Below are 72,089 nucleotides of genomic sequence, written 5' to 3' on the forward strand. Positions count from 1 at the left end.
ACACGTTGAGCTTATTACTATTATCACTCTTATGATTTATTTGATGATTTATGCATTACAAATTGTGATATATACTATGGACAATATGAATGAAATATTGCAATATGATTACACTCTAAAGTAATAAGCTTATGATTACCCATTTTTAAAAAAAATGTACAATTAGGTCTATGAAATAATTTGTGTTCGAATAAAACAAGTGGACATTCCACTTTTTACTAATTGCTTGCAACATTGATACTAGTACCCTATAAATATTGTTTGTTTCTACAAAAAACAGACAGTGAACACTCTTTGCTCTTTGTTATGGAAAATATTGTATCAAGGCCTTAGGCCTGGGTAGTGAAACATGGTCTCAGAGCTTTGTGACGTTACAGGGTAATTAGAATATATACATAGTTGCAAATATATAGGAGTTGTCAGGTTGGGGGCTGTGCATAAAAGCACACATGCAGTGCAGTAGTTTTTAGAGGGAACTTGGGTAAGCACACGTATATTGTTGAGCAAAAGAGCAGGTAGGTGGGGCTGGTTTAAATTATGTAGGTTGAACTGCATTAAATAGCATTGTTCATTGTTGTAGGGTGCAAGAAGACAGCCATTTTGGAGCTGGCCAGTCTTGAAAGCTGCAGAGTATCATTTCTGAGCTAAGGGCTCAGGTCATCATTTAACTGAATTGTATTTTTACTGCTCGGTAAAAAAGGCTCATGGAGCGAAGGTCAGGATGGAAAGTGATGCCAAAAAGAGGCCAATCAATTGTTTCAAGGGAGTATTACAGACAGCACGTGCCTTCCCAGATGATAACATAATGAATGCACATTGACCATGAAGGACACATTATGATGCACACGCAGGCTCAGATTGTGGCACTGCCAACATATAGAACTAGGATGGGAGCAACAGTGCCCCCATTTCAGGGGTGGAGCAGAGGCTAAGGTATCCAATCAGGGCTAGGGGCGTGCAGTGTTTTGGGAAAATCAACAACGTTTTCCCTTCCTGATTTCCACTCATAAGGTCATTGGACCGTCTCAGTGGGATGCTATTGTCTGAAACTGTCTCCAACATAACTGTAGGGAGCAAGAAGACAGCCATTTTGGAGTTGGCCAGTGTTGGAAGCTGCAGAGTATCATTTCTGAGCTAAGGGCTCAGGTCATCATTTAACTGAATTGTATTTCAAATGCTTGGTAAAAAAGGCCCATGGAGCGAAGGTCAGGATGGAAAGTGATGCCAAAACGAGTCCAATCAATTGTTCCAAGGGAGTATTACAGACATCAGGTGCCTTCCCAGATGATAACATAATGCATGCACAATTATCATGAAGGACACATTATGATGCACAAGAGGGCTCAGACTGTGGCACTGCCAAAATAAAGAACTAGGGTGGGAGCAACAGTGCCCCCATTTCAGGGGGGGGGAGCAGAGGCTAAGGTATCCAATCAGGGCTAGGGATGTGCAGTGTTTTGGGAAAATCAACAACGTTTTTCCCTTCCTGATTTCCACTCATAAGGTCATTGGACAGTCTCAGTGGGATGGTATTGTCTGAAACTGTCTCCAACATAACTGCGCAATTAAACAGCTAGCATTCTATCAATCTGCAATACGAACAATGCCAACCAATCAAAGTGTCATGTTTTGCAATGACTATCACATTAGGTAATGTTCAGCGGGAGGTATGTTTATTCGCCATGAACAAGGAAACCACCAGTTAGATTTCTTCACGTATGGCATTCTTTTGGGGCCTAAATTTGAGCGACCAATTGACATGTTAGAATTACATTAGTTGTTGCAATTTTCCACTTTAAAAGGTGGTGCATGGAAGTATAATGTTGAGAAAATGGTTTCCAGTTCAGTTCCACAGAGCTGTCTGTTTTTTTCTCCCAGCTGTTTGTTTTTAATAAAACTTATTTTTTTTATTATTAGGGACTGCACCTTTATATTTGGAGCTCCCAGTGAGATCTCTGGTTCCCCAACAGGGCAGGGGGCTCCCTGCTGCGCTCCTTGGAGTGTAGCTCTGCCCTGTAGAGACCAGATCAAGTGCACTAAACTAGGAGGTTTTGCAGGTGCTGAGTTTCACCGAAGCTCTGCCTGATCCCGTGGACTGAACATGATCCCGGTGGTGCAGGCAGTTGAGGGGAGACTCAGCATTGAGGTGACTCAGTGGTTTTAGAGCATGTGAATGTACAAGTGGGTAGGATTGTATTAGAGTTGTTAAGGAGGTGTGGGTAGAAGTGTTTTGCGTGAGTGAGGATTAGTTTAGTTGGTGTGAGGAGTGGGAAAGGTGTTTGGTGATTTGAGGGCGTGCAGTGAAAAGAAAAAATGGTTGAAAATGTGAGGTTTTCAAAATTGATTTTTAGAGTTGGTGGACTGTTGTAATACAATAAAAGTTTTTCCACATTAGGTTACAGTCCTGCAGAGCTGTAAGGATACACAACCCTGCTTGAACAGTGTCAGTGGACATACAGTGGGGAGGGATGGGGTTAATTGATATTCTGGAAAGTCTGTTAGAACACTGGTGCCGTAAATTGCCACAATATACAGATAAGATAATAAAGTACCACATAGAGTGTGTGCAGGACACAGCAAAAAAGATGTTCAAATCATGGCCCGCAGATGGTACCTTTGACAAGAGCCATGTTTAGGAGCTTTTCTTACAAGAAGCGTATGAAACTCTGTCCTCAACATCCTAGTTTATTAATCTCAGCAGCATTATCTTGATTTGGGTGTGTTTCTCCTGAGATATTTTCCACATTCTGTATGTGAGTACTCACACAGTAGTCATCAGCTTTGAAAGCTCCCTGGTGTCTGTGTTATACTTGTCCAATAGATGCTAATGTAACTCGTTTTCACAATACTTAAGATTATGCTTGAATGCAACTAAATCAAACATTCCATCAAATGTATCCATTTTGTTTCCACTCATCTACACACTCGGACACTTAAGAGCCAAGTGTGCAATCACCTGAAATGTCTGTGTGTCACTTTCTGAGAGTTATCTACAACTCCTAGAGTATTGCTCTGGGGTTTTGCAAAATTTCCCGAAGAAGGCCACTTTCATTTTAGAGTAAATGGGCCTTCTCCAGGAGTCAGTCGAATGCCTAAATCAATGGCCTGCATCTGTATGTGACTCATGAGGGCTGCACGCTACAATGCCTCATCCATCTCCTCGAGTAGAAGAGATTAACTCTATTGCCTCAAACCACTCAAAAATATCCATAGCCAATCATATGGCTGCACTCAATCCTCCGGGATTTTTCACCTAGGCTTGTCCTAGTTGCTGTGGCTTGACATACCTTTTCAAGACTGTCCATGAGCCTCCCTCTATACCTCAAGCTCTAACCTGTATGTCTTCAGCATCATCATGTTTATCTGTTTCTGTTCTGCTATTGCTACATTACTCCCCTGCGTTGGGGGGGCCTCAGACACGCCATAAGACTTTGTTACAGCGTCGGATGCTTAATCCATGGACTCCCCTGCCAAACAATGCAGCGGTCGGCCAGAAGTCACAAGGTAAGCCCGCTACTTGCTTGAAGGAGGCCCCCCCGGCGCTTCCGGATCCTTCGGCAGCGCCTGTCCAATTGATACAAACAACTGCACAAGTCCATCATGACGTTGCCTCTTTGGTGGAAAGCTGTGCGGTCAATGCCATTGATACAGCGGCGTCCGCAGGCACTAGTCTGGACCACAATAGGCTCAGTGCGACTATACATAAGCCCTTGTTAAAACCACTAACTATGCTTTCTCTTGCTGACCTTGCGCCGATGCCACTCCCGCTGCTGAAGTCGCCGTCAACGGAGCACATGTTATCAAAAGTGGCTCCAGCCACGCATTCTCATCCTTTCAAAATGTTTTCGCCATTTGATTTGACGGATGCAGAAATAATAAGTGCGATTTCGGCTACACAGGAAAAGCTCAATGTAAATGAGAGCCCGTTGGTTCGAGCGCACACTTCAACTACGCAACTCAAGACTACTGGACGTGCTGTCCTTCCGATGCAGAAGATCGCCGACTCCATGGGAGGCCTTTCTTCGACTGACTCTGTCCCTAGTGCTGTAAGCACTGGAGTTTTCAGTGTCCCTAGTGAACATCAGGAAAGTGGAACGGCCTCGTTGGAGCAATCTGGTGTGTCTCCAGAAAGTTTAGTGTCATGCCTAATAAACAAAGAAGGTGTCGGTCACTCTGGACTCATGCTCAATGCCCCTATAACTTCACAAAAGTCAACTCTGATGACACGGGCTGGTAGTGCCTTGAGCAAAGCCCCTGAAGGGCTAAAAATGACCGATGTAGACTTGAAACTAACGTCTTCTAGCGATTCTTGCACTACTTCTACACGGTCTCCTAATGATAAGCTCGCTCGCGCTATCGCCCAAAACAAGATAGCACAAGACACTTCTTTGCTGCAGCTTTCGATCAGTGACCGTCTGAAGAGCAGTGCCAGTCCGTCTTGCCCGCCGCAGAAAAAGCAGGTGCTTTTGTCTCCCATCATGTCAGCGCCGCCATCACCAAAATCACGACTGGTACTCTCTGGAGCGCAGGGCCAAGGGTTAGCTCATCATTCTCTAGGCATGGTGAACTTATCTGAAGGCAACAGCTACACAAAAAGGCACAACGCAATTGATATCCTGCTAAAAAGGAATGCCCCATCAATAGCGCCAGTCACCCCTGCAAAAAGCACAACTTCTGTGAATGAGTCCCTACTTATTCAAACTCCGGGTAAAGACTCTCTGAAAACACCGACCTCAAAAATAAACTTGTCTGCAGGTGCAGCCATTCAACTACACAATAACATTCTCGCTGCATCATCTCAGGCGATGATTCCGTTCGTAAAGCTCTATGAGACTTTAAACAAGACTATAAGAGACCAAGGTGCTCTCATTCTGAATCTTTCGGCGAAATTGGATCAAATAGAGTCTTACACCAAGCTCATCCAACTCGATGTTCAAGCTGGTAAAGACTCAAGTTCATTCTGGCAATATCGTCTTAATGATCTAGTGACCCTGCAACAAGAGCGACATGACTTACAGCTAAAATGTCTTTTAGAGGTGCTGTCCGAATTAGTACCTCTGTTAAAGTCAGGTCATAGTCCTAACTGGCCCAAATCTGATGTACAATGTTTTGCCCCATTACAAAATTCTGAGCAGGGGTCCAGGACTACGATGCAAACTACTGAACACCTGGACGCAACGACAGGCCAAGCGGTTGGTGCAATACAACAATCGACGAGCTGTCACAGTGCTAAACCATCGTCTGTGGTCTGTGATGCTAATTTATCTGATTACGTCCTCTTACATGTCTCCTCTGACATAGGCATGCCAATAGGGGCTGCAATGGTGCCCTCAGCTGATGCTACTCAGGCGCACAAAGCAACAACACAAGCTCTTTCTCAGGATGGTGCCCCGTCCAATTTTGGCATCTTTGTAGGCACGGCAAAATCTTTTGCACCGAATGGTACTGCCAAGTTGAAGGAGAAAGTGAAGCCCAACAAAGCGACGTCTACAACCAAGAAAATAAAACTAGCAACCCATGCTGTAACAAAGAGCTTTATAAGAAACTTGTCGACTCCACCAAGGCCGGGGCTGTTCAAGCGCCCATCGAATGGAGCAAAGGTGCCCCCCTCATCACAGCATAATGCACCGTCTCTATCATTGAACCATGGTGTCAAGCGTAGACGTTTAAATTCGAGTGACAGCACTTTAGCCAGTATGGTGGCAGCTGACGTTCATGATTTGTGCGACATTTCTATATATTCCCATCGTAGCGACGAGGAGTCATTGCAACACTCGATTGAAGAACAGCCACCAGACATAAATCTGCCTATGAAATCTGACAACACTAGACTAAGCTGCCCGCCCTCAGAGTGGCAAGTAGTCCAAGGTCGCCGTGCCTCCACTATGAAAAAGGAAGTTCAGTCCTCAAAGGTTATTTCTTCAAAACTGAACCCAAAATTCACAACTAATCAACGTAGCAAACAGCGCTGCTCCCCACCGAGGTCACAGGACCAGCTGCAGCACCGCACAAAGGATAACAGGTGTAAGTTGAGACTGCAAAACATACTTAAGGATGATAATGATCTGAACCTCAACCGTGCAAATGTTCTGCGGTTATTTAAGCACATTCCACCTCTTCGACTGATTGAATCAGATGATATTAAGATAGTCGAGTATGTGACAGAAAGCGCCTCTGATGCGGTGCTCCTTCATATTGATGCCGCTGCGGTACGTAACACTCTTCTCAAGGCAGCTGAAGATTTTCTGCTATTCGGCTTTGACATCTCAGTTGAACCAGACGTGGCCAGGAGAAGTTTAAATCCGGTGCAGACAATTTATGGCTCAAAATTGAGAAAACAAACAGTTGTGACATCTGTTCGCCACAGTATGACTTCTGAATTACGTCAAGGAGACTCTAGTCGGTCCGAGAAACACCTGGGGCATCAGAGACAGCAGAAGCAGGAATAGCCATGATTGGATTCGCAGGAATCAATCTGCTCGATCCTATCATGGAATACTCGTGGCTTTCAACATTTGTTTCAAGACTTTGACATTCCATTGGACGATGTGTTTGTAATTTGTCTGCAGGAGACTTGGTTAGTTGATGCGGCAATTAGAGATGGTTTCAATATTTTTATCAATCCTGCAATACAAAATATTCAGGGCCGACCCTCGGCAGGACTCTTGACAATGGTTCGAATCTCACGAGTATGGTCTACTCCTATTTGTCTTAATCCTAATCCCTACGTCCAAGGTTTAATTATGCAAGCATGTTCAGATACTCTAAACACAGTTGCAACTCTGTTGATCATAAATTGTTACTGGAATCCGGCCAAAATAAATGTTACAGAGTTTACCACCGCGATCAGCTCTTTAATGGAAGAGGCAGCCATGCAACACAATAACTTGAGAATTATATGTTGTGGTGACCTCAATGGCTCGTGGTTTAAATATGATCTCCCCAATCAAGCTTATAGCCAGATTCCATATGTAGAGTTAGGCGAGAAAGAACAACGTTGGTCAGATATTATGGAGACGTTTGACTGCGTTCTGTTGAACGGCAATGTGCGTGGCGATATTCCAGCTCAGGCCACTTGGCATCGTGAATCCACGCACAGTATAATTGATTATTTCTGGGTGTCTAGTAACCTGGGGTCAAAGATTCTGACACTGCAATCACTGACAACGACTAAGAGCGATCATTCGCTGTTGAAATTGAAATGTCTTCTTGCGGTGTCTGATACTTTGTCCCCATACCCAGCAGCAGTTGAAGTAAACATGGGTGGAAATCGATTGAGACTGAGCGCAAATGAGATCCGTGCCCTAACGGCTAATCTAAGTGATTTGACTGATGCTGTGGAATACACTCCACTGCTACAGAATCATATCACCGAGATCACAGATAGCGCTCAGCAACATAAGCTGCACACCCACCCTTTTAGTAAATTGCTGAATGATAAAAAGAAAGTTCTAAGAAAAGATGTCCGTAAAATAAAAATGCAAAAAAATGTCCAACATCTAAGACAATGTTGGAGAATGTGAAGGCCAGACGAGCTATTTATAGAAACTGGTTGAAATCCCACAAAGCGATTGTAGAACAGGATTCTGCCGAGCTTATGATGAAACTGATGGTTACTAAGAACACACGCGACATCTGGCGAATATTAAATAAGGGCCCCTTCAACGGTTCCAATTCTACGCAGAACACAATTTCTGGGGATACCTGGTGTAAACACTTTAAGTCAGTGTTCAATAGCCAGCTGAAGGTTCCTAAATGGAAATCAGTGTCTAGATTGGGTTCCTGGGATGTCCGGATGTCGCTGTCAGACATCATTGATGCTATTAAGTCACTAAAAAATTCTCGTGCTGTTGGTCCGGATATGATAAATAATGTCAGTCTAAAAAAAAATCCAGAGATCTGGGCACCTTTCATTGAGTGTTTGTTTCACAAAATCGCAAAATCCAAGTGCTTGCCTAAATCGTGGCTAACAGCAATAGTAATTCCAATCCATAAGAAAGGCTATTGGGATGCACCTGAAAATTATCGTCCCATTGCCCTATTGGACACTATTGGAAAACTCTTTGGTTCCAATTTGAGATGTAAATTGGTGAGTTGGGCTAAAAAGGCGGGAATCCTTGACATCCGGCAAACAGGATTTTCAAAGGGTACAGGTGTGGAAGTCAACCTTTCGATTTTGACAGCTTTGAAATATCATGCATTACAGAGTAAAACCAAATTGCATTTAGCCTTTATAGACATGAGGCAAGCTTTTGATGGAGTCAACCGGCAGATGCTATGGGCCAAACTAATCAAATGGAAATGTCCTATGGCCCTTCTCAACCCAATAATGGCACTACATGCGGAGACCTCTTTTAGAGTACGCCTTAACAAACAAGGCATATTATCTGACAGCATTCCAACGACAAGGGGTGTCAAGCAAGGCTGCCCATTGGCCGCGGATTTGTTCAAAATATTTTTGGCAGATCTCCCATTATTCTTGGAGCAAGCTCACTGTTTCCCTCCACGTCTAAACGGAACTCCACTTTGGTATATTGCATATGCTGACGATCTCGTTCTGATCGATAGAACACAAATCGGCCTTCAACGTTTGCTAAGTTGCCTGTATGAATATTTAGTTGCAAATGAATTGGCCATTAACACAGATAAAACTAAAATTGTGTCGATTGGTTCGTTAACGAGTAGAAGAGATTGTGCATTTAAATGGGTGGTAGGTGGTCAACAGTTAATGTCCGTTAATTCGATTCGCTATTTAGGCATCAAATTCAACAGTTCAATCGGGGGAAGTCCAATGGCTAAATGCGTTGAAACTGAAAGCAGTAAGACTGGCCCTGCAAGCAGCCCTGATCAATAAAAACTTTGGTAAATTTTCATTATCCCCGGTGATAATGTTTTACCGTCAAAAGGTTGTTCCTATTTTAACGTTTGGTGCAGAAGCGGGAAGGAACATCAGTGAACAAAATTGGAATACTGTAGAGGGTCTTTTTTGGAAACGGGTTTTTAACCTCCCAAATTGTATTCCAATTATTGCAATACGCCACGAACTTTCGTTAAATTCTCTTTTTTCAAATGTGGCTTAAGTCCATCTCACTTTGGCACAAGATGAGAGAAGTGGGTGGTGCGCCAGCATATAGAATATTTACTGCCTCTGATGATTCGAAAATTAGTAACCTGTTGGCACAATGGAGCTCAAGAGTGCAAGAGTGGATTGCAGCAGCTGACATTAATAATTTCGACCTGTTCTCACGCCCAAAAGTGGCAAAAAGAAAATTTGAATCTTGGGCATGGTTCATAAATGTGGAAAGATACTCAAATCTTGATCTCTCCAATAAGTTAGGTAATGCTAAAAAAAAATTAAACTGTCAACAACCTTACCTCCTGCAGTGCTACAATCGCCATTATCGGGAACAATTTCTTCGTTTCCGCTTAAATACGTTGAATACGAAAGAAATTCTTTTCCAAAGAAGGCAGCCTGCTATAAACAACAATCTATGCCGATTCTGTGAGGAATCGGTTGAATCATTGAAACATCTGATTATAAGCTGTCCAGCAACTGTTAACGTACGTTCTGTCCACCTAGGCGAATATGCCCCGCTAAACGATGATATGATCACCTGGTGGTGCCTGATATCCGCAGGCCAAAACATTAAACATGTTTGTGCGATTGTACATTTGATGAATGCTCTCTTGAGATGTCCCCCGTACTCAGGAGGGGTGCTAGGCTGATGCTCGAAGTGTGTAACTGTTTAACTGATAAGTCGAATGTTTAATTGACCTTGTCTGTCTGTTTGCTTGGCTATTAAGTGCCTTATATGTTACGATGTTGCGTAGAAGAACTTTGTGGAAAGCATAATAAGACATAATGATGATGTTGATAACAATGATATGTATTGGATGTTTAGACGATTTGAAACAAAAGTTCTCTTTTCTTTTCTTCTTTCCACCTTGGTGTTGGAAAGAGAAAGGAGAAAAAAACTGTAGTTTTTCAATAAAAAAATAAAATAAAATAAAAAATGACTCCCTTCCAGATGGATCTTTGTGGTAAATAGTTCAGTTACATTGAGATTACTCTTGGACATGACTGAAACTTGGGTCCTTTGGAAAAACACATTACCCGTTTTTTGGGAAGAAAGATGGGAGCAGCTATGACTGTCACTGCACCCTTCCTCTGCTAAGTCCCCCAGGTGATTGGGTACCTTGGTTTGTGGCCCAAAGTTTCTACTTGTCTTCAGCGTTATAATGTTAGGTTGACTAACCTTACTTCCATTTGGGGGTCCTCTGTCAAGATACATATTGAAAAATCTACTGACATTCAAGCCGTTCACAGTATCCATTTTCACTTACATCGAACAAAAATATACCTGCAAATGTCTGTAATGGTTCCTGTACAGTTTATTTTTAATTTTGGCGGATTAAGGCTCGATGCCATTGCATATTACAGGTGTGACAAAATGAGTACTGACCTGGAGGAGTAGAAATGTATAAACCCATACTCAGACACTCATTACTACTAAAGAAATAGTGATCTCAGTTATACATGACAAACAGGCACAACATGAATGGTATACCTCCTTCACTTTTTAAAGTAGCACAGGCCCCGGGTAGGCTATACTCTTCAGAATGTTGTGAGCTATCATTGAAGCATCGAAATAACAAAAACACCAAAATAAAAGAAAAGGTCATTTCAAAGTTTTTATAAAAATAAGACTTTAATTAAACTAAAAAGGACAACCTATTAAAACAAACTGCTTAAATGCCGGCTTGGGCGATGCCTTTGACGTCTGCCTGTTTACTGTGCCAAATCTAGGCAAATAATCAAAACAAAGCTGCATCAGTTGATTGCCAGATGTGCCTTTCGCAGCCCTGTTGTGAGCACGTTGCAATAGTTTTGCAAAACAGCCATCAACATACACCTCTGCTCAGTGCCAATCATGGGATTCTGCCAGGAAGTAGGGCGTTTGAATGATTCCTAGATTCCCTACACAGTGGTATTATCAATGCCCTGACATGTCCCATTTCCATGGTGTATTTTCCTCGAAAGAAACATGTAAAAAAAAAGTAGAGGGCTGTTATGGAAATTGCCCTGGCAGCTGTCTGGGATTACATTTCAGAAATCGCTGATGAAGGTGGTGTGACTCTGTTGGTCATTTTGGATCGATATGCAACATTCAATACGGCATTTTGTTGTCCAGGTTATGGGAGGTGCCAAAACATTTGCTGGACGGGTGCTGCTATTTTTTAGCGGATCATTTATAATGTGATAACATGAGAAGTTATACTCCTGATGCTAATGCCATGCACTGTGCAGTTCCACAGGATTCTTCTCTATCTCCACTTTTTTAATATTTGCATTCAACCACTCATGTCCACCATTATTAAATGTAACCCCCATTACCATTCATATGCTGATGACACGCATATATATACGTGTGTGTTAAAGATTCTGCAGATTTGCTTCATAGTATTGTCCAGTGTGCCTCTGAAGTGTGTCAATGGATGATGATGATGAGCAAGGTTGATCTTAACCCAACTAAGACATAGGTTATCCTATTGGGGCTTAAACATCCAGTGGGTGATTCAACAAGAAATTCCTTCTTCTGTCTGTTTGTCATTACCATGCCCTTTTTCCAAAAGGAAAGGAACCTGGAATGCAATTGCCAATCTAATTTGGAATGTAAACTGTAATTTGGATTGATTATAGTATATTTTTCCACACAATATGCTTTCTGCATCATGCTCTACCACTGATTGTTCTGACCGACCACACAGCGGTAGTTGGTTCTTTGGTTAATTCTGCCAAATGCTAATTTAGCTGGCATTCCACTGAGACTATTTCATCATCTAGAGTGTTCTCAAAATGCTGCTGGGAGCCGCATCTTCAGTCTACCTAAGGGCCTCATTACACGGATGGCGGTAGGGATTTACCGGTACCGGTAAAATACCGGTACCGGTAAATCCTTACCGCCTTACTACGAGGTCCCTTTGCGGGTTGGGGGATTTAACGCCTGCTTTTTGCAGGCGTTAAAATCCAACCCGCTATGGGACCTCGGAGCTACCCTATGGGGCAGAAATGGGAATGGGGAAGGGCAATGGTGGAAGGGGGATTTACCGCCCCTCCAACCGTCCCTCCAACCTTGGAATGGGGCGGTAAATCCCCTTTCTACCAAGGCGGTGCCGGTATTTTACCGGCATGAGCCATGGCGCTAATAGCGCCATGGCTCACCGCCTACCGTGTAATGAGGCCCTAAATCTTCCCCAATCTCTGTCTTCTGAATATTTCTTCATTGGTAACTAGACAGGCAGCGGTTTGAAATTATATTATTTGCTGAGTCTTTCAATGTATCCACAGATTCACACCATCTTATCTCTCTGATTCCATCTCCCAATTTCATCTGGCCTGCTCACTTCATTCAGCTGTTATCTCCATCTGCTTGCGTTCATAGAGGCCATAGATTAGTCCATTCATGGACCTCAACTATGGAATATCCTTCCATTGTCTATTAGAAGTATGACTTTGTTAGCTGGATTTCAGAAAGCCCTTCATACCTAGCATTTTAGATGATGCTCCTGAGTACTCTATTTTCTTGGTTCCCTCTGGAGTCATCTGTGATACACACATCCTAAAACCTGCATCTAAATGTAGTTAGCTCTGCATGGTTGCACTATATGAATATTACAAATAAAATCAATCACATCAAATTCCTGTCCCTCTATGGCCAGCTAGGATGTGTGAACAGGGGTTAAAGTGGAACACAAAGCAGTAGGAGTTTTGGGATAGTGAAAGAGCTTTAGACACCTCATGTAGTGAGGACAGGGAGGAGATCCTACGATAATGAAAGGTTTCACACACTTTAGTTCACATTTAACATTGCAGTGCCACTTTTAGTGTGAGTTCTATTCTAAGAAACATGTTACTATAATACATTTAATTTAACAATAGTGTCAATCAGTGGTGTGTTTGATACACATTCAGTAGTGTCTTTGAACACAATAGAGGGCTGACACTTCTTTAAACAATCTATTTTGCATGAAGTCATGAACAAAAATGTAAACAGCATTAAGAGACAATTCAACAAAATGAAAGGAAAACAAGCAAGCAAAATGGTTTTAGGACAAAGCCTTTGCATTGAAAATATCACTTAGGAAGCTTTCTTCAACTGAACAAAACACATACAAATCCATTATGAGTCTTGATAATAATGTTAAGATGAAGGCCTGCCAGTGCCATTGGCTGAAATCCTACTGCTTGCGTTATTCAATAGAACCTAGCAAGATTGCAATAACACAACAGGATGTGCAATAGAGCAAACCCAACATTTCACAAATTATAATAGTCAAATTATACGGATGCTTTCAAACAACATAACGATTGTGCACCTATTTATTTTAAAAGACGTATCGCTTTCCTAATTGGACACACACCAAGGATATAACAATATACTTAGAACAGAAAATGGCAAAGTATTTAAGTTAAAATAATTACTGAAATATGGTTAAAATGACGTAAATAGAGGGCTAGTATGAATAAAAATGAATGGAAATACATATTGCAAACTTATAAAAGGACTTATGTTAAGCATGAAATCTTTTTTGTGTGCAGTATTTTTGAGACTTCCCAAAATAAGGGCAGGGCACATACTTCTACAGGATTTATTTTGATTTTGTATTTTTAGAAAAAGAGAGATTCCTCTGGCACTAGTGTTTATACCCTGGTTGAATTATTAATCTGAATACTGAATCGCCCAAATGTTTATTAAATTCAGGGTCTGCCAATCATGAACTTGTAAAAGATTCTGGTAAACACGTTAGGACAGGCGGATTCACCTGACTATTTAAGGGAAACTGTTGTAGCGCTCAATCAATCGTTAATAATCTTTCAGAAAAAGAGGGGGTTGGTGTGGATTGGTGTGTGTTGCTGTTTGTAAACTGTAGCATTTAACTTTCTTTCTATGTAGTGCGTATTGAAATTCTTCATTTAATATAAGGGAAACGGAAATCTAGAACAGACAATTCAAAAGGCATTACAGCTTTAGGTGTTTGCTGTTTTTCGATGACTGGAACATTATCTTACATTTTTAGGTTGGGCTGTTTTGACTTTGAAACAAATCATGATTGCATATTTTGCATTTTATAACTTAGGAGAGCAATTGGGTAGGATGATTTTCCGGAGTGCTCAATAGAATATATTTCCATTCTTTATTTATGCAAACATCATTTTAAATCATTGGGCCTCATTACGAGGTAGGAGGTAAGGGATTACTGCACCGGTAAGGGTGCCAGTGCCGGTAATCCCTTACCTCCATATTTCGAGGTCCCTTCGCGGGTCCCTTCCTTAACACCTGGTCTGACCAGGTGTTAAGGACGGGACCCGCTAAGGGACTTCAGAGCTAATAACGGTACCACAAATTGCAGTACCGTTATTAGCTACTACCCCATTCCCATTGAGCCCTATAGGGGTTCAAATGGGAATGGGGAATGGTTCTCAGAATGCGGATTTACCGGGTCCTCCAAGGTTGGAATGACCCGGTAAGTACCCATTCCAAGAACCTGGACCCGGTATGCGGTAAGGGGGTAGCCATGGCTACCTCCTACCCCCTAATGAGGCCCATTGTGTCTTTTGAAGAAGGCCAGAGTAGCCTTTGCTATTATTTTTGGATAGATTTAATTTTCTCAGCAAAGGAAAAAAAAAATACTTGCCATATATGCACTGCTTGTCAACATGCACTCACAGGCAAGCAGTTGAATTGAATATATTTTCCACAACTTTTGTTGAAACAGAAAAACATGGGGGTGCTATCAACATTCTCGGATGTGTTGATCACGGGAGCTGGGCAGTACTGGCAAAATAGTTGCTTGTGTTTTTTTTTTTAATGAACTTTTTTTTTGCCACGCACCATACCAATTTTCTTTGCGTATGTGCACTGTGGCTGCATGATTGAAAATGGACAAGCAGTTGAATCTAATGTGTTTGCCACAACTTTGGGATGCAAACATTAATTTGGGCATGCTGTGAAAATGGTCACAGGTGTTAATCCCAGGCAGTGGCTATTAGTGGTAGGGTGATTGTCTGTGTGGCGTAATACAATACCTGCTTTAGCACACTGAGGCCAGAAGAGAAATGTGCGCTCTGACAGCTCTCGTGAATGGGGGACTTACAAACGAAACGATCTGTCTAACTGTTAGGGGGAAGAGAACATTTTGAGAGTGCTGGAACATTGTTGGAGGCAGTCGGCTTTAGTTGCAGGACGACAGGCTGTGTGAGCAAGGCAACACTTGGTTGATTGCCTGTATGACACAACACCCAATTTGGAGCACACTCAATACCTACATCATTCCAGTCTCAAAAGTATGATGGTACAAACGTAATACCCACCTCTCTCCAGTCTCTCATGGGTGAGTACACAGCCTGAATTGTTGGATTGCTTCTGTGTCTCAGATGTGGGAGCACATCTTGTCATTTTACATGTATCCTAACTTACAGTGGAAAGACACAGCCTGAATCTGTTATGTCCCTCCTGTCTAGCTGAAGTTGGGGCACACACCAAAATTGTACATCTCGCTAGTCTTTCAGCAGTGTTGGCACAGCCTGAATTTTGAAATATCTCCTCTCTCTCAGGGATGTGGGCACAGACCGAATTGATAGATTTTTTTCTGTGTCACCGGGTGGAAACACATCTTGTATTTTTACATGTCTCCTGACTCACAGAGGTGAGGGCACAGCATGCATTTTCTCTCTCTCTCCTGGCTAGTAGAAGCAGGGGTGGGGAAGCAGCCTCAATATTTAGATCTCCCAAAGGTAATGACACACATATTGATTTTTTTTCTTTTCTAGAATGTAGCTTTGAGAGCAGAGATACACTTATGCCCCTCCTGTCTCTCAGGCGTGAGGGCACAGCTTTAATTAGTATGTCTCTCCTGTCTTGGAGTGGTGAGGAAAAAACCTGCATGTTCTCTTCTCTCCTGTGTCTCAGGGGTGGGGGCATGTACTCACATATTACATCTCCCCTTGTTTGGATGGGCTGTGTGCACACAATCTTTGTGTACACCCCACCTTGTATTGTTAGGTCTCTCCTGTTTACCAGGAGTGAGGGTACAAACCAAATTTGTATGGTTGTCCTATTTTGAGCGGTAGGCTCTCAGCCTGAATTTGTACATCTTTTCTGTCACAGAGAGGCGAAGGCACAGACTTCATATTTCAGTAATTCAAAATACTTGTATTTGTTTTGGTTAAATACATTTTTAACTTTTCAAAAATACAAAAGTTTAAGTTTTAATTTAACATTTCAGTTGCAATCACATAATTTAATTTCATGCCAGTTGCAATACAATGCAGTTTAACAACAAAAGAAAAGATGAAAACCTTTCAGAAACAATTAAAACCTTATCACACCTTATAAAATTCTAAGAAACCCATTATTTTAAATACAGTATATTATTCATTTACGGTATTAGGCACCATTCTAGACATTTTTCAAATTCTTTAAAAAACATACTTAGGGGCCGATTTATGGAACAAATGTCCACCGAAAATCTAGGCGCAATCCGGGGCAAGCGTGAAAAAGAAAGCGCACGCGCACGCATGCGATTCATGTAAGGGCATGCGCGTGTTTACAGTGGGATGTGTGCCAAATCCGAGTGTGGCGTACACGGGTGCACACGTCACAGCAACATCCCGAACGCTGTGTGTGACACACACAGCGAAAGCGCACAACCTCAGCGCACACACCAATAAGGGGGCGGGACACGGGGCGTAACACGCGGAATGAGGAAAAACGTATGATATGATATGATATGATATGGCATTTGTAACGCGCCTATACACAAGTGTTTCATGAAAAAGAAGGTGTAACTGGGGAAGTACTGCAAGGAAATACACGGAACACCCACACGCACGCGAACAACATGTATTCATGGAATCGAATACGGGAAACCTGCATACGCTAAAAGATGCACACAGGCGTCAACATGTCTGCCACAAGAAGGCAGGCGGAAGCGTCCCCACGCACAGTATAATAGTGCACGCAACAACACAGATGTATACACAGCTACGATGAATGCCCCATTTGTCGCAGCACTGATCATGGGACACTGCAAGAGGAGGAGAATAGCCAGGCCCCGCATTTTATTGCCCCGGACCAGCCTTTTTGGGATGCCTGATGACCAAGTCTATGGCAGGTATAGGTTCCCACCTCGTATCATCCTAGACCTGGTCAGGGAGTGGGAAGATTAACTTAAATCACCAACCCTGTGCTCCAAAGCATTGAGCCCCTTGGAGAAGGTGCTCAATGTCCTGCATTTTTTGGCCACTGGGTCATTTCAGCAGACAACTGCCATAGTGTGGGGAGGGGTCTCACAGCCCACGCAGTCACGCTGCCTACACCAGTTGTTGGCAATCATGTCTGCGCGCCACTCAGTCCGCAGGCACATATAAATGCCCAGAGCACCCGCAGAAAGGAAGACTGTGGTCCAGGACTTCTACAGGGTGGCACACTTCCCCAAAGTGCTCGGTGCCATAGATTGCACCCATGTGGCCCTACGTCCACCTAGGGACACTGAGCACATCTATCGAAACCGAAAGCACTTGCATTCCATCAACTTGCAGGTTGTATGCGATGCAAAGAGAATTCTCACCTCTGTCTATGCAAACTACCCTGGCTCAACCCAGGACAGTTTCATATACAGAATGTCCACCCTGAGCCGGACCCTGGAAGCTGGGAAGCATGGCGACACATGGCTCCTAGGTGAGTACAAATGCCTGTGCACATGCATGCATGTCACACACAGACAAATACACAAACCCAACTAATCACAACCATTATCACCTCCCCATAGGACAGTGCCTAACCTCTGAGCAATCACATGATGGCGCGAATCCGGAACCCCACTACACCACCCCAGGTAAGATACAACTCTGCCCATATTGCAACCAGGGGCATAGTGGAGCGCAGATTCGGAGTGCTCAAGTTATGCTTCCGCTCCTTTAACCGCTCTGGCGGCCAGCTACTATATGCACCCCCAGTAGTGTGCAGGATCATTGTGGCAGCATGTGTCCTGCACAATGTTGCAACACGGCAGGGCGTACCTGTGGACAATGTGGTGCCCCCACATCCCCAACCACACGCACAGCGCTGCCCATGGGAGGGGAAAGGGCAAGTGGCGAGGCAGCCCAGACCCAGCTTGTGGCCACATTTTTCAAATAAACACCCACCCCTGTGGAGTGCACATAGGCCTGGCACATACCAGGTCACAACCGATGATGACAAAGAGACAGTCAACTGTCACAACCGTACCACCCTGAGGATGTTTCCATGGACATTGTGTACATCCCTAGCTACTTAAACATAACCAATACCATGTCATCAAAAGGAACACATGCAAGGTGTGTATCACACCCCTCCCCCCGCAAAACAGGCCATGACAATCCCTGGTATGTCACCCAAACCCTCAAACCACATCACCCTTGTCTGCCACACCATGACATGGCATGTAACAGCAAAAGCCAAACACATGACCAACAAGATACGGAGTGACATGTGAGAATTGAAAAGTGGCCCGAGACAATTACACCTGACACGGAATCAGATGAAATGACTGACCAACAACCTCCCACACAAACCAAGTCATACACAAATGCCTTCCACCAGTGGGAGCTCCAACACACCACTGAATGCCTGTTCACATGCACATTATGCAAGGCAAAATCGCTACTCCCCAACCCGTGTGCTGTGTGTCTCTCCTGCTACACACTGCTCAGCACACAGCACAGTGAGCATCCATTGTGTTGGGGATGCACTTTGAGCATCACATGAAAAGGACAAAGAAAAAAAATAACCTATTGACACATGTACAGGATCCCCAAATGGTAACTGATCATGCGCTGCAGGGACACAGCGTGCCCGAGAAGGCAATATGTGTGCACCTGTGGACATGGAAGTGTGGTTGTGCGTGTGGTGGAGCATTGTGCAACTGTGTGTGTCAGTGGGGACATGTACTCAATATATGCATGTGAAATCAAGTGACCCTCATTGTCCTGTACACATCACATGTGAACACTGCCCATGTGTACACCCCAGCATGTCAAAGCACAACAATCCCCTGACACCTGAAAGGTAAATACAACACAGGAACAGCCATTGACCAGCACAACACATCATGTACATAGTACCCCACAATGACATTGTCAGAGAGTGCCCAAACACTGTAGGCCAGGCTTACTGTCCAACAACAAAAGACCCTCCCTCATTTACACATCACCATGACCTTCTGAACAACTGTGTCTGGGGTATGTAGCCTTCTCCCTTTTAGTCTACCTGGCTACAGGATCCCCCTACCCTTTGGTCTTCATGTCCCACCTTGTGTGTAAATAGGATGCAGCCCCCTCAGAGGCCTCATTGACTGGTAAAAATACCAAATTGCAGAGCACTCAAAGAACCCAAACCCGAAAACCATGGAAAAAGGCTCTAGGCACCAAAAAACCCTGGAAGAGTCTCCAGTAGATTACTTGAAGTGGAAAAATAAGACCAGGCACATGTACAAGCAGAAAGATACAACTACCTAGGTAGCACAGTTGAACAATGGTTCAACAGGATGGGTACCTTTTTCTGGAAACAACATACAATGAGGATGCAACAACTGATGGGTAGTGTCACAGCTCCGGTCTGCTGGCGCAGGAGTGGCACGAACCAACCACCCCCTCCGAGGTCTGGGTACCTGCAAGGTAAAACTTACACAAGCCTCTGAGACCCCAGTGGGGAAAGAGGGTCAGGGATCCATTGGTTGGACAGGCATTGGTATTCAGGATAACCGGAAAGAGGGGCAGGAGCGGGGAGTTGGATTGGCAAGGGAAAGTAGGCAAAATACAAAATAAAACTATTGACAATAACACATACATCATTATACATTTGTCCACACAGTTTCTCCAGATCTAGCGGTCTATTCCTAGACGTCTCACCACTGCGTCCCCACACACGTGTGACAGTTCTCATAAGCACCACTGACAAGGACCTTGATGTTTACACGAGGGTCCTTATTGTACATAGGTGAGTTTGGCTCTCATAGGTTGGACGGCATACAGTTTTCCATCCGACCTCCTCACCTCTGACTCTCCTTCTCTTCCATCCCCCTCTCCACGTGGGTATGTTGGCTCTGGTCGCTGTGGGGTCCTCCCTGGGGGGGTTTGGCAGCGGGGGCACGGATACCATGATTTTGTTTCCCCGGGGATTTTTTCTTAGAAATAATTGGATTATGCCCGGTATTGGGACTTAAAACTTGGTTTGGAGTGTTTGTGCAAGCGTCATTATGCCAATCATGGCACTTTTAACCAATTAGGTCACTGCATGTTCTTTACATGCAGACCTTGCCCCCTTATTCGACACCATCTCCCTTTCCACTTTGCTGTCCTTCTCGCAGCATTTCTTTACTGATTTTGTCTTTCTTCTCCTTGAATCACAGGGTCTTGTCAACTATTGCCCTGATGAAGGCGAACCACTTCCTTCTACTTTGAAAGAAAGATCTCATAACCGCCGAAACTTACTTTGTGAAGAGGGGAACCCTCGTTTTTGGATCTTGGGCTACGTTGGCAGACCCAAATCTTAGATCTGAACAATCTAAATTAGGTTTCTTTTTGTGATAAATTGTCCAAAAGAATAACCCTTTTCCTTTGACTGAGGCAGATCCTAATCTCAGTTTTGAACAATCTAAATTATGTTTGATTTTTTATTATTATAAATTGTCCAAAAGAATAAGCCTTTTCTTTGACTGAACGGACACTTTTGAGCGTGAAATTGATTCATGCCTTTTCTCATGCTCAATTTGCTCTGTAATGCTTTATTTTTCTCTCTGTAATTGTTTCATTAATTTGATTTTGACTTTTTGTCTTCAATTTTTGTTTTCCATGTATGCATTGCATGTTTATGTCTAAGAATGGTTATCTAATGTTGCTAAGGTTATTTCAATGCACCTTTTTTATGTATCATATTTCTTTATAAATATAATGTGTCTAATGACATTCATCAATTTTTCTAGTTTTGATTGATTTGATTGTTTTTTTTCTACACCAATAATGTGTTTTTTACAAAGAATGGGTGTTGCCAAGGTGTCCTTTGTTCCGCATGATTGAATAAAGCTAGAATGACCCTTATGGTGAAAGAGGATTGGACCAGGTAATAGTATGGTAAGAATTTGAACCTGACAGTGCCAACCCACAACGCACCAGTACCCCTTGTTGTTTTTTTTAAATCCAATAACACATACTCATTCAGAGAAACCATGTTATACATGCACATTGTACTAAATGAGTCAAATGCAAGACAAAGAGAGACTTATCTCTGGGGTGAGTGCTGGCCTCCTGCCTGCGCACTCTCAGGTCCGGTAACAGGATCAGTTCCATGCTGCACAGAGAGCGTGAGTCACTAATCTGTGTGTGTTTACAACACACACACAACACCATTCATGCCCCAAAGTGAGTGACTTCTACACAAACAAACACTCTTGTCTGGTGCTATGTACGTATATGTTAGCTTGCCCCCATGATGGTTCATACACTGTCAATGCAGTAAGGTGCGCGGTAAATGGAAGACCAATTCCTCAAGAATCACACATGATAGAATGGTCCCTGGGTGAGCTGCTAGACGCATATAGCAAGGTGCGACTTCAGTACAAGTCGTGTTCTTCCAGCCGTGGATTACAATATGCAGTGGAAGTGGCAATTAGCACATGCAAATGATATGAACTGAACACAAGTCTGTGCCTCGCTGGATGTCCCTGTGTGCTGTATAAGTATCTGGCTAGGAACACTACTGTGCTAATAATTCAGCTTCTATGGAGCAGAGGGGACCTTAGGATATGTGCGATGGCCCCTGCATGTGCCCCTGACAACTTGTAAAGCAACTTGCCATTTGTCCCCAACACATCTTAGTTGTACTGTGCGCTTCCACAGCAATATCTGTCCAAGCTCCCCATCAGTGGCGCTACTTAGCATGCATGTGCAAGTGGCCTGGTGGAAGGTTGGCTGCAGTATGGCCCCCTTGTGCTGCTCACCGTGCTTGGAGCTCCTGGAAACACGTCTGCTTCTGTTGGACGTCTGAGCACAAGCTCTGTGCTACTGCTTGCACACACATGTGCACGTCTGCACCACCGAACGTGGCCAGGTTTCTGTAGTACTACGCCCTGTGTCTGCTAGCAAAGGTGGTCTGTAGGCTCATTCTCCTGCAGAAAAGGCAAAAAACATATAATTAACGCTGGAAAGTTCCCTGTGTGTATGTCTTCATGTTGGTTGTCACTGGGCCATGTTAGAGACCTACATCAGAACTCCTCCCTCCATCAGTGTGACTTTGACAGGCAAAGGGTGCAGGCTACTGTCTACAGCATGAAGTGCATCAAACATATATAAAGCAAAGAAAAAATATACATCACAATCTAGATCAATTAATAGACACATCAATCATTAACCCACCCAAATTGATTACAGACATGCCATGGATAAAACCCCCACAATCCCCACTAGGGGTGTTAACACAAGTAGTACAGCAGCAGATATGACAGTCCAAAGCCCTTGTGTAAATGTTTGTTACACCGAACCATCCTTGCGAGCCCATGGATAAGGGAAGCAGGAGTGGCCTATGTGAGTCAGGACCCCAAGCTGCAAACACATACACAAGACAAGCTTGAAGGGCCCAGCTGGAACAGACAGTGGATGCTTTCGAAAGCCACAAAGCACCACACAGTCACATGAATGCACAATAGACAGGCAATTTTAAACTATATTAACTAATTAAACTAACTATAAAAAACCTACATTACCTAATTAAACTAACTATCAAAAACCATATTAACTAACTAAACTAAGAAGAAAAATCAAAAATGGCCACATATGACCCGGGGGGGGGGAAGGCGCCCAGGAGGGGGAGGTACAGGGTGCACCTCAACACCCACATGCAATGATGTTGAGACAAAAAAAAAATCCTTCATGGGCTCAACACCTGCAAAGCTTGGCCTGTGTGGGAGATATCTCGTCGTCCGAATCACCCTCTGGCTGAAAAGGTTGACGTGGCACAGTACCCTGATCACGCCTAGGCACAGATTGCCCCTCGTCAGCAGCAAGTCTGTGGGACGGGTGAGCCTGGTTCTGTGCGGCGATGACACGTAGGTTAGCATGTAGAACCATGCGTGATACGCGTGCGTCCTCTTGCAAGGTAGCACGTGTAACACAGAGTTCTTCCTGCATGGCCTGGCTGGACAACTGGTATACCTCCCGGCAAGCACGTAGCTCAGCCGAGATGGTACTCTCTAGCTGCTCCAACCTCTCCTCTGACCGCTTCCTCTGGGACATCAAGAGCACACCCAGAGTACATCTGAGGGAATCATACTCAACCCTCATGGCCTCCATGTGTGCCTGTGCATGAGCAGCAATTGCTTGATACAAAGACACCATTTCAGCCCGGCGTGCCCTGTCTGAGGCCGCCATGCACAGCCTGAATGAGCAGGCCGTGGACTCTGCTGCCCGCTGCTGGAGTTCCACCTGCCTACCAGAGGGTAGCACGGATTGGGACACACGCTCCATGCTCTCAGCGATGTTATCAATTGGTGCCCCCTGGTGTTCTGAATTGGCAACCATGGTTTGCTCCCACTCAGTATACCCCAGTGGCACGTGGCCACCGTGTTGCTGGGCTTGACACCTGCAGGACCCATGGAGCCGACGTCCTTGTTGGGTTGGCACCGCCCGCAGCTGCAGGACTACATTCCTCCATCGACCTGATGCCCCAGGCACATAAGCAACTTGAGTGGACGGTGACCCTGCGTCCCGATCCACCACAGGCATAGGTCCCACCACCGTCTGGCCCCTCAGTGCAGGTGTAGCGGACAGAGGAGCATAGACATCAGAATCACTCACCCCTGATGAATGGACCCGATGCACACCCAACTCGACATTGTCGTCAGAGTGATCATCCGAGCTAGACTCATTGCCAGCCCTAGGCAAGATGGTCTGGAACACAAGTGGGTTCTCGTGGCCTACCACCCTACGACCCCCACTTGTGCTGGATTGCTGGTGTGATAGCAACCCTGTGTCTGACATGACAACACCATCCTCTGGCTCCATTGCATTATCATCTGTAAAGGGGAGAAAAGATGAACATTAGTACACATGTCAGAAGCACATGAAACACACACACATAGACATCACATACACAGCCAACACATGAAGCAGACATGTCACACACAAATGAGAACCTGGCATGCATCCAGTGGCCTTGATAATCAAACACATCCCAAAGGCAGACATGGATGTGTGTAAATAGCAAAGCCTACACTATTACAAAAAGTACTATATGAACTCTATCAGACACCACCTTTGTCAGGCACATGTCACAGGCAGAAAAGACAGATGGCAACTAAGAGATGCAACACACCATAAGCATGACTGAACTGCAAATTGACCACTGATGCAAGTTAATCCAAACACACAATGACACAGGTAACATGCATGTAGCCATGCATCACTGAAGCATCATCATCAATATAGCTACATCCATCTGCAGCTCGTCCCGTACCGGGTGGCATGGGCCATGTAGAAATAGTGAATGTCACAAGCAAAGCAAGGGCCTGCAACCAGGCATGTGGGGCCATAACGCCCTGTACCGTCCGAGCAGCAGGACATGAGGCCTCCACAACACCCCTCAGTGCCTGATTGTCCACATTGGGCTATGAATGTGCCCTATCACATCATTCCCTGTGGAAATGTACACGCCCAGGACCCACCATAGTACCTATGTGGGCCTGGGCATACACATACTGCACAACAGTGAACCTTCGGGATCATTCCAGTTCCATATAACCCATTGGCAGGCTACATCCACTCAGTGGCCTATGCCAGTTGCTATAGGCCGCACATTGACCAATAAACTCATCTAAACAACCACTAGGTAGTCCTAACACTGAGTACATGTGTCACAGGAGGCACCTGTGCCCGTCACATACATGACAGAGAAGGGATGAAAAACAGTCCATACATGCCAGATGACTTTGACATAGCATCAGTGAGGAGTCATGTAGAAGGGTGTAACCCAGCTCAGAAGTGGGTTGATGCCGTGCAGAACATGTGTACGTGCCCCACTATCTACATGAACAAGCACATTATGAAGTCTACCAATACACGTGTAGGCAGTGCAAGGGCAAGTTCAGGCATCACGTGCAATGTGCATGCAATTGGTTGCATGGTTACAGGCAAACCCCACACACCCTAAGTAAGGCATTGCATGGCAGCGAAAGGGTGACCAGAAACCTATGTATTGCCAGATAGTGTTGACTAGCGTCAATTGCATCATCAGAGTCAACTGACAACACAGCAGACGATGATGGGACAGTAAGCAGACACACGATGAACCCTCAGTAGTACACCCATGTGTGCAGAAGCCACTACACCAGTTGAACAGAGTCAGTGGCCCAGAAACAGGGTGAGGCTTGTGCCCCACACAGACTGTGACACACTAAACCTGTGTGTGATGCTGCTCTGAGCCAGAGTGGGCATGGAATTGATGATCAAATGCCATGAAATGTAGGTCACCCTGGACACGTACTACTATGATCATCCTGTCAAGGACACATAGGGGCATGCATGGAATGCACATGGAGCATCAATGGGCACTCATGTCCCTGCGGAGCATCTTCCATCTGCACAATCCAAGTGAGACACCCTGCATCAAGGACAGAGGATGTACCCCACTGCATGTGTCAGGCAGGTTGGCTGGTGGAAGTTTGCATGTACACAGGAGCCTTGAACTGGCCATTGCAGTACACCAGCATGATGCACAACAGTGCCATGGTGAAATTGTGGTGATGGGGGGTGGAGGGGGAAGGGAGCATGGCTACGTGGAGTACCCTCATGCAGGCCAAAGACACATGCACGTCAGTCATGCAATGACATAGTCCCAGTGCTGAGAGGAAAGACACCCCAGGCTACATGCAAAAGGGCCAGTGAGCTGGAACCTGGACTGGAGGGGCAGCCGGGTGAGTAGCATGTGAGTAGGGTGCAAGTGTGGCCATGAGGACAGTCCCCATCTGCTCTACATGTCCAGCATCCTGCACAGCAGGCACGCATAACTGAAGCATTGCATGACTTTCACATGGGAACCATGTACACATGATATGTAGTGGCAGTCAAGCACAACACATCACACAAGCAAACCACACATGTCCTCGACAAAAATGCAACAACACTCACTGGACGGGGCATCAAAGTCCAGCATCTCTCCCACTCCTTTGACCATTCCTGCTGGTATGAACTCTGCAGTAACTGACTCGTGCGAAGTGAGGTCTTCCTCCTCAGGTGGTGGCCTACTGCCCGTCACCAGAGTCATGTTGTAATTAGAGGCACACTTCACCTTAGTACTGCGTTTGAGGTCATCCCAACGCTTTCTGCAATCTTGAGCTGTGCGCACCTCATGGCCGAATGCACTCACATTATCCGCAACTTGCTTCCAGTGGGACATACGATGGGCAGCCGTAGTTTGACAATTCGACCCCACTAGCATATCACGGTTGTGGTCCCGCACATAGTCCACAAGGAAGTCCAGTTCCTGCATGCAGAAAGGCTTCTTCCTCGATGTGCCGGAGGCCGGAGCTGTGTCTGGAGTCCCAGCCTCGACTGCAGGTGCAACATTCCTCCTCTTCGACAGTGGTGCGTACCCTGGCTGGCAAATGCCACACTGATCAGTATGGGCAGTGGCGCTGGAGGATTGAACAGAGGGAGTGGCAGGTGGAACAAGGACGAAAGCCCTGACTTGTGTCAGTGGCTGCTGTGTGCCCTGGAATGGACCCTGCGCAGCAACATCCGCTGTGCCAGGGTCATTGACCGGGACTGTCCTGGATGGTAGACTCACAACCGGGGTGGTGTCGGCAAAAATCTGCCCATGCACTTGCTAACACCCAGCTGGTCGGGGCAGCAGATGACATTACTGCCCCAGGGACACGTGCCTCAGTCAGAGCAGCCGTGCGTGCACCTACGGTGTGCCTCCTGACCTTCTGAAAACCTCCCATGGACTCAGGTGCCAACACAGCCTGCGCCGGCAGACCCTGAGCATGGGTGGTGGTGTCCACAGCTGCACCTGCAGCTACCACTACCCATGGGCCCGTGGCAGTTGATGAAACCGACTGCTGGGTCACATGGATGCCAGTGCCAGATGCAAGAACTACATCTCCCGGAGCCGCAGGGTGTGGTGGCATGACTGCACCAACACGTGGCACAACATTGTGCCGAAGTGGCGCACCCCTGCCTCTAACCCCTCTGCAGTCACCCTGGACACCATGGAGTCCCTCTACTCCCTGGTCACCCGGCCCACGTCCCTGACCATGCGTGCCACGGGGAGTACACCCAGCTGAGGTGCCCCTCACATTTCGTTGCCTCCCAGTCATGGCACAGATGGAGTAGTGCAGGCAGAGATGTAGTAGTGCCAATGGGAGGTGTACATGCCAATTGTCCTGGGCAATTGGGGTGAAGGGAGTGGGATACAAGATGTTAACAGCACCCCTGCACTTTCAAGGCTGTATGTGACCCCTGGTGATGAAGTGATGGCAACACTCAGGCACCCCAAAATTGCTGTAAAACCGTGCACGTAACCCCCGGTAGCCCACGTGTGTGGAATTAACCTCCCGCAGTACGCGGTGGCACCCAGGAACATGAAAAAAGTGTACACGTGGGACACGCAGGCTACAATGACCTCGAAAAAGGTGCGCGATAGATAGAGGGGCCCGCTGTGGGAAAAATAGCATGCGCTACTCACCGTCTGACTAGCGTGATAATGAAAAACATGCTTAGCCAATACCCCCGCCAAAAGATACGTTCTTGATCCGCTGTGAAGTTGTGATGGCGCGCGAAACAACATGAAGTAGTAACACACACGCCGCTCTCCATGAAAGGCACGTACAGTGAACTACTAGCGCCGCTCACCTTTAACCCGTGCTGAGGGAAACACCTGCGCACGTCACTTCTCTCACGCGCTTAGGGCCTTTCCTCGCATTACACGCTTTCACACATGGACGTGCTGTTTTCTCACATGCTGAATCACTATGCACCCATGATGAGGGGAACGCCTGCGCATGTTATGTCACATAGGCGCTTACGCGCTAAGGGCCTTTCCTCGAAGTTCACGCTGACGTGCTATTTTTTCACGTGCCAATTCACTCCGTATCAAGCTGACCACGCGACAACACACGGAAGACCACACTCCTGCCCAGAATGCCATATTCCTGCCCCCCAGAGCCCCGAGCACGCTCCCACCTGCCATCTGCTGCTGCCTGCCTGCCGGCCATGTGCGCTGCTATTTGGTGCCTGCACGTCAGCCATCTGCAGGGATCCAGTTGCTGTGACCCCCCCAGCTGAAACAGAAGACTCCCGACTGGGATCCTTCGCTCCACAGCCCAGCCCCAGGACCCAGTTGCCCACCCACACCTGCCTCGGTTGCCATGTCCGACCCAACACCAACTGGCACCAGTGGCAACCCCCAGCAGAGAGGCAGAGGGCTGCCGGCTTCTCTGCCAATGAAGTTGGTGGAGCAAGTCCTCGGGCAGTATGATGCCCTCTTTGGAAGTTCACACGACGACAATGAAGGACGGAAGAGGATCTGGATGGACATCATGGCTGCCATCCATGTGGAAGGGGTGGCAGCCTGCGAAATTCAACACGTCCGGAAGCCCTGGGAGGACTTCAGGTCCAGGACCCTCAGCAAGGCCCGGCGCCTCTTGGAGGCAGCGCATGCCTTACCAACATCCAGATGAGGGTCCTGGAACGCATATGCCCAGCGCTCCACCTCCAGATCCTTGAGAGGCAGACCCATCCGGAGTCAATCGGTAAGTGTCCATGAGTACTGATTGGACGCTGTGCATGTTGAGGTGTGGCAGGAGTGTGCAGGTTGGACATATGTCTTGGAAGGTCCATGTATGGATGTGTATGTACAGGGACATGAGCCTGCCGCATGTGAGTCCAGTCATGTGTGAGGCACATCAGTGGTGTATGTCTCGAAATGCAGGGGGCACAAATGCATGTGTGGGTGCACACATGTTTGAATTTCTGTGTATATTCTGTGGCATGGTTGTGGTGTGGCACATGGATGCTGGTTCCACCTTCATGTATGTACACAATACACATGTGCGTTTGTGTATTAGACATGTTTGCCACTGTGTTACACCATGGATGCATGTGATGGCAACATATGGGAGGCTGATTAGCAGTTGTGACATGGATGTTGATGATTTCATTGCGACAGGTGGGGTAGATGTGCAGATGCATGTATGTCTGGTGGCGTGTGTGCATGTGTTCGGCACTCCCCCTGTTGCATGTGACGTCAGGCTATTCTTTGGATGCTTATGCTGTTGTATGTGTATGGATGGTGTTGCTTGCTACAACATTCATGTTAATTTGCACATGTGTGTGGTTTCAAATGATATGTGTGTTGGGGAGTGTGATGCCATGTGGGAAGTTTGACACTGTCACTCAGGTGCAACTGTCATGTGTGTATCAGACCATTGTACAGTGCCCTGATGCCTGTGTTCTATCTCTCCCTGTCTGCAGCATCAACTGATGAAGAGGGCGGAGACGGTGTTGTGGAGCACAGCAGCAGGGATCCCACCGCCAGCCGGAGATGCAAGACCCAGCTCCCCTCCCATGTTGTCATCTCGTCGGGGAGTGAGGAGTCTGGTGCCACGTCTGCAGCCGCAGCTGCCGGGGGTAAGTCCAAGAAGCGGATGTCGGAGGTGGACTCCTCAGCAGCCGATGGGGCAGCTGAGACCCCACAGGGGCCTATGGAGGAAGATGGCACAGAGTCATCCAGGTTGGTGGGGGCTTTGGTAGAGGAGGAGGCCGTGGAAGGCCCATGCATTGGGTCTGGAGGGGGGATTCCACTGGTGCAGGTGGTGGAGTCCAGGGGCAGGCACACGAGGCAGCAAAGGTGGCCGTGGAAGTGCCTGTGTGTAATCCTGTCCCCGATCCTGTGACTGCATCATCCGGCACCAGCAGGGATGCCTTCGTCCAGACCCGTTTTCAGGGAAGGGATGCGCGCACAACAATTGGGCTTCCTCTCCCTGCGGACGTGGCAATCCGGGACTGTGTTGAGCCTGTCCTGGCTGGGGTGGCTTTGTGTGTATGTGGCATTCGGGATGACGTGCAGGGTTCTCGTGAGGACAATGCACATCATTTAGGATGCCTCGCAGACCATGTCAACCTACTGGGACGGGTCACCAGTGCTGGGTTCCTCTGTGTGCTGGAGCTTCTAGCGACCCACTCCTCAATAGAACCCCCTATGTGCCAGTCATCCTCTGTGCCATCTTCCTGCCCAAGTATCACCTGGGTACCCTGTGGAGCTGCCCCTGACCCAGCGGCCAGGCTGTTGGAGGACACATCCCTGCCACAGTTGGGAGTCGGAGGTCCAGCAGGGGTGGCCACCCCAACAACTGTGCCCCAGCAGGAGGAGGACGTGCAGGCAACAACAGGCAGGGCACATGCACAGCAGCAGCAGGCTCAAGGTGGGAGCGATGATGGCTTGGGGCCAACAATATCAGTGGGGCAGGCATCGGCCAGAGGGCAGGAGGACCCTGAATTGGGAGTGTTTTCCATGTGGCAGCGGTTGGGCTAGCAGATAGATGCGGAGTGGCGGCGGGCGGAAGATGGTCAGGGCGGATAACTCCATGCGCAGGGCGCTGAGGCAGGTTGAGTGCCTCGAGGAAATTCGCAGGGAGTTGGAGGTGGACATGGTGTTATCCCTGCGAAACCTCGGGGCCATGGAACTGGCCCGCCTCCAGGATATAGAACAGGAGTTCGATGATGCCCTGGCCCGGGAAATCAACAAATGAGCCATAGGACTTACCCACCACCGTTGTATATAGTTAATTAGTGTTAGGTTTCCTTTCTATTTTTCTTTCATTTTGGGGCGCATGGACTATGCCCCACCTTTTTGTATATAGTTGTTTATTAGGTAGGGTTTTTTGTAGGTTTGATTTGGATTGTTGGGCTCATGGACCCTTGATTTGTATATTGCATATAGTTGAAGAGTGGATTCGACTTCAATATTTTCGTTTTTTTACCATGGAGCAATGGATTTTCATCTTTTTTTTTTCATTTGGATTTGGTTTGATCGACAAACCCTTTGGAGCCATTTTGATTTGGATTTATTTTGATTCTGCATTCATATATATTTTTTATTTTATTTTGGACATCAAGCCTTTTGTATATTATTTCTATTATTGTGTGATTTTCTTTCATTCCCTTGCTTTTATATTTAATAAATTTTGGTTTCATACTTCATTTGTGTGTTATTCTCTCATTGGTTTCATGCATGACACGATGTGGATTTTCTCATTCACTTGCACCCATTGTGTGTGTGTGACGGACATGTATTGATGTGCATACTTGCCATTTGGGATGTATCATGTGATGTGGATTTCAATGTGGGGTGGATGGACTAGTTGGTTGGGTGTTTGGACTGGGGTGGCGTGGGGTGGGATTTGGGTGGCCATAAGGGCCATGAGTGTGGATTGTGATGACATGTTGGGGGGTTGACATGAGTCGTGCCCGCCACTGCTGGTTGGGTGGGGGTGCAGGGGGACATGAGTCAGGGCCTGCTGGCAGGTGCCCGTCAATGCTGGGTGGGTGGGAGTGCAGGGGGACATGAGTCAGGGCCTGCTGGCAGGTGCCCGTCAATGCTGGGTGGGTGTGGGTGCAGGGGGACATGAGTCGGGGCCTGCTGGCAGGTGCCCATCAATGCTGGGTGGGTGTGGGTGCAGGGGGAGATGAGTCGGGCCTGCTGGCAGGTGCCCATCAATGCTGGGTGGGTGGGGGTGCATGGGGACATGAGTCGGGCCTGCTGGCAGGGGCCCGTCAATGCTGGGTGGGTGCGGGTTCAGGGGGACATGAGTTGGGGCCTGCTGGCAGGTGCCCGTCAATTCAATGCTGGGTGGGTGGGGGTGCAGGAGGACATGAGTCAGGGCCTACTGGCAGGTGATTGTCAATGATGGGTGGGTGGATGGGTGGGGGACATGAGTCAGGGGCTCACAAGTGTGCTCACAAGTGCATGGTGACATGTGGGCTGACTGCAGGGCATGGTGAGGGTTGTAGGGTAGTGCCCTGTGGTGTGGGCTGCCTGCAGGGCATGGGGAGGGGGGAAACCACATGCCCGGGAGGGCCCACGATGCCAAATCACGTGTGAAACTCCCCGCGTACCCCACAAATACATGTACCCTGCTCGCACAGGGCCTATCGCATGTGAAACTTCCCGCGCACCCCACAGATACACGTACCCTGCTTGCATAGGGCCTATGGCGTGTGAAACTCCCCGCGTACCCCACAAATACACGTACCCTGGTCGCACAGGGCCTATCGCATGTGAAGCTCCCCGTGTACAGTGTGCGCATGCAGCAGCCTGTGCCAGCCGCGTGCGTCAAAATCAATTTCCGCGCACAGCATATTCATGGATTTCAACATCCACAACCAGCCATGGCGCAGAGTAGCGCAGCGACCCTGCAGCAGCGCCAGTTACGCCCCCAACCCCTCCCTGTGCACCATGAACAGCGCACAAATCCCATACAGGGCGCACAAGCCAGTGGACCAGCACACAGCCCCCCAACCATGAACATGTCAGAAAAACTCCCTGCTCACCCCTCCGAATACACGTACCCCGCTGTGTGGGGAAAGTTTTACACACGATTGGGCCTGTGCAAGTGGGATATGTGTATTTCGAGGGTGCGGGGAAAGTTTTACACGCGATTGGCCCTGTGCGAGCAGGGTACGTGTATTTCGGGGGTGCAGGAACGTTTTACATGTTATTGGGCCTGTGCGAGCAGGGTATGTGTATTTCAGGGATGCTGGGAAAGTTTTACACGTGATTGGGCCTGTGCGAGTGGTGTACATGTATTTCGGGGGTGCAGGGAAAGTTTCATACACGATTGGCCCTGTGCGAGCGGGGTATGTGTATTTCAGGGGTGCGGGGAAAGTTTTACACGCGATTGGCCCTGTGCGAGCGGGGTACGTGTATTTCGGGGGTGCAGGGAAAGTTTCACATGCGATTGGCCCTGTGCGAGCAGGGTATGTGTATTTCGGGGGTGCGGGTATGGTTTCACACGCGATTGGCCCTGTGCGAGCAGGGTATGTGTATTTCGGGGGTGCCCCAACGAATTGGCAGTGTGTGTCCTCCCAGGTGTGCCCTCTCACCCCTCCCCAGGACCTGCAGGCAGACCACAACACAGGGGAACACACTGCACCCCTGGCCATGCCCCACAGGCAGCCCATCCACCCTGGCGAAGCTCCCCAGCCAGCCCACATGTCACCACGCACAAGTGAGCACTGACTCACGTCCCCCAGCACCCCCACTCCCCCAGCAGTGAGCGGCACCTGCCAGCAGGCCCCCAATCATGTCCCCCAGCACCCCCAACCACCCAGCAGTGAGGGGAACCTGCCAGCAGGCCCCCACGCATGTCTCCCAGCACCCCTACCCCCCAGCAGTGAGGGGTACCTGTCAGCAGGACCCCACTCATATCCCCCAGCACCCCCCAAGCAGTGAGGGGCACCTGCCAGCAGGCCCCCACTCATGTCCCCCAGCACCCCCAACCATCCAGCAGTGAGGGGCACCTGCCAGCAGGCCCCCATTCATGTCCCCCAACACCCTCACCCCCCAGCAGTGAGGGGCACCTGACGGCAGGCCCCCATTCATGTCCCCCAGCACCCCTACCCCCCCAGCAGTGAGGGGCACCTGCCAGCAGGCCCCCACTCATGTCCCCCAGCACCCCCACCCCCCCAGCAGTGAGGGGCACCTGCCAGCAGGCCCCCACTCATGTCCCCCCAACATGACATGAAGATGCACAATCATGGGCCTCATATCCACCAAAATACCACAGCACGCCACCCCAATCTTGACACACAATGATCTTCCCAATCCACCTCACACTGACTTGCCCATCTCAAGACAGAAACCAAAAGTCAACTATGTGCATCAACACATGTCCGTCACACACATACACCGGTTGCCATTGATAGTGTTAACTCACATTTTGATGGTTCTATGTTATTTCGCAGAATGATTTTACATCGTGGGACTTTTCATCGCCACCCTTTCATCGCCAAAAACTCCTTTTTTAAACTGTTTTATTTATGGGGGGGCTTCACCCCCCCAAACCCCACCTTACTTAAATAATCATACCCCAAACCGCACCAAACACCCCCCCATAAAAAATTTAAAAAGAAACATTTTTGGCGATGAAAGGGTTAGTGATGAAAAGTCCCACGATGTAAAATCATTCGACGAAATGCATGTATACCATTTTGACATGCATGAACCCAATGAGCAAATCACACACATGGAATTAAAATATAAAAATCTATTATGACCAAAATCAATGTAATGAAATGAAAGCATAAGAAAATGTCAAACATGAAATGAAAAGCATCTCCAAAAGAGAAGAAAATGAAAAGTATAACCAATCCAAAGAAATCCAAATGATCAATTGTCCAAACTCTCCGTCCACCAAAGCAAATCCAAAGGAAACGTAAAAAGTAAAATCCATTGCTCCATGGTGAAATCCAAATAAAAAGTCGACATAAATCCAATGTCCAACTATGTACAAGCAATTTTCAAGCGTCCATGAGCCCAACAAAAGAAATGAAACCTACCTAAGAAACTACCTAAGAAAAAAACTATATACTCGTGGGGCATAGTCCAATCACCCCAAATCAAAGGAAAACGAAAATGAAACCTAACACTAAAAACTATTAACAATGGCGGCGGGCTTGTCCGACGGCTCACTTTCCGATGTCCCGGTCCAGGGCATCATCGAACTCCCGCTCAATGTCCTGGAGGCGGTCCTCTTCCATGGCCCAGAGGGTTCGCAGGGACGATGCCATGTTGGACTCCAACTCCCTGCGAATAGCCTCTAGGCACTCGGCCTCCCTCAATGCCCTCCGCATGGAGTTCTCCGCCCTGACCATTGTGAGCCGTGCCTCTTCTGCCCGCCGCCGCTCCGCACCTATGGCCTGGCCCAACCGCTGCCACACGGAAGACACTGCCAATCCTGGGTCCTCCTGCCCTCTGGCCGATGCCTGCCCCTCTGATGTTGATGGCCCGAGCCATCATCGCTCCCACATTTTTGCTGCTGCTGCTGTACCTGTGCCCTGACTCTTGCTGCCTGCACGTCCTCCTCCGGCTGGAGTGCAGTTGTCGTGGTGGCCACCCCTGCTGGACGTCCGACTCCCGACTGTGGCAGGGATGTGTCATCCACCAGCCTGGCTGCTGGGTCAGAGGCAGCTCCACAGGGTACCCAGCTGACACATGGGTGGGAAGATGGCATGGAGGACGACTAGCACATAGGGGGTTCAGGTGAGGAGAAGGTCGGAAAAAGGTCCAGTGAAGTGGGAGAATGGGAGAAAAGACTCCCCCCAATCTCGCGCCCCTGGCCCAGAGGATCGCGGCCCAGACACCCGCCACAAGATGATTCGTCTATCTACCAGACGACCAAATACCCTGGTACAAGAACATACGGATGTGCCCACCAGCCTGCCCGCCAGCCTGCCCTACTCAAGCCGACACCTGCGGCATGGATGAACTTGACTAAGCCTTCCACAATAAGGACCTACATCGTTAGAGATACCATGACGACCTAGCCAACTGTCAGAACACGCGTGCAACCATGCACACTGCACACTCCCACACCAATCCACACGAAGAATATACTCAGTGCTATGACATAGGTGACGGACACACCCACTGACGCGCATCTTTATTATTTTTCACATAGGTTCTCCAAAATGCAGAAACGCAAGACGCACAAAGCACTTGTTTACATGCTTGCTGACGCTTCTCCCGAACCTTGCATCATGATGAAAATACAACGAAGACATGACACTGCCTGTGAAGCCATGTGACACCGCAACATAAGTGCCGTGCATTACACATCCCCACCTATGAACCAGGCCCAAGTAGGCCGCAAGCAAGAGCCGCCATTAACACTGAGCGAGCAAGAGTACAATTGCTGACCCTGCAGAACGAGCCCAGCGAGAGCTGGCAGCCAAGGGAGCGAGGAACCAATCCTGAGTGCTGATAGGTTTTTTTGCTAACTTTCCCAGGTGACGCAAGAAGCGCATCATACTGAGGCAAAAAGGGGCCTGCGAGCCCCACGAATTTCGAGAGTACGATCCTAGACCCATCCCTGCCGTTGTTCAATAAACAGCAGAATCACCTTGCTTCTTGTGTGTGTCTCATACTCATTTTTGGGAAACACGGGAGGAGTTGGGGCCTCCCAGCCCGGAGGTCCGCGGACGGCCCAGCCGACCCCGGGAGAAACTCCCCGACACCAGCATATGGAGGAATCCGGTCCTGTTGACCCGTCCCAGTAGGTCAACGCGGTCAAGGAGTCATCCAAGATGACGTGCAGTGTCTTCGCGAAAACACTGCAGGTCAACTCGCATGCCCCGTTGATGCAACACCATCCCACCCAGGAGAGGCTCAAACCGGACCCGGATAGCCATGTCCGCAGGGAGAGGAAGGCCAGTTGTTGTGAGCTCATCCCCGCCCTGAAAATGGTCTGGACGTAGGCATCCCTGCTGGTGCAGGATGATGCAGTCACAGAATCGGGGACAGGATTACACATAGGCACCTCCGCGGCAGCCTGTGCTGCCTCCTGTCCCTGCACTGCACCACTAGCACCAGTGGAATCCCCACCTCCAGACCCCGTGTGTGTCCCTTCCACGGCCTCCTCCGTGCCATCTTCCTCCGTCGGACCCTGTGGAGTCTCAGCTGCCCCTTCTGCTGCCGAGGAGTCCACCTCCAACTTCCGCCTCTTGGACCTACCCTCGGCAGCTGCAGCCTGGGACACAGCACCAGACTCCTCACTCCCTGATGAGATGGCAACCTGGGAGGGGAGCCGGGTCTTGCGTCACCGGCTAGAGGTGCGGTCCCTGCCGATTTGCTCCACAGCACCCTCTCCGCCCTCTTCATCAGTTGACTCTGCAGACAGGGAGAGATAAAACACAGGCCTCAGGGCACTGTACAGTGGACTGATACACACATGACAGTTGTACATGAGTGGCAGTGTCAAACTTCAGACATGGCATCACACTCCCCAACACACATGCCATTTCAACTCACACACATGAGCAATTCAACAGCAATATTGCACCAGGCAGAACCATCCATACACAAACAACAGAACGAGCAGCCGAAGGTGAGCCTGACGTCACATGAAACACGGGGAGTGCACAGCACATGCACACACGCCACAGGACTTACATGCATGTGTACATCTCCACCAACTGTCGCAGTGATGAGATTGCCATCCATGTCACATCTGGCATTCAGCCTTTACATGTCAGTGTCACATGCATCCATGTTGCATCACAGTTGCACACTTGTCAAATACAAACACATGCACATGTACACAGTGCAGATACATGCAGCAGGAACCACCATCCATGTGTGACACCACAACCATGCCATACACAGAAATTCAAATATGTGTGCTCCCATACCTGCATTTGGCCAGCATGCTCACCAACACATACACCATCGATGTGTCTCACACATGAGAGGACTCACATGTGGCAGCCTCACGCCCCTGTACATACACATCCATACATGGCCCTACAAAAACACATGTGCAACCTGCACACTGCTGGCACACCACAACACGCACAGCGTCCAAGCAGTATTCATGTACACTTACCGCTCGACTCCAGACGGGTCTGCCTCTCAAGGACCTGGACGTGGAGCGCTGGGCGTATGCATTCCAGGACCCTTATTTGGTGGACGGACAGGTGGCCTCGGCACCCCTTGGCATCCGCTGCCTTCAAGAGGTGCCGGGCCTTGTCGAGAGTCCTGGACCTGAAGTCCTCCCAGCGCTTCTGGACATGTTTGATGTCGCGGACTGCCACCTCCTCCTCATTGATGGCAGTCACGATGTCCATACAGATCCTCGTCTGTCCTTCATTGTCAGCGCGTGAACTTCCAAAGAGGGCATCATACTGCCCCAGTACTTGTTCCACCAGGACACCAACTTCCCTGGCACTGAAGCTGGTGGCCCTCTGCCTCTCTGGCTGGGGGTTGCCAGTGGTGCCAGATTGTGTTGTGCCTGACATGGCAACCCCAGAGGCAGGTGTGTGTGGGCAACTGGGTCCTGGGGCTGGGCTGTGGAGCTATGGTATCCCAGTCGGGAGTCGTCTGTTCCGGCAGTGGTGGTCACAGCAACTGCACCACTAGCACGATTGGAATCCCCACCTCCAGACCCCGTGTGTGTCCCTTCCACAGCCTCCTCCTCCACCAAATACCCCACCAACCTGGATGACTCTGTGCCATCTTCCTCTGTCAGACCCTGTGGGGTCCCAGCTGCCCCTTCTGCTGCCGAGGAGTCCACCTCCGACCTCCACCTCTTGGACCTACCCTCAGCAGCTGCAGCCTGGGACGCGGCACCAGACTCCTCACTCCCCGATGAGATGTCAACCTGGGAGGGGAGCCGGGCCTTGCGTCTCCGGCTGGTGGTGCGGTCCCTGCCGCTTTGCTCCACAGCAGCCTCTCCGCCCTCTTCATCAGTTCACTATGCAGACAGGGAGAGATAGAACACAGGCATCAGGGCACTGTACAGTGGACTGATACACACATGACAGTTGTACATGAGTGGCAGTGTCAAACTTCAGACATGGCATCACACTCCCCAACACACATGCCATTTCAACTCACACACATGAGCAATTCAACAGCAATATTGCACCAGGCAGAACCATCCATACACAAACAACAGCATGAGCAGCCGAAGGTGAGCCTGACGTCACATGAAACACGGGGAGTGCACAACACATGCACACACGCCACCAGACCTACATGCATGTGTACATCTCCACCAACTGTCACAGTGATGAGATTGCCATCCATGTCACATCTGGAATTCTGCCTTTTACATGTCAGTGTCACATGCATCCATGTTGCATCACAGTTGCACACTTGTCAAATACACACACATGCACATGTACACAGTGCAGATACATGCAGCAGGAACCACTTTCCATGTGTGACACCGCAACCATGCCAACGTACATACACAGAAATTCAAACATGTGTGCACCCACACCTGCATTTGGCCAGCATGCTCACCAACACATACACCATTGATGTGTCTCACACATGAGAGGACTCACATGTGGCAGCCTCACACCCCTGTACATACACATCCATACATGGCCCTTCAAAAACACATGTGCAACCTGCACACTACTGGCACACCACAACACGCACAGCGTCCAATCAGTATTCATGTACACTTACAGCTCGACTCCAGATGGGTCTGCCTCTCAAGGACCTGGACGTGGAGCGCTGGGCGTATGCGTTCCAGGACCCTCATTTGGTGGTCGGACAGGTGGCCCCGGCACCCCTTGGCATCCGCTGCCTTCAAGAGGCGCCGGGCCTTGTCGAGGGTCCTGGACCTGAAGTCCTCCCAGCGCTTCTGGACATGTTTGATGTCGCGGACTGCCACCCCCTCCTCATTGATGGCAGTCACAATGTCCATCCAGATCCTCGTCCGTCCTTCATTGCCAGCGCTCAAACTTCCAAAGAGGGCATCATACTGCCCCAGGACTTGCTCCACCAGGACACCAACTTCCCTGGCACTGAAGCTGGTGGCCCTCTGCCTCTCTGGCTGGGGGTTGCCAGTGGTGCCAGATGGTGTTGTGCCTGACATGGCAACCCCAGAAGCAGGTGTGTGTGTGCAACTGGGTCCTGGGGCTGGGCTGTGGAGCTATAGTATCCCAGTTGGGAGTCATCTGTTCCGGCAGGGGTGGTCACAGCAACTGCACCCCTGGCTGAAGTGCAGGCAGCAAATAGCAGGGCACATGGGCAGCAGGCAGGCAGGCAGCAGCAGATGGCAGGTGGGAGCATGCTCGGGGCTCTGGGGGGCAGTAATTCGGCCTTCTGGGCAGGAGCGTGGTCTTTCGTGTGTTGTTGCGTGGCCAGCTTGATCCGGAGTGATTTGGCACGTGAAAAAATTGCATGTCAGCGTGAAATCTGAGGAAAGGCCGTTAGCGCGTAAGTGTGTCTGTGACGTTACACGCGCTGGCGTTCCCAAAAACACGGGTGCATAGTGAATCAGCATGTGAGGAAACTGCATGTCACTGTGCGATTGGAGGAAAGGGCCTTAGCTCGTAAGCGTGTCAGTGACGTTGCACGTGTGGGCTGGCTTAAAAGGTACGAGTATGACGCTATTTACATGTACGTGCTTTTCGTGGAGAGCGAGCGGGTTATTCTTGTACTTCTTGTCGGTTCACACGCGATTACTTCACAACGTTTCCAGTTCGTACTCCCTGTTTCCTCAGACTGCGTTCTTTTCTTCTTTTGGCGGGGGTGTTGCCAACGTGCACATGTGCATATTTTTCACGTTCTTTTTCAAGGCAGACGGTGAGTCGCGCAGGTATTTTCCAACTGTGGTTGCCCCCGTGTGTCGCATAACCCTTCAGAGGTCACTGTAGGCTGCGTGTAACACGCGTACACTTATTTCTGTGTTTCTGGGTGCTGCAGCGTAGTGTGGGCTAATTTTTCCACGCACGTGGTCTACCAGGAGTTGCGTGCACGTGTACTTTTGTTTTCGGGGTGCCTGTGCGTTGCGTGACCCGTCATCTTCCCCCAGGGGTCACACACAGCCTTGCTAGAGCACTAGGGTACGAATTCCATCTAGTACCCTACCCCTTTCACCCCAATTGCCCAGGACAATTGTTTACTGCAACTCCCATATGCACAACAACATCAGTGCCATGGTTGGGAGGCGACCAAGCAGTAAGGGAGGCAAAGGTGGCCGATCTCAAAGAGGTGGGTGTGGTGGGCACGGTAGGGGACGTGGCCAGGATTTGCAGGGTGCCCATAGAGCCCAGTGTGTGGAGGACCAATCGGGGCCACCTATGCCCCCCAATGGTTGTGGGAATTGTAGCTGACACCATCCCAGCTCAGCCCTTGTTGGACCGGCCCATTTTGTCAACTGAACCGGCACAAGATGACTCCCAGGCTGACTTCCAGGTCAACAAGTCTAAGCCATGTGTGGTGGTGAAAGGTGCTGCCACCAGGCCACGTGGATCTGGGGCAGCAATGTCATCTGCTGCCCCAAGTAGCCAGGGTGGGGAGACTACAGGGGCAGCTGCAGCTCAATCCACCCCAGCTCCGAGTCTCCCAGCCGGGACAGTGTCAGTCCAGGTCCATCACACCGACGTTGGCCCTGCCAACATCACCCTGCAGCCAATGCCTGCACCAAGACCTTTGGTCATTGTGCCTTTAAAGGCTTCAAGTACCCAGTCCACCTGTGCTTCTGCCCCTACTGACCAGAGCGGCGTAAGCCACTCAGGATCCGCACCACCTTCGAAGAAGAAGAAGAATGTTGCTCTTGCACTACAGGCTGAGACCCCAGACACGGCTACATACTCTGGCACGTCAAGGAAGTCTAGCTTCAATGACGCCGAACTTGATGCACTTGTAGCCTATGTGTTGGCACATAGCCGCAAAATGGTGGTGACTGCAGGCTTTAAGACTATGCCTGCTCAACGTAGAGCCCACTGGCAGACCATCGCGGACCAAATTAGTGCCCTTGGATTTGTGAGGCGCACAGCTAATGATTGCTACAATCGGTGGAATGACCTTAAACGCAGAGCAAAGAACAAGCTGGCTTCCAAACATGCCTCTACTCTGGTGACTGGCGGTGGGTCTCCACCAGAGGACGACCAACTCACTGAACATGAGTCTGTTGCTGGAACCTTCATCACAGAGGAACAGATCCAAGGCATGGGAGACCTTCCAGATTATGAAGCATTGTCCGGTGAGTGCCCATGCAAGTGTGTGTAATCCATGTGTATGTTTCTTGGGTTATGTGTAATGATTGAGTGCCAGATGAGTGTGTGTACTCCTGAGTGGTATGGGTCACCCATGTGCTTCCTCCAAACCATTCACTGGCCTTGGATTTGGGTATGACAGTATCCCTTCTGACCGCAGTGGCCAATTAGCGCCACATTATTGCAGTTGCCCTTGAACTGTCATCTTGCAACAACATTGTTCTGAATTTTCAGTGTTCATTCAGCCTGATTGTTTCAATCCTCCCATTTTTCCAACACATTTTTCTGCCATAATGCCACATATGTGACATGGTTCTGTCATAGATTACACCCCCCATTGGCCCACATTTATTACCTTGTTATGGGAATTATTTGACCATTCAGGCTGATTGAGTAAGTGCCTGCTCACATTAATTATTGGGGCCTGTTTGAATGTGGAACATGATAGTTGTTTCCTGTCATGTTGAAGTGACCAACCATTGATGTGTCCATCTGCCTGCCATCACTGTATAATTGTACACTGGATGTGTTGCAGTGTGTGGCACATGCGTATTTTGTCACACTAGTTAGCTTTTTTTCATCTCATCATGTCCATCTCACATGGATGGGTGACAGTACTCATTCACTGACATATGGCTGTACTTGTCAAATGTACCATGGCTATGCTACGTGCCATCTGTGTGCTGGCATGTGTTATGTATGTGTGTTGGACATGCCACTCACAGGTTAATCTGTGATGCCAGAGCTATCCAGCATGCAGCAAATGTGTTGCTTTTCCATCTTCGTGTCCTCAGTGTCTGCTTTTTCCAACTCATTGACAGTGCATGCATGCCAGGGTTATCGTCATGTGGGACATGTGTAATTCATGTACTGGATCTCTGGCTTGTCAGGCCTATGTGTGTGCTATGGTGCTCATGCCTGTTTCCATTTGTTGTCTTTCATGTTTTTGCTGGTGATGACACACTTGATGCTGTTGAGGTGGAGGAGATGGTGCAGACCCAGGAGGAATCTCAGCCACGACCGGGCACCAGTGGAGGACGTGGTGTTGTGGTGGGTGAAAACCCTATCCTCCTGCAGACCATACTGTCCATGGGTGTCTCTGGGTGCATCTCCCTCTGACCTCTATGATTCAGGTGCTGAATCGGACAGTGGGATTTATGTGCCATCGCAGGTGAGTGTTTCTGGCAGGTATGCTGTTCTGTCCAACCCAACTGCACCGGGGGTAGACCTCTCTATGGGGATGTCAGTGTTGGTAACTCCGCCTTTGGCGGTTTCGGATGCAGGGTCACACTCCACAATATCTGAACTTGTTCTTGGGCCAGCAGATCAGAGGGGGAATGCAGTCCTGCAGCCTCAGGCAGTGCCAGCACAGCAAGGTACAGATCGCCTTGCCCCAAACAGGTGTGGTGCCCGCCGACGCGGTGGCCATACGGCACCAGGCAATATTGTATGGGAAATCTCCATGTACAGTATAGCAGGACAACAGGGAGCAACAGTTGAAATGATGGCTCAGGCAATGGAGAGGGTGGCCACTTCCATTCTCTCCCCTGAAAGGCAGATGGAGCAACAACAGCAGGCAACAGACTCCATTTGCCAATCACACAGGGAAGACATGTTGGCATCCAACAGGGACCGACGGGCGGCACTGGAGACTGCACAAAGCCATATCTGTAGAGTCACAGGGCCACAGGGAAGCCCTGAGGTTAGAACTCCATTTCCTCAGGGAGACTCTGGGTGAACTTGAGGCTTCCCGAAATTTTATGCCAGAACAGCAGCTGGAGCAGCTCACACGTTTGCTCTCAGATGAGCTCTAGCAGCTCGTGAGGAGATCCGGGCATTAGGCGAGGCCATGCATGCAGAAATGCAGGCAAGTCGTGAGGTGCTGCATGGGGATCTCCGTACTATCATCCTCCAGAACCAGACCTTCCACACCCGCTTGCTTGCTGCATTGGAGGACCATACCAGGGTTTTGCGTGGGCTGCCTCCCATAGCATGGCCACCTCCTGATGTAGCAGCAGAGGGTGAAGAGTGCGACAGCAGTTCTCCCACATTAGCGTAGCCGTGCAGGCCATGAACCCATGGAGGTATTTTTTTTCGCAACATCCACGCAGGTGGGTGTTGGGGTGCACCCTGTCCTCGAACCTCCTGGGTGCACCCCAGTCCCCCTGGTCCACACATGGCCATTTTTTATTTTTGTATTTTTTTTTTTTTACAGTGTGTTGCCTTGTGTGGCTCCCGTGGGCATCCACTGTGTATTCCAGCTGGGCACATGCAGGCTTGTCCTGTCTTTGGGTTAGATGCTTGGGTTCCTGACACACACACCCCTCCTGCTTCCCCTTTCCATGGGATTGCAAAAGGTGTGACCAAGTGACAGTGACTTACACAGTGACATTGGGCTCCCATGAGCTGTGTGGGCAGTCTGTAGTCATAACTGTGTGGACATCCCTAGTGGGGAGTGTTGTTGGATTGAACACTGCATGGTGTATTGGTATGTGCTTGTGCATCCATGTCTTCCTCCTAATTCACATGTACCTTCTTCATGTCTTCACAAGGCTGTCTCCTTTTCAGGTGCAGTTCATGGTGTTGGAAGTACACTGACACATTTGCCTGACAGCAACACTCTGCAGTTGGAAGAGGTCGATGTGCTGGCTTATTCAGGTTGTAAGACTTGCACTACTTTAATTGTGTACTTTCATATTTAGCCACTGTTTCATCCTGTGTTGCTGTATTGTGTTGCTGGTAAGTATTTGTTCATGTGTGCTGTTTCTTATTGATTACTGGGAGCATATTGTCTGTGGCCTGTTTACATTTGGGGCAGTGCACTTTGTGACATTTGTGTCATGTGTTGTGCATTCATTTGGTTGCTTTCACATTGCATGACATGCCATGGTGTGTTGGGTAGCTGAGATGGGGAGGAGTTTGTTGACATGGCACTATTTTCATGTTGTATTTTGCAAGGGGGTAGTCATTCGTGCAGCATAAATGTGTGTCTTTTTGTCACACAGCATTGGTTGTCTTTAAGTAAGTAGGGATGCACACAATGTAACACTTCCATGTGACCAATCTCAGGCTGGCATGGTTGTGACATTTGACTGTCCCTTATGTCATCATCATTGATTGTCAGCTGGTATGTGCCAGCGCTGTGTGCACTCCACAGGCGTGTGATTTTAGGTGAAGTAATTAGCCACCAGCTGGGTACGGTCTGCCTCACCACGTGCCCTTTCCCCTCCCATTCGCAGCGGCCGTGCATGTGCTTGGGGATGTGGGGTCACCACCATGTCCACCGACAGGCCCCGGCGGGTTGCAACGTTGTGCAGGACACATGCTGCCACTATGATCCTGCACACTACTGGGGGCGTGTATAGCAGCTGCCCACCAGAGCGGTCAAGGGAGCAAAAGCGTGACTTGAGCACTCAGAATGTTCGATCCACTGTGCCCTAGGTTGCAATATGGGCTGTGTTGTATCTTACCTCAGGTGGTGTGGTGGGGTTCCGAATTGGCGTCATCATGTGGGTGCTCAGAGGGTAGGCACTGTCCCCTGGGGAGGTGATGATGGGTATCATTAGTGGGGTTGTCACATTACTCAGTACCTGACATGCATGCACGTGCAGAGGCATTTATACTCACCAACCAGCCATGTATCGCCAGCCGCCCAGCTTCTAGGTCCCGGTTTAGGGGTGACATTCTGAAAATGAAACTGTCATGAGTGGACCCTGGATAGTTGGCATATACTGAGGTGATGATTCCCTTGGCATCACATACTACCTGCATGTTGATGGAATGCCAGTGCTTGCGGTTTCTATAGATGTGCTCAGTTGCCCTGGGAGGACGTAGAGCCACATGGGTGCAATCAATGGCACCTAGCACTTTGGGGAAGTGTGCCACCCCATAAAAGTCCTGGAAGGCAGCGTGACTCCGTGACCTGAGACACCCCCCCCCCCACTATGGCACTTGTCCGCTGAAATGAGCCAGTGGCCAAGAAGTGCAGTACATTGAGCAACTTTTCCAAGGGGCTCAGTGCTTGGGAGCACAGGGTGGGTGATGTGAGGTCATCCTACCACTCACGCACCTTTGTGCTGCGCGGGGCCACGTACGCCTGCTTCCTGCTGGCGTACGTGTTTCCGCATTAGCGCATCTTTTTTGGCGCACGCATTTCCCCTGTTTGATTCCATGAATACGTGTTGTAGGCGTGCGTGTGGGTGTTCCGCGCATTTACCTCCTGTACTTCTCCCGTAACGCCCACATTTTCATGCGTTGTTCCCCATTCCGCGTGTTACACCCACTTTTGTTGTGTGCGCCGTGCTTTGTGCGCTTTCGCTGTGCACATAGCGCACACCGTTTGATGACATGTGCGCCCGCATGTGCCACGCACGATTTTAGCGCACATCCCAGGATTTACATGCACACGAACTTCCATGAATCGATGTGCGTGGCTTTCGCACGCTTGCGCTGCGATTTTCGCGCTTGCGCTGCGATTCACACACTTTCGCACGCTTACGCAGCGATTTTTGGCTCACATTAATTCCATGAATCGGCCTGAAAATGGCTATCTTTTAAAAAAAAATGCTTTTCGTCAAATACTCTTGCAACCCTGTCAGAAGTGAGACAGAGTATATGGAAAGATTGTGTGGTTTGTTCAACACTATGGTCTCCCTCTCTGAGTTGAACAAGCTCACAAGTTCACATAGGAATGGTTAGGGTCTTGGCAGGACCATGTTACTGTTAGATACCAACCCACTGTGAAGCATAACGTGGACAAATCTCAACCAGGGTATTTTCAGCCCCGTTTCATTACTGAGCATTTTCGTTATGAGTAACTTTGACAATTTGACTTTGGAGTTAGACATTATTCTCAGACAAAATGTGAAAGGCGCAAGGTTTATCTGTTCTTCTACATAGCGGAGGCCTGGCTCTCTGTGGACATCAAATGTGGGAACAGAATTCGATAGAGATAGGAACCATTTACAAAATGAGCTCGGAGTTTGCTGCAGTGCATCAACCCTTTGATGTCCACAAACTACCATGCCAAATAATACTACAACAAATGCTACCGCTTCTTTTCTTAGCTTCGGGAGCTTGAAGCATCATCCTCAGGGGCTATGCTTTATGTTTAGCTCTATGTTTATGCTTTGCTGCAAATGAAAATATCCCTCCAATGGCTTGTTGCATTTTAATGTTTTGTTTTTCAAGATGTGCGTTGTTGGTCAGATATTCTGACACATATACCCACAAATAGTCTTATGTTTTGACTCACTCTATTAAATTCCAATTGACATTAAACCTCTGTGTGTTGGCAGATCGTTTCCTCCCATACACTAGTACTGCTGATTTTGCTGGATCTACTTCCAAACCCCTCTCATTTATGTATGAAGCTAATATATTAATCCGTTTTTGGAGTGAGTTGGGGGGCCTTGAAAGGAGAACACTATCATCCATGTAAAAAAGTATTGTGATTTTTGTATCCATACAATGGGGGACATCTGCGTTTGACCAGCATAGTGTTGAGTGCAAGGAATTAGTAAACAAATTAAATGAAAGGAGGTTAGGACACACAGCACCCCTTTTCACAGATATAGTTTTAGCCAGGCTGCCACATTCACTATGACTAACTACCACACTGTTGTGGATATGATGATTTATTAAAATGCAGAGGAGGTCATGTGGCACTCCAATGTCTTCCAATGTCTTCCACAGATAGGTCAGGTCCACACTATCAAATGCTACAGCCAGGTCCATAACAGCCACATACATGTTCTTCCCTTTGATGAATATAGAGATGGCTGCAGGTGTATATAAATTTAGGCTATGGTAATCTGTGCCCATTTCTACCCTAAAACCTAGCTGTGTCATTGCCAAGGTGTTCTTTGTGTCGACCCAGTCTTGTTGTCTTTCTAACAAGACATTAGCGAAGATTTTACACATATTATCTAGTAAATATATCGGCGTATAGTTGGCTAGTTTGAGTGTGTTCCCTTTTTTGAAAATGGGACAGATTGCATTTTACAGTGTACTGTTTTTTAATCACTGTCATGTTAAATACCGTCATTGTATGGGAGCCCATATGCCCTTGTAGATAATAAAGACATATGATGGCACAAAGTCAGGCCCTGCACATTTCCCAGGTCTCATTGATAATATTAATTTCAAAAGCAGAAAATAGAGTCACTTCATCCCTTGCTGGTGAATGCAGTATTTCATGGATATTTTGATGACCTACTCAAATACTGCTAGTGGGGATATTGTATAATGAGTCACAGGGCCTCATTACGACCCTGGCGGTACGGGTTAAACAGCGCCGTAAAAGGTGCCAGCGCCGTTTACCCCGTACCGCCTCATTACGAGGTCCCCTCGCGGGACCGAGGAAGCAACGCCTGGTCAAACCAGGCGGGCTTACCGGATCCCGCAAGGGGAAAAGGGAGCAAACAACGGGCCAACTCGTAATGGCCCGTTGTTTGCTCCCTCTCCCATTCCCATTCAGCCCCATGGGGAAGGACCGGGTCCGGGTCCTTGGAGAGAGGAATTACCGGGCCTTCCGAACTCGGAATGGCCTAGTTATTCCTCATTCTGAGGACCGAGACCTGGACGCGATTTCGGCGGCAGCCATGCCGCCAATAGCGGCATGGCTACCGCCGAGTTTGTAATGAGGCCTAAATTGAAGTGAAGTGAGGCGTGACGCTTGAAGCATGATCAATGCTGACCCTTGGTGTAATCTCCAGGTCAAGTGTTAAATGACAATGAGCAGCACTAACTGTCTGTTTGGCAAAACATGCCAATCTTCCTGGAGAATCAGAAGGTACACTGCATTAATGGAATGCAAGCCTTGTTCCAAAATCAGTTTAAATATTGAAAAGCCTGCCAAGCCTAATTTAAGGTCAATAATTATAGGTTGGAGAATGCCCCTAGCAATGGTTTTTTAGCCAGAAGTGTATTCTATGGTGCCTATTTCCAATTTTAAGTTTAAATCACCCCCAACAAAATAAAAGGTCTGGCAGTTGTTCACGTATGAATAATGTTGTGCAGTGCATCTTCTAGTTAGTGAAGAAAAGCTCATTTCCTTTGTTCCAGTGAGCGCTATAGCAGTTCAGCAACAACAATGGTGAAAAATCTTTGATTTAGTGTTCCAAACATTGGATAGCCTCACTGTTCATATGGATTCCATAATTGAGAGAGAAGAGGATATCAGGCTGAAAAGACAACCCATGTTCCTCCAGCTTTGCTCTTTCTCAATGTACTGCACATGGTAAGAAAGTCTTCCATGGCGTACTCGGAAAGCATCCCTATTTCTTGGAGCATGATGATTTCCGTAGCCTTCAACAAATGTAAAGAAGCCTGTATCCACACATTTGTCTTTGAGGCCAACATTACATGAAACACACTGTAGATGATCTTTACTGGCGTCGCCCATAGATAGACAGTTTGAGCTCTTAGTAATACAACAAGTGGGTGAAGTTGCTCGAGGCGCAAGGCTTGCCATTCCGGTAGTCATTACATCATTCGTAGAACTGGGCAACCAATCCCAGGCCTAAATAATTGCAAGGTTATGTGTAAACAATCTCACAATGGGGTCACTGTGGGAGAATTCACCCTAGATGGGTTGGGATGGGCCATTGCAGAACACCAGGCCCACAGCCACTACAACTGTTTTTTTTAAAGTGTTGATTCCCCCCCCCCCCCGTTGTTTGTAAACAAATGAAAACAGAAAAAATTCAAAAACAAAGTAATGCCAAAAAATGAAATGTTCCTTTTTCCCCTTTGGTACATGTGTGACTCCTAATGTTCTTCACTTCTCAGTGCTACCTTCCTCCTTCCCTCACCCCAAAAATGCTATCAGTGCCAACCTCTAAATTATAAAACTAGACAAAATAAAAAAAGCACTAAACAATCATAATTCAGTGATCTAATATATGAAGTGTGTGTTGCTGAAATGTCATTTTCACCATTTTTTAGTTTAGTCACAGGTATACATCTTGTTGGATACTGCAGTAGCCATAGTTATGAATTTATTTTTAAAATACATGATTTAAATACGTATGTGTGTATTCAGTAGTCCTTGTAAGCTACATTTTGAGATACATAGACTGTATTAGATGATAGGCGTGAGGTGCAGAAGCATGAATAGTTTCAATGTGCACTTTTCAGTACAAAAAGAAAAAAATAATTGGACAACATACTTTATAAAATACAGCTACTTAGAGTTTTACACATGTTTTAATGTTTTTGACCCTCATATATAGTGCATCAGGTGCATTTTATTCCTTGCAACCTTTGTGTCTACTACACTGTTGTTGTCTTCACATATAATAACCATTGGGTCATTGGGAAAAGATCCAAGGTGGATTTAAATTTAAAAAATAAAAATATACTGTCTAGCACATTGATAAGGTGACTGGGTGGGAGTTCAGTGGGTGGGGATACAGTGAATGGATTAAGATGAGTCTAAAATGTACATGCAAAAGTGAGATCAAAAAAGTGCAGTGCCAGTTCTGCAAGAAGGTTCTACGCTGTCAACCTTATAACTTGCAATTACCTAGCTTTAGAACATCCATCCTCAATCAACAATTACTCCAGCTCTGGTGTGACAACACTCATGTGGTCCCAATTTATTTCACACAACCTTTAGGGGAAGTGCAAGCAAAAAAACCTTCAAACTCACAGGAAATTGTCAATTCATTATTTCAGCTAGTTATTTTCTTTTCATATTACATATTTTCATTTGCAGTGCGATAGTGCTGATTCTCAAATCTTGTATATTTTTTGTTCCAAATTCCTTCCAGGATATCTGACAGATGTAGACACTTTATGGCGAAGGAGCACCATTCCCAAAAAGAGATTTAAAAACAATGTGCAGTGCTATTTTTGCAAAATAAAGCTACACCATCAATCTACCAATGTGACATTGCAGAGTTTGCAGACCCATCTCCAACATCCCGTACACAGCCAAACTGCTAGAATCGTACATATACAAAATGACCCAAGACTTCATAGAAGAGCATGGCCTACTAGACCATGCACAAGTTGGCTTCAGACCAATGAGAGGAACGGTATCAGCTCCACTCTCAATATGGGATGATCTAAAAATTAACACAGACTCAGACAAGAGCACTGCCTTGATACTCCTAGACCTATCAACAGCATTCAACACAGTTAACCACAACACCCTCATAACAAGATTAGAAGGACTGGGAATAACAGACACTGCCTTACTATGGATCAAATCTTTCCTAAAAAACAGAACGGAAACCGTATTCATGAAACCCTTCAAATCTAGCTCAAGAGATTCCACCTGTGGTGTACCACAAGGATCCTCCTTCTCCCCGCTACTATTCAACATCTACCTGTATCTACTTATCAGAATCATCAAAAGCCACGGCCTCACCTGCTACAACTACGCCGATGATACACAAATAATCTTCAAAATACAAGACAACCCGGAAATAAACTCAACGCTAGAAAACTGCCTCTGCAATGTATTCCTTTGGATGAACTCCAACTGCATCAAAATCAATCCAGACAAAACTGAAATAATGATTGTCACAAAAACTGGAGGAGAAAACCACTTCATCGCTTGGCCAAGGGAACTCGGGACAACCCCAGCACCCTCGCTGATTGTAAAAAACCTGGGGGCCATGATGGACAACAATCTCACACTAGAGCCACAAGTAAACGCCATTCTCAAGAAAAGCTTCTTCCTCCTGTGAGCGGCAAAGAGGATCCTACCATTCCCATCGTTCATGAACAAAACTACCACCATCATTGCCCTAGTCATGTCCTGGGTAGACTATGCCAACAGCCTATAGTTATGCATGCCGGAACGACTTTTAAGAAAACTACAAGGCATTCAAAACGCGGCAGCCAGACTGCTTCTGAAACTACCCCAAAGAGAACACACCACACCAGTGCTGAAAACACTACATTGGCTACCAATAAAACAACAAATAAAATTCAAAACAATGTGCATCACGCACAGAGCGGTACACAACAAAGGCGCTGAATTCTTGAGAGACAAACTGCGTCTACATCAACCAACAAGAACGCTCAGATCAAGCATTGACGACCGCCTGGAACCGAAACTCTACAACAAAAGAAAACTTGGAGGATCCTCCTTCTCTCACCAAGCCCCGAAAACCTGGAACGACCTTCCAAAGTACATACGTAACACAAGCAACCACCTACTATTCAGGAAACTACTCAAAACCTGGCTCTTCACGTCACAACTAGAAAGACCAGTCACAGGGGGGACACACAACTAAAACATGGATGAACGTAGAGAGAGATCCAGATCCACACCAAGCAATCAATGTGAAAAATCCCGTAGGAAAATATCCCACGACATACTAAACGACTAACTGGGAGACAGCTGCAATACGACCAAAGACTGTATACACAGTAAGACAAAGGCAGATACACAGAACGAATCATCAAGAGGACCATGCCCTTAAACTATAGCTATTCCCAACAGACCCAAGGACAATAGATAGAAAGGAAAGGAAGCACTACACAACAAGCCCCAATCCAGTGGGTGAGAAACAGATTGTTTCATCATTACACACTGTCTACCTACTACACAGCGGGAAGCACAATGCCTATCACACAAAACTACAACTAAACAACAGCCCCAAAGATGTTCACCCCACAGAAACCTAAGAACCAACGGAAAGACACTGATGACAGGAAGAAACAAACAACTGAATACACAGGCTCACCAAGACGGGAGCACTAGAATGCCACATCAACACCACTCTGACCCTGAACCATTCAAAACCTCAACTGACCAGTGTCACACTAGACAACAAAAGAATATATATTACCAACCCAGTCCCAAACCCGAAGAAAAGGTTCAAACGCACCTATCAATACAAACAATACTCACTATGATACAGCGGGGTCAGCGCAGCACCAACAAAGCGAGTCGGGCCACGAGGAACCAGCATCAACCCAACCCACAGGGATACAACTCTAACGGAATCAGAAGTACCTGAATCAGGATACAGACCCCACTAACCCAACCCTCAATCTTCTGCACACTTAAACCACACAAAGCCACACAACCATCTCTCTCCCAGCAATCCGCACGCACTTTACCACACCGTATAAACAACACATAAACATCAGCTACAGCACTCGAGGTCTCGCCCAATCTGATACTAGCACCAAAGCCCAGCAACAGCACATCACTTCTCCCACTCTTCTGCTCCCCTCCTCCCGACTAACTCTACCCATCCTTCCTGTTTACAGATCCTCCAGAGCGCCTGGGGACCAATTCCGTTGGTGACGGTGCGCTATATAAGTACCTTTAACATAACATAACATAACATAACATAACATAACATAACATGACATGACATAACATAACATTAATACCTGACATACTGTAACCATAACTTCGGAGTACAATTCCCAAACCACTTCTAAAGAGAAGAAATGTTCACTGGAAACTTACCAATTACAATGAACTTTCCCTGTAAGCTGACAGAATCCAGAAATCTCCACAAATAAGCAAAAGAACACCTTTAATTTGAAATACGTTTTTCTCGCACATAACCATAGCGTAGCATATGCTACTGCTTGATCACTCGTCTGAAAACACTATACTAAAATATGGAAAACTCTACTTTCCAAATAATACTTATAAACTTGACTAAATCAGAAACCTAAACACATTCCCAATGTATCTTTATAAACAACAATTCATATTATCCATGAAATATAGAAACACACACAATCACTCACATCCAGCTGCTCCAAATAATTAATAAATCTCCACAATAGCCAAACACAGAACATGTACACACTTTCAAATCTGGAACCAGAATGACAAAAGTTCTCTAAAAGGTCACTTGCATTCCTTTCAGAAATTAATAGCACAAAAAGAGGATTGTACAAAGCAAACAAGTAAAATGCCCAACACATTTCTATTATAACCTATAACAGGCAGTAAACCCCCAAACAATCCTTCTAAAGAATACCTTGTAGGACATGTGGAAACACAATTTAATAAAACATGTTTTTTTTATTTGACAAATTACATAATCACAGCTATAAGACCCTCCAATAGCCACGGGTGCATGTAAATGTTTCAGAAACGCTGGAAAACACATATTGCAAAGGTTTCATATTTAAATCACACATGTCTTGAGGGGAGAATATCCAAACAGAAAGGCATGTCAAATATGTACTAAAAGATCCATAAAATAATATGATCACTGCACCAAAATACAAACAGCTATAACCATGGGTACAATTAGTGTGTTTGTACTTGTGTCTAACAAAGCCCGCCACAAAGTAGGTCGTCCAATTCGTGCATTCATAGCCACAGATCAAGTAAACCGGCAGTAGTTGCGGCTACCGATAACATTTTTCAAGATTCAAAAAGACATATTAACAAGGTGTGAAAATTCAAACAACAAAATGGTACATATGAGAGCACTATACCTGTGGCTAAGCCGATGACTATAGCCTTGGCTGCAAATGCCAAAAATACACAACTCATCGCTTTAGTGTTACCCACAGCTATAATCCATTTGCAAGGGCACAATGTTTCATTGCCTGCTGTCGTAACTGCAGTTATTTAAAAAAAAAAATCAAGATATTTATCTTGTCCAATATATAAAAAGTTTTCTGGCGACTTTTAAAAGAGGCTTTGGGTTCTTTTACCAAGATATAAGCAAAGAATATATTTTCAGTCAGCTAAATACTCTTCACCTCTATTACAATTAAACAATCTTGGAATATTTCTCTGTGCTCTTTCTTTAGATGATTAATTAACTGTCTTTCCCCAAAGAGAATAAAACCTGTGCTCCATGTCAAAAATATTTCTCCACATTTGCAGCATAAACCTCTAATTTCAAACAACCCGTCTAAAATAATATTAAAAAACCAAAATAACTTTATAAGCCAATGCTTTGACAACACATCACCTATGTCCTCAACATCACTATGAAACCCATTCTCAACATTCTCAAATTCTCCACAGTCTTCTGAGCAGGGAAATGCTTCTCCTTCTGAAATTGGCTCCATGTTTTAAATATCCAATGAAACAATAAATATACCACAAAAAAGCACAATCTCCACACACCACACCTCACTCTCAATCAATAAAAATGTAGTGTATAGAACAACTCTTAATATAATGTTACAATATTATCTACAGATGTATTGGCATATATAAATATGAGTCAAAAAAGTACATTCTCTGATAGGTTCAACATGTTGAACAGCATTTGAGGTGCTTGACATTGTACAGCCAGCTGCCCACCACACAAACAATAAACAGCCAATTAGAAAGTAAGTAAATACAAGGAATTCCACCACCTCTACTCATGTACTCTTCCTCTGTTGCTTATTGTAATATTTGAGGTGACAAGCAGTATTTCTGACAACCACAGAAACATGTAAAACAAAATGGAATGGCTGGAGGACAATTGTCCTACAAAGGAAGACATTAAAAAAGAAGTTGCTCAAGAAAATAAATCTGAAGAAATAAAGTCCATTCTTTATATTTATGTAAAGTGAGATTAACAATATTTTAATGAACAAATATCAGTCACCAATCAGATACAGTGTATCTAGCTACTAGTAAATGTCTATAAACCAACTCACATATTTTTGAAGTGTACTATAACTTCAATTGCTTAAAAATATTTCAAATATTTTTAAACATACAGAGTCATTCAAGTATCATGTAGAATTACACCAGAAGCACCACAAGAACTACCCACAAAACGAATCATATATTCATTAACAGAAACAACTATTAATTAATGTTCAAAAAGAAGTTTGATTAATGAAACAGGACATTTTAAATTTAAGACAAATCATGGACAGTTAGAATCCAGATAATTGAGCTAAAGAAGAAGATGTATAATTTGTCCAAATTAAAATAAAAAAGAAAACCCACAACCACATCCCCCCAATAAACCTGCTTTCAACATTTTTTTTAACATATTTATTTAACTTTTTCTAGTATGTACACTTCTGTGTACTATTAATAAATAAAAAGTATTAAAACTGTTAAGTTACTGTTTACAAATACTACACTCAATACATCATACAAAATCTTTCCAAGAGACCTACTCACAAACATGTATATTTTTTAAAAATACATTATTGTAGCTGCCGTGCACACAACACACAACGTGCCGGTGGCTGCTCCCTGACTGCCGTATTGGATAGGTTTGGGATAACCGCAGGTAAACTCCCCAGTCGTTGCTACTCTTTTACATGTTCATGAATAAACCAATGACGCCCCATTTTGTGTAGCTGCGGGTACAAGATTGTGTTTATTTTAGAAACTGAGTATGGAATATGAATGACAAAAGAGACAGCAATGTTAAAAGAGTTAAGTAAAGTACATGATGATAAAAAGAGCATGCAAAATGTGCTAAAATACTACACTCAATCCTTTCAATGATTACATATCACTTGTTTATGTTTATGTTTATGTTTATGTTTATGTTTATTACTTGATAATGCGCACAAAACCCAGGGGTAGCCGGGCGCAGCAGGTACAAGGTTACTTGAGCTTAGGTTACATACAGAGGATAAAAAGCATAACAATACAGTGCATACATGTCAATACAAACAGTTGAAATGAAAGACTAACATGTTACAGTATTGAAGGTGTATACAAAAGGTTAATGGGTAAGAGCAGAATAGTCATGGACTGGTTTAAGGGGTATCATGGCCGTAAGTGCTGCGCAAATTAGTTGTCGTTGGACCAGAGCCAGTTTTTTACTTTACATCTGAAGTTGGTGTAGGGTAGGTTGGCCCTTAATGCAGTAGGCAATGCGTTCCAAGCCTGGGCAGCTCTGGACGTTTTTCTGGTCAGTCTGGCTGAAATGTAGTGGTGTGCTGTGTTGTTGAGCCCTTTGTGGGTGAGCGATAGTGTCTTGAGAAGGAATCTATCGCTGATTTTAAGCCAATGGAGTTCTTTCCTGATGTTGGAAATATGTTCTCTACGGGGTATGTCAAGGGCTGCTCTAATAGCGTTATTTTGAAGGATTTGCATTTTATTTGTGATGGTTTTATTAGCTCCTGCATAGAGAGCATTGCAATAGTCCAGCTTGGACATTACTAATGTATTAGCTATGGTGATGCAGTTAGTTTTGGAGAGGTACGGTCTGCAGGTCCTGATTAGTTTGCAGGTGTATGCTGTGGAGGATGCCAAGGAGTTAACTTGTTTTTTGAGGGATAGAGTGGAATCGAGGTAAAAACCTAGAGTTTTTACCTCGGTTGCCACCTTGATTATATTGCCATCTATGTTGAAATTGCTATAGTTGGGACTACGTTTTTATAAATTGGAGTCGGAACCCAAGATCAGTATCTCTGTTTTGTCGTCATTTAGACAGAGGCCGTGGGAGGCCATCCATGTCTGAATGAGGAGGTAAATTTTGTTTACTAAAGCTGTGTCTTCGACAAAGTTGCCAGATAGTGGTATGAGAATCTGCGTATCGTCCGCATAATTGGTGTAAGTTACCCCTAATCTGTCAAGTTTGAAGAAGAGTGGCTTAGTAAATATATTATACATTGTTGGGGAGACACAGGAACCTTGTGGGACACCACAAGTGATATGGATTGGGTCCGCTGCCGCTACAGGGGAGAACACTCTCATCGTACGGTTAGCTAGGAAGGATTGTACCCATGCTATAGCTTCACTTGAGAAATGGGCGGCAGACGCTAAGTGGTTGCATAATACTGCATGATCCACCAGGTCAAAGGCCGCTGATAAGTCAAGGAGGAGGAGCATAGCTGTAGTACCTTTATCCTTCAACTCGTCGATTTGCGTCTTGAGGTCAATAAGGGCTGTTTCAGTACCGTGAAGTGGTCTGAAGCCAGATTGTCGTGAACCTAGTAGTTGGTGTGTCTCTAAATAGTTTTGGATTTGGAGGTAGGCTACTCTGTCGATGATTTTAAGGAGAAATGGGACCGTAGTAATGGGCCTGTATTTAGTGGGGATTGCTGGGTCAAGTGTCTGTTTTTTGAGTAGGGGCAATACCCAAGATTCTTTAAGGTTTGTAGGCACAGTGCTCGTATTAGAGGAAGCGTTTATAAGTTTCAAGATGAAGGGTGCTAAATCTCTCGCTGCATCCTTGATGATTTGCACAGGGCAGCTGTCGCCTTGACAGTTCGATGGTTTAAGGGATAGAATGACTTTTTCAGTTTCCAATATAGAGATGTTAGTAAACCCGAAGGGTTTACAGTTGCTTTGGGTGGGTGTGCTCGGTGTTTCTTTCCGTGGGGTGGTATGAGTTCCGCTAGGGCTCAAGGAGGCTTTTTTCTTAGCGATTATAGATTGAAGGGTTGTAATTTTATTTGCTAGGGCATTTTGGATGCTAGTGCACCAGGATTTGTCCTTGGGGACATTGGCCCTCATTACGACCCTTGCGGAAATCGAAAAACGATGGCGGAAATGCAATACCGCCATCGAATAGCGCTCGGTGCGACTATGACCCGTCACCGCAAAGTACGAAGCCATTAGCGACACCGTAGTGAACGCCAACGCTAACTGCACCAAGCACGCGCGCGCGCGCCATGCCAAACCGCAAACACCACCATGGTGCAACGGTACGCCAATTCCGACCCTAGCGGACATGTACCTAACGCCATCAGGCATGGCGGAATGTACCATTCCGCCATGGCGAGAAGTACGGCATCGCGAATCAACCGTAAACGGCCCCACTGAGTGCCTGTACACCGCTCCCTGCCCACAAAGTACAACTCCCCGTAGGTGCAATGAAGCCACAATGCAACCATTGAAATGTACAAGTCACCCATGCATGCCAACGAACAAAAGAAACACAACAGGGGCCAATGGGAGCTGCAGGGCACAGATGGCACGAATACAGAAGCCATCCCAATGGACATGACCACAGTCCCCCACCAAGAAACGCACGCAAACACAGGCACCTGTGACCAGCAACAATCCGAAAACACATCATTCCACCAGTCCACCTGGCTGACCGGCATCTGTTACACAAAACCCAATCCCCCGCCCCTGAGCATGACAACATTCAAACTGTCACATTGGCAGCCCCCATCCCTGACCTCACGGGCTCAGTAGGCAAACGCGCCCAGTACAGTACCACGCAACTAAACCCCGAAGCAGGAACCCAATGCAGATCTCCTCACAATACATCGCCCCACAAATAGGCACATGCCACATCACTTGCAAAGAAAAACGCTACACGGGCCAAATCAGATCAGAAATTTAATGCACAACTAAATCACCAAGCCCATACAGCCATCAGGCCACGAACTCAAAAACACATTTCACCATTGAGGGCTGCATCCGCAAGAAATGACCATCCACCACTTGTGTGACGCCCTGTTCCAGCATGGTACACAGAGCCACATTCACGTACTAAAAGGCTACATGGAAGCGCACACAACCGCAGGGCCGTCCCAATGTGGAGGCACTAGTCCAGCTGAAAGGCCGAAATGTTGCTCCGAGCCACCAGTACTGCGTAAGGGCATGTGGGCCACTGGCGATCGTCCCATAAGATCGTAATGCTGCTCCACCGATTAACACGAAGCAGCAGGTGTCGGGAGTAAAATCCATCTGCAGGAGTGGCATACAGATGGCAGTGGCAAAAGGGGAGGAGATACCTGTCAACCAAAAGAAAAGAACAAGAACAGAATGGCCATCAGAACCACATACGAACAACTCACTTCAATGAGCACACGAAATCCACAGCCATATGCATGCTAGCCCACTCCAAAGGATCATCACCACCCCAAAACCACTTGCGACTTATAACTCTCTATATCGAGGTGTAAACACCATCACAAACGAGTGTACCTGTGCATGCGTCTGCCATAACAGAATCCATCAGAGGGGAATGTTAACGTGCATGGACACAAGTGGCTGAGTGCGCGTCGAGACAGGGAGGGCTCAACAAGGCCAGATAGACGATGGGCCCACTATGGCAGCCCTGCATCACATAGCGTAGGGGAGGCGGATAGATCCCAAGAAGCCCTGTACATGGCAAACTCTGTATCAAATCACCTGCCCATGCATCCATCCATCATTCCCTCATCCCGGGATCAAAATGCCCGAATAATTACTCACATGACATTAGAAACATCCATTGAGTCTGTGCGTTATGCAGCCTGCTAAATCCACAGTGCCCCAGCCCGTAATTCCAGTGTCGTGAAGTAACATGTATTTGGGAACGGACGGCCTCATCGCCCACGTAGCTATTGCGCATCCCAAACTATTCATATCAATCATTGCTCCCTCGCCATGGGCCCTGTCTCAAGGACATTGAACAATAGAACGTTATATTTGCAGTCAGACCTGTGGGCATCTCCTCGCCGCTAGCTGGAAACCGAAAGCGCCGCCCTTCGAATTCCTCATTTGCAACATCACGTCGAAAAGGCATCTGTGGCCGTTTGAAATCACTAATTATCCCATCGAGTGCGGCTGTGTGTGAAAATGGCAACTGCCTTCACCCACGAATGGTACGCCCCGCCCGTCGTTGCAACTCGGTACAGTGATGCATGAGGGCCCACCGTTACTCGAGTACTACGTCCCACTGACCCCTCACAAGTCTGTTCGCGACTGCACAGATAGTATGTGAAACAATGGGACCACATCAGAATGAACATATCAACCAATCTTACACGGCCATCGGGTACTAATACATGATTGCAATAGCAAGATACAATTCCCCGAATTGCAGCGTTGTGCGCGGGACGTGCTCGGCCAAAGGGGAGAGCAGTTTGCACAGGTGGAATCAATCACCACAGGTGGAGGCCATACAGCCTGAAAACACATAAATTGCACAGCCAGTCTCCTCCCACAACCACACCGAAATGCTACCGGCAGGACTCGCGATGTTGGCCCTGGGGGACCTGATAGCACTGCAAGTGCTCCGACTCCAAGAAGTAGAGGAACACCAACTACAACCAGCCGCACGGAGGAGACGCAGGAGGAGGAGGAGGCCAAGGCAGGGCCAGCAAGGCCCACCAGCACAGCCACTACCACCACGCAGGCAGCCCGCAATTCAACGCCTCCGAGCACATCCGTTCAACCTCACTGATGAGCAGATCCACACCCTCTACCGTCTGGACCGGGACACCATAGCCGCCATTGTGGACATGACACAGGCTGACCTTGTCAGCATGATAGATAGCCCAACCGCCATCCCACCCCTACTGAAGGTGGTGTCTGTACTCCACTTCCTGGCCACAGGCACCTACCAGCACACAGTCGGACAGTTGCATGGCATTTCTCAGCCACTGTTCTCACGGACACTATTGCAAGTGCTCGATGCCCTCCTGAAGCACGCAGACGACTACATCTCTCTACCACGCTCGGAGCAGGAAATTACCAACACAAAAGTGGGATTCCATGCACTTGCCGGCATACCGGGTTGCATTGGTGCCATCGACTGCACCCATGTGGAATTGGTCGTCCCACATGCCATGGAGGCCCAGTACCGCAACCGGAAACAATTTCATTCCCTGAATGTACAGATGGTGTGTGACTCCAACAGGATCATTACACATTGTTGTGCCCGATTCCCTGGATCAACCCATGATTCTATGGTCTTGAGGAACTCTACAATACCACGCTACATGGAACGACACGCAGGGAACAGATCCTGGCTACTCGGTGAGTCTCATTACATGCATGATGATGTGGGGTATGTGAATTGGCAATGAACTGCCAGGAAGGGGGGGGGGGGTGTGCGTACGTATCAATGGCATTCCACATCATACGTTTCTCGTCCACATACAGGTGATGCTGGATATCCACTGAAGAGATGGCTCCTCACACCAGTCCGGAACCCACGGGACCAGCATGAGGAGGACTACAACCATGCCCACTCACGTACCCGTGTAGTCATAGAACAGGCATTCGGCCTACTGAAGACTCGTTTCCGCTGCCTCAGCAGGTCTGGCGGGGCACTCCTGTACCGCCATGAGAAGGTTGCAAAGATGGTGATGGCATGTGTCATGCTCCACAACATGTGCGTACGTAGAAATGTGCCCATGCCCCCTGACGCAGAACTGCAAGCACCTGATGATGGTCATGATGAGGGTGGGGATGTGGCAGCACCTCATGGAGTCTGCGAGGCACCGGAGGGCCGTGACATTCGTCAGCATCTCATTGATGTATGCTTCTAGCACTCACGCCTGGTGGCTGATGCATGGACACGGGACTCGTGGCACTGCGTGTGTCTGGGACATGCACAATATGGACTGTACGCCTATGATGGCCTAGTACACAAAGATCAATGTCCACACTTCTCATTGGTTGATCGTGCACTTTTTATGGCATATGTGATATCATGTTGAACACCCTATCGACCCGCCACCCAAGTGAGCCCAACACACCCCCTCCACCCTCCTACCTCCCACCCGAACACCAGTGTCCAAAGATGCTCATTGTCAGTGGGCTGTCGCTATTGCATGCCCCCTCTGCGGGTATCAGGGGCACCCCTGCCTGTGGAGCGCAGGTTCCTTCCAGATCTACGTTGGGGGCTGCCCTGGACGGAACTTGCAACGGATGATGTGTCTGCCTGCTCACGTCCATGCATGTCCCTAAGGGTTTGCGAGAGCTCAGTGAGCACACGGCGCACTGCGGCAAGTTCGGCACATACGTCTTTGGACGTCGCATGCAGTTCCCCCCTCAGGCTATCGGTGCTACTCTCCATTTGGACTCTCAGGCTCTCGGTGCTACTCTCAATTTGGACTCTCAGGCTCTCGGTGCTACTCTCAATTTGTGCCCTTAGCGTCTCTGTACCTCTCTCCATTTCTGCCCTAAGTGTCTCTGTTGATGTTTCTATGTCTGCCTTGGTGCCCCCACATTCATCGGCATGGCCCTTGAGGAGTGTGGCCATTTGCTGCTGTTGGACGATTAACTTGTCGAGGGACTGTTGCCTCTGCTGGGCCATGGCCATTTGCGGTGGTGTCACAGAGGGGCTGTTGTCCTCATGTTGCCTTGCCACAGGGCTTGTGGGGGATGGCCAGTCGTCGTCTTGTGGCTGCACCTGCGTGGTATCCTCATGTTGTACGGGAGGGGACAGACAGGGGGATTGGGACAGGTCATGGATGGATCTGACCTCGACATCCCCGTCTTCTGTGTCCGAGCATGCTGCCATCAATGGGGTGTCACCTATGGTGCTGCTGCCACCAGAGGCAGTGCCTTCTGTGGCATCCATTGGGGGGACCTGTGGTGGTGGTGTTGTGGCCATGCTGGCTGCTGGGGTGCCTGTTGATGTTCCCTCCTCTGTGCTGCCACCTGATTTGTGCTGCTGCCGTGTCTTGATGCGTGCAGCTGAGGTGGAGGGTCTCTGGCCGTTGGTCTTGGCCCTCTTTGCAGGTGTGCTGGTAGGGGTGTCCTGTAGCTCGTCGTTTGGATCGGACCCTGTGGTGGAGTAAAGGAGGGCGAGGGTTATTGATGGGTCAGTGGGAATTGGAATGGCATTGTATCACATGCATTGGGGTGGTACCTGAGGGTGATTTGGGTCGGGGTCTTGGAGGTGCTTTGATTTGTGTGTGGAGTGAGGGTGCAGTTGTTTGGCAGCCTGCAGTTAGGGTGTGCCTGCTGCACGTGTAGTGCGTGTATTAGGGGTTTTTAATTATTTATGTATTTATTGTGGGTTTTGACGTGCGCTTTCAGGCCGATGTGTGTGGACGTTCTCCTGGACATGTGTTTCTGTTGCACTATGTGGACGCATGGTACTTCACATGGTTGGACTTTGTGGATTTGGCATTGTTTTATCTGGCCCTCCTACCTGAATCTTCGGATGTCTGCACTCCTTTCTCCATCCCTCCGACTCCCTCTATGCTCTCCATTCCGATGGTGGAGGCACAGATTTCTTCCCAGGGGGTCAACTTGATGGGTGATTCAGGACCTCCCCCGGTGGCTGTGGCAATGTTGCGGTTGGCAGAGAGTATGCTGCGGACGCGTATCCGCAGGTCGTCCCATCGCTTGCGGCATTGCTGTGGGGTGCGGGGTGCGGTCCCCACCGCACTTACCCGCTGTGCCACCAGAGCCCATATGGCCTTCTTGTTTGCAAGTGCCGTCCTGGTCATTTGCGTGGAGAAGACGACAGCTGCATTCTCCTGGAGGGTCTCTGTTAGCACGGTGAGTTCCTCACGGGAGAAGTGGACCTGCCGCTTGCGGTCGCACGCTTTCTTCGCTACTTTTCCCATTTTTCGTGGTTTCGCTAGGGTGGTTGACGGGTTGGGGTGTGTTTCAGGGTAGTGATTTTAGTGGTTGTGTGGTTTTGGTGTTTTTATAGGTGTACGCCGGGATGTTTCCCGTTCCGGGCCCATGTTTTAACTTCCGTTTCCGTATATTTCCGGGCACCGTACTTTCCGGTAGGCGCACACTGCGGTGACCGCTAAGTGGGGTGGCGGTATTGCACCTAGGACGCCGTACGGCGGCGGTGTGGGCCATTTTGGGGTCATTTCCGCCATCGCGGACTTTGCACTTCCGCCGTGGCGTGGTGCTCGTGCCCGATGGGTCGGAATGGGCCGCACTTTGCTCCTTCGTACAATGGCGGAAACGCTATTTACGCTGTGGCGCTCCGGTCAGTCGCTTTCCGCCAGGGTCGTAATGAGGGCCATTGTCTGTAGGGGGAATTGGATTTTCCAATTCTCGGAGAATAGTGAAGAGCTCTTTGGAGTTCGAGTTGGCTTTACTAATTCTTTCATTGAATGAATCTTTTTTAGTTTTAATTATTTCCTTCTTGTATCTATTGGCAACGTTGGCAAGTATGGTTTTGTTGTCAGCGGAGGGAGTATGCCTCCAGATAGCTTGGAGTTTGCATTTTTGGATGCGCATCTCTTTGAGTTGGGGGGTGAACCAAGAATTAAGGTGAGCTTCACGTTTACTTTTGTGAAGTTTGATAGGGGCGATCAAGTCTAGAGCTTTGGTCATGGACTTTTTAAATGGCTCAACTAGCTTGCTAGGGTTGGAATCATTGGATCTGGCGGTGAGAGCTGGTAGGAGTAGTGGGAATAATTTTTCCGCTGTAATTTCTCTTTTGCTTCTCGTTGGAATGGGGGGAGCGGTTTTATTCTTGTTGGGTTTGGGAGGCTCGATGCTGGCTGTAAAGCATATGATGAGATAGTGGTCCGTCCATATTTGAGGTAGAATACTAGAAATGGTGATGTTGCAGTTATGGTTAGCTATCCCGTCTAGTGTGCGTCCTTTTGTGTGTGTAGGAGCTAGGACATTTTGAGTGATGTCGTGGTTGGCTAGAATGGATTGGATAGATTGGGCTTGTTTGTCTTCAGCATCATTAAAGCCCAAGATAAAGTCACCTAGTAAAAGGAGCTGGGTGGAGTCTTTAATGCTGTTAGTAAGGAGACTAGATAGGTCTTCCTCAAAATTGCCTAGTGGGCCTGGTGGTCTGTACACTAGAAGTATCGTTAGTGTGCTATTGTTTGAGATAGGTATTTTGGCTGAGAGAAGTTTGCACGATGTGATTGCTGGGTGTGGGGTAAGTCTAGCAGCTAGCAGCGTTTTGGTTATGATGGCCAGGCCGCCTCCTCTAGTGTTAGGCCGGTCGACTCTTAGGATGTTGTAATTGTCCAGTATGGCAGTCATGAGGGCAGGGCCGGCTGCATCATGGAGCCAGGTTTCAGAAACAGCCAGGCTATCTAAGTTATCCATAGCCAGTATATCTGCTATTTCAGTATTGTGTGCTATAAGGGACCTAGCATTAATAAGGGCTCCTGATAATGTAGGAGTAGTAATGGTATCTTTGGCAGATCCGGGATTGGGGTGGTTGGATCTCCCCTGTTTGTAGTATAGGTCACCTTGTGGTTCGGGACGATTTATCGTCGCTGAGGCTAGGATGTTAGGCTTAATGGCGGTAGAGGTACGTGTAGGTACTGGTGGGCTGGTTCTTTTGTTTTTAGTGTCGTAAAGTCTTGGCAGCCTAGGAAGTTTCTTTCTTGTAGGTTGCAAGGGGAGAGGTTGGTGAGGGCCATTATTGTGGTGATGGTTAGAGTAGTCCAGGCTAAGGACCAGGATGTATATAAGAGGCAAGTCTGGAGGGTGCACATGTTGGGCGAAGAGGACATAGAGACAAGTAAATTGGGCTGACCCAGTAGGGACTGCAATACAGTTATGCTGCTGCTTTCGCCCCAAGGTTTGACAGTTTTAGTCAGGGCTAATATGTCTATATACTTGAGTGGGGCGTCACAAGGCACAATTAAGTTGGAATGTACATGGCAACATCTAGATTTGGGCATCAAGGCTGTCAACAATACACATGGCAGCACCTAAATTGGAATCAACGCAGGGCATCACGAGGCAGTACAATTAAACTAATATGCACATGGCAGTATCTAGGTTTGGGCATCAAGGGCAGGCTACAATGCACATGGCAGCACCTAAATTAGAATCAGCACAGGGCATTGCAAGGCAGTACAATTAAACTAATATGCACAGGGCAGTATCTAGCTTTGGGCATCAAAGCAGGCTACAATACACATGGCAGCACCTAAATTAGCATAGATCAGTATAGGCAGTGACTAAGTTGCACAGAGGCACAGTGAGCATAGATCAGCATAAGCAGTGACTAAGTTGCACAGAGGCACAGTGAGCATAGATCAGCATAAGCAGTGACTACGTTACACAGGGGCACTGGGGCCATGGATCAGCATGGGCAATGACTAAGTTACACAGAGGCGCACATCAGCATAGGCGATGGGTAGATTGCACAAAGGCGCAGTAGGCATATAATGTCATAAGTAGTAGCTATGTTACACAGAGGCAATAGGCAATTTCCAGCATAGGCAGAGGCAGTGGGCAATGTTCAGCATAGGTTTGCAGGCTACCCAAGGCATTAACTTGGCAAGGGGATAGGGATGATCCGATGCTGGATCGTGTCTGCATGCAAGATGGGCATAGAGATAAAAGTGTCGGTGAACAAGTACCTTTGAGGGCATACCGGGCGGCCACCGGCGAACAACGGAAAACAAGGCCTTTTTCCCTGGCCTTTTCCGAATGGCCGGCTTCCTTCCGCCTGCCGGCGGATGTACGTCGTTGATGTAGTGTATGGTTGCTCAGCAACCAATGCGAGCCTCGGTTTGAGGCTGCGTAGCGCCCACCATTTTGGGACAAAGCGCGGCAAGATTCACAGCTGATCAGGCACGAATTACGATCAACAGCTGATCATGGGGCTACAGCAACATCAGCTGTAGTGGGGAATGCGAGGCGGAACAGGGGCTGCTCGCGGGCTTACCGCAGCGTTCAGAAGCAGCTCCACCGGAACAGGGCCTCGCTCCTCACGTGCCTCGTGCTACGGAGGGGGAGGCAGATGCAGGGTGAGAAGGGCTCCTGCCCTCTCTCGGTCTCCTGCAGGGGTGGAATGGGATACAGCAATGGCAAACAAGGCATTTTTCCCTGGCCTTTTCCGAATGGCCGGCTTCCTTCCGCCTGCCGGCGGATGTATGTCGTGGATGTAGTGTATGGTTGCTCAGCAGCCAATGCGAGCCTCGGTTTGAGGCCGCGTAGCACCCGCCATTTTGGGACCAGGCGCAGCAAGATTCACAGCTGATCAGGCACAAATTACGATCCACAGCATTCAGAAGCAGCTCCACCGGAACGGGGCCTTGCTCCTCATGTGCCTCGTGCTACGGAAGGGGGAGGAAGATGCAGGGTGAGAAGGGCTCCTGCCCTCTCTCGGTCTCCTGCAGGGGTGGAATGTAAATATACAAATACAATAAAATAATATCTATCACATAAAATTACACAAAAACATATGAATAACATTCAAAAACATTTTCCAAAATAGCTCATCACTCATAACCGCGGCTAACGTTCATTCACTTTTGTTTGCCACAGTTACAGTATGAAACTTGGGGGGGGGGTCATATATGTTTATAGATTTACAAGTAATAGATCATTCTTAGAAAGGACTCTTTTGGGTACAAACAGCATACTTTTTCACATTGAGTGATATAGCCTCCGGTGTGGTCCAACAAACCTCTGGCTATGACCTTCCCATTTTTTAATTTAACAGTGCCTCCATTATTCAATACCCCATTGGGCTATACGGTAGCCATGGTTATTCATCTACGTTCAAAAAAATAAATATCCTTCTATCTGACAGAAAACATGATTAGTTAATGAACACTCACACTTTAAAAACACAATTTAACACACAAGTTTGTATGGCCCTCATATCTTATATGCAGTGCATCACAGGCACTATATAACATACAACATGTGTGCATAAAACACTGTTCTCTTTGAACAGACTAATCATTGGGTCAATGGGAAAAAGTCCAACTTGGATTTAAAAAAGAACGTACAAGAATATAAATAACTATACAACCTACCACTACAATAAACTAACAGCAATATATAAACTGGGTGACTATAATCAAAGGACGTTATAATGGGTGGTTGCAGAATACAACATTTGGAAGTGTAATTAAATTTGGACAACAAGGGAATACAGGGCGGGAAAATTAAACTTGGAATCTGAGCTGCTGTGAGTGGCTTCAGCTTTACCTCTATAAGAAAAGTTTTGTGTGAGTGGTGGTTTTTAGGGAATCAAACTCCACACACTAAATGTGCTGCCACCAACAGCCAGAGACTTAAAACACCTACAGCACGGGAGAACTCAATTTCAAGAATCATCACATATGCTAGAGAGAGTCACAAGGAAGGCTTTTCAAAAACTGTCAATAAATGTGCTGCTCACATCTCCAGCAGTACCACTAAGTTTTGAAAATAGCTTGGACTTACACAGGGTGTTAACTGTAGAACATCTGCTGCAGGTCCACTGGTACGATGACAACAATGCAGCTACAACAAAATACAAAAATAAAAAAATGACTAAAATGAACTTGCAAAATACCATCAATTGTACTACCTCACAGAAAACGTAAAACAGCTAAGAGTACTGCATAGCTGAATGTGCATTAAAATTAGAACAAATGCAATCAAATAAGCCTACAACAACACTAACATGAATACAAAAACAAAATGCCTGCATATGAATGCCACTGATTCACAAATCTGAATGTTTAGGTCCATGTTAGTGAAAGTTAAAAAAGACATAAAAAATACTTCCACAAAAACACAGCAGATGAAGAAATTAATCATGAACACCATCCGATAGCAGTGGTAAATATAATTAACACACAAAACACTTCAAATAAACCATCACTTATGCACATATTAACAGTTACTTTCACATTAGCCACACTCCTGCCATGTACACAGTCAGAGTTCTGCAATCAAAAGGATGAAACTGCAGAAAATGACAGGTTTTATACTTTCCAAAGTGGATAACAATAAAAGAGGACTGTATACAAATAAAACTACTAAACTGGATGACACATTTCACCACAACATATCACAGAGAGCTACAGAAAGAGAAAAGTAACAACAACCAATAACAAACAATGAGACTCACAGAAACCTATTGTCTCCCCAGTCAGCATATTTCATAACCGTGGCTATTCAACATGTCTGCAGATCTTGCTCTGTGTCTGTGGCTACACGTAATAGCAAGCCCAAACGCAAACTAAGCCAGCCTTCAGAATTTCACCCGGAAGTGCACTGCAAGTGCTGTTGTGCTGCCCAGATGTTTTCTGACTTGTGTCGTGTTGGAAACTGTTTGTGGGATATGCATGCTCAAGAGGAAGCCTTGCCACTTTGGTGCACGGTGAAACGCTTTGGAGGACTACTACACCTAAAATCCACCACCCACGCTGTGGCCCCGCTTCCTTGACTCTCGGCAAGCCCTCATAGTGCACGGGGCACGTGCACCCACGCGCACACCCGGAAGTGCACTGAAAGTGCTGTTGTGCTGCCCAGATCTTTTCAGACTTGTGTTGTGTTGGAAACTCTTTGTGGGATCTGCATGCTCAAGAGGAAGCCTTGCTGCTTAGGACCGTGTGAAACTCTTTGGAGGACTACTACACCCAAAATTCACCACCCACGCTGTGGCCCGCTACCCTGACTCCCGGCAAGCTGTCATAGTGCACGGGGCATGTGCACCCACGTGCGCACACCTGGAAGTGCACTGCAAGTGCTGTTGTGCTGTTGTGCTGCCCAGATCTTTTCAGACGTGTGTTGTGTTGGAAACTCTTCGTGGGATATGCATGCTCAAGAGGAAGCTTTGCTGATTAGGACTGCGTGAAACTCTTTGGAGGACTACTACACCCAAAATTCACCACCCTCGCTGTGGCCGGCTACCCTGACTCCCGGCAAGCTGTCATAGTGCACGGGGCATTTGCACCCACGTGCGCACCCGGAAGTGCACTGCAAGTGCTGTTGTGCTGCGCTGTTGTGCTGCCCTGTTGTGCTGCCCAGACCTTTTCAGACTTGTGTTGTGTTGGAAACTCTTCGTGGGATCTACACGCGCAAGAGGAAGCCTTGCGGCTTAGGATCGCGATGAAACTCTTTGGAGGACTACTTCACCTAAAGTAAATATTATAGTATGACCTGGAAATTACAGCAACTTACTGTGACTCTTTTTGCTGGGGCTCATTTCTCTCTTATAACAATGCACTGATACCTATAGCAACATACTGGGACTCTTTTGATTGGGGCTTCCTTGTCTTCCACGCTTACACTGTTTCTCTTTTTTGAATCCTAGATTCACTGCCCATGCTGTGTACCCGCCCCCTGACTCCCAGCAAGCCCTCATAGTGCTCGGTGCACATGCACCTGCGTGTGCACCCAGAAGTGCACTACAAGTGCTGTTGTGCTGTTAGGGTGTGGGGCGTGGGGGCTTGGAGGCAAGTATATTTGTTTTCATTATTTTACTTCTGGACTGAGTTTATCTGGCTCTTTTACTGCACATCGCACACTCGTTTTAGCATTGATAAGTGTACACGTTGCACACTTGATGCAAACAATCTATGATTGCACGTTAGTAGTGTACTATGATACCTTTCCTCATCAAACGAGCCTTGACAGCTTTCCACGCCCCTTTAGGGCGGGATATCCGGTTCCTATGACGTCATATCCGGGGCGCGGCCCCCTCGGGTTTCCCCTGGAAGTTCTGCCTGGGCAAAATCCTGTCCCGAAAGTGCTGTAGGTGTTTTAACAGACCCTGGGTCCTTAGCGGGGGTGTCCCACCGGATGTGATATCATGGGGGCTATCGGGAAGGTCCCCCCAAGGGTTGGGGCCCCAAGGGTACTTCCTCCGGATGCCCCCACAAAGAACCGGAAGTGTGGAGCGGGGTTTTGAAGGGTGGGGCGTGGTGTGCAGGGTGTATATATACAGATGCATATTGGGGGATGTACAAGCCACTCCTGAAGCCCTGGTGAGGATTTGAAAACCCTTCAAAAATACTACAGCCCTGAAAGTCCGCCGGCACCGGCGCTATCCGTCGATGGGGACCCTGATGGCGCAGCAGCTATGGATACAATATGTGAGCATTTTGATATGTTGAATCTTGGTAGTGGGAAACCGTCGGGGGTCATAGACTCCGGCGTAGATGACTCCTACACCGATGCAGACTACGTGGATATGGATGAGGCTGTTAAGGCTCTTAAGGATGCCCCGTATGAGGATCTGAATGTTTTAGAGCAACTGTTTCCAGAGGCCGCGATGACCCCGCCGTTAGACACACCATCCGATGAAGACAAGCTGTTTATGGACATTACTAGCTCCTCTATGCTGGAAGATGGTGGTTCTGAAACGTGTGCTATGGTAAGTAACGATGTATGACGATGTGGGTGTGTGTGTGTGAAAAAACCTGTGAAAACACATGCTCAAGAGCTAAACTTCTTTCTTTTTTGAATTGCAGAAAACGCCAGATAACCATAACGGAGCTGTGGGCCTGAACAAATTGTTTAACGCCGTCAATTATTATTGCGTCTGCTGTTCACAAAGGATCGAAAGTTCAGCATTCCCAGACGGTGATAAGTGTAAGAAATGCAAAACTTTAAAACGTTTTGAAAGTTCTGATGAGGAAGAAGATGATAATATAACCCTTTTGGAGACTGTAACGGCTCAAGCGTTTGCGGCGGCTGTTGTGAAAACGTGTTTGAAGCGGGACTATTTCCGATGGTGTGAAGGGCATAAATACGGATACCCGCAACAGGATGCTCATGATTGTTTACTCCCGAATTATCAATCTGTAGCAATACGGGCGATATGTCAGATGTTGAAGTCATATAACGTTTATCAGATGCTTAAAAGTGTTTATAAAACCATGGGTATGCGTGTACATGCGAGTGTGGGGGGCCTGCTAACAAAAACAATCTTGGAAATTCAAACGTGTCGCAAGTCTGAGAAAAAAATGAAATCTTTACGCCTGGCAGGACCCG

Source organism: Ambystoma mexicanum, chromosome 7q (assembly GCF_040938575.1).
Source record: "Ambystoma mexicanum isolate Mex_15411 chromosome 7q, UKY_AmexF1_1, whole genome shotgun sequence".
In the NCBI taxonomy this organism is placed as follows: Eukaryota; Metazoa; Chordata; class Amphibia; order Caudata; family Ambystomatidae; genus Ambystoma; species Ambystoma mexicanum.